At 39.4% G+C, this 72089-nt stretch overlaps 7 protein-coding genes across 8 annotated transcripts; all 7 read left to right on the forward strand.

Moving 5' to 3' along the window:
- Window positions 1–6391: 6391 nt before the first annotated feature.
- hsf4 (heat shock transcription factor 4) lies at window positions 6392–12312 on the forward strand (the record flags this gene model as incomplete). The annotated part of the gene is made up of 13 exons (XM_079874674.1): window positions 6392–6517; window positions 7844–7952; window positions 8048–8175; window positions 8328–8452; window positions 9056–9131; window positions 9240–9307; window positions 9883–9982; window positions 10122–10246; window positions 10943–11137; window positions 11258–11366; window positions 11474–11539; window positions 11648–11793; window positions 11920–12312. The coding sequence occupies 12 exons, from the start codon at window positions 6392–6394 to the stop codon at window positions 11744–11746; spliced, it is 1326 nt and encodes a 441-aa protein (XP_079730800.1). The 3' UTR covers window positions 11747–11793; window positions 11920–12312.
- Window positions 12313–14042: 1730 nt separating this feature from the next.
- Window positions 14043–23391, forward strand: nudt21 (nudix hydrolase 21). Of its 2 annotated transcripts, none has more exons than XM_079874003.1 (7): window positions 14043–14309; window positions 15146–15346; window positions 15600–15663; window positions 17501–17590; window positions 17719–17794; window positions 17871–17985; window positions 20622–23200. In XM_079874003.1, the coding sequence occupies exons 1-7, from the start codon at window positions 14191–14193 to the stop codon at window positions 20641–20643; spliced, it is 687 nt and encodes a 228-aa protein (XP_079730129.1). In that variant the 5' UTR covers window positions 14043–14190; the 3' UTR covers window positions 20644–23200. The 2 variants fall into 2 exon arrangements, with proteins under 2 accessions (XP_079730129.1, XP_079730128.1); XM_079874002.1 differs by having other exon boundaries at window positions 14053–14309; window positions 17501–17593; window positions 20622–23391.
- Window positions 21877–22854, forward strand: LOC307160131 (leukotriene B4 receptor 1-like; the record flags this gene model as incomplete). The annotated part of the gene is made up of 1 exon (XM_079874000.1): window positions 21877–22854. The coding sequence occupies one exon, from the start codon at window positions 21877–21879 to the stop codon at window positions 22852–22854; it is 978 nt and encodes a 325-aa protein (XP_079730126.1).
- Window positions 23392–23613: 222 nt separating the features above from the next.
- Window positions 23614–25603, forward strand: LOC307160132 (leukotriene B4 receptor 1-like). The gene has a single exon (XM_079874001.1). The coding sequence runs from the start codon at window positions 23909–23911 to the stop codon at window positions 24884–24886; it is 978 nt and encodes a 325-aa protein (XP_079730127.1). The 5' UTR covers window positions 23614–23908; the 3' UTR covers window positions 24887–25603.
- A 339-nt stretch (window positions 25604–25942) lies between these two features.
- On the forward strand, window positions 25943–26644 carry LOC307160554 (leukotriene B4 receptor 1-like; the record flags this gene model as incomplete). Its single annotated transcript, XM_079874712.1, has 1 exon — window positions 25943–26644. The coding sequence occupies one exon, from the start codon at window positions 25943–25945 to the stop codon at window positions 26642–26644; it is 702 nt and encodes a 233-aa protein (XP_079730838.1).
- Window positions 26645–30967: 4323 nt separating this feature from the next.
- On the forward strand, window positions 30968–31945 carry LOC307160555 (leukotriene B4 receptor 1-like; the record flags this gene model as incomplete). The annotated part of the gene is made up of 1 exon (XM_079874713.1): window positions 30968–31945. The coding sequence occupies one exon, from the start codon at window positions 30968–30970 to the stop codon at window positions 31943–31945; it is 978 nt and encodes a 325-aa protein (XP_079730839.1).
- An 18439-nt stretch (window positions 31946–50384) lies between these two features.
- LOC307160556 (breast cancer anti-estrogen resistance protein 1-like) lies at window positions 50385–51912 on the forward strand (the record flags this gene model as incomplete). Its single annotated transcript, XM_079874714.1, has 2 exons — window positions 50385–50842; window positions 51820–51912. Exons 1-2 carry the CDS (start codon window positions 50399–50401, stop codon window positions 51910–51912), a joined length of 537 nt encoding a protein of 178 aa, XP_079730840.1. The 5' UTR covers window positions 50385–50398.
- Window positions 51913–72089: the final 20177 nt, after the last annotated feature.

The raw sequence follows: 72089 nt of genomic DNA on the forward strand, positions 1-72089 counted from the left end.
AACACCTTAGCAACCCACTAGAAAGACCCTAGCAACCGAGTGCTGAGTTTTGCCACTGCAAGCACCACTCACATTTTCTTCAGTTTTTGTCACAGGCCCATGAATGAGGTGTCAAAACGTGCGGCCTATTTAGGAATGGTGTGCTATGACTTTTATAAGTGATCGGGTGTACGATGTTTGCCCCATGGGGGAAAAAGCGGCAAAAAAGCTGCATAGACTTAACATTGCGAAAAACTTTGATGACTCATAGCTCTGAGCGAGAATTTCGCAGAAAGGTGTAATTTACCACATTTGAAGAGGCTCTGTGAAAATATACCTCAAAATGGGGCAAAAGTTGTACCCCTGGGGGGCAAGACCTGCCCAACGTTGCCCCATTGACTTACTATGGTGAATGTCGGCCTAACTAATCTTTCTTTCTTTCTTTTTTCTTTCTTTCTAACTAATCTTTCTTTCTTTCTTTTTTTTCTTTCTTTCTAACTAATCTTTCTTTCTTATTAATATTTCTTTCTTTCTAACTAATCTTTTTTCTTTCTTTCTTTCTTTCTTTCTAACTAATCTTTCTTTCTTTCTAACTAATCATTCTTTCTTTCTAACTAATCATTCTTTATTTCTTAACTAATCTTGATGATCTATCTATCCATCCATGGTCATGCTAAATCATGCAAAATCATGTGGTAAACCATGGTAAATCATGCTAGCAATGTGGTAAACCATGACATTTTGTGATTCTAGGGAGCACACTTGAAATTACACACTTCAGCTTTATCATCAGCCAGATTAATCAATAATCACAGCACACAGTAACCTACATTACGCTGGTTAATCAAACAGAGCAGACTTGTCTATTACAGTAAATAGATCTAATTTTATGCATTGACTTTTTCAGACAGAATCATATTGAGATTGTGCATGCCACTTCATGAGGTAATTCAAATTCAAATTATTATACTGTTGTGTATATGTATATGTACTAAGTAAAATCAAGGATCAGCTTTAGCCATGTTTTTTTATATCCTTTGATGGTTCCACCTAATGTGGTCATCCATTTGAATTTCATTTGTTATCGAGAAATCATATGAATCCTATATCATAGGAATCAATTGGTTTGTTTAAAACACAGAAGAACTGTAAACCTTACAAACATGCTAGTGTCCTTTTGACCTAAAGTGGCTGCATGCCTTTTCTCAAATCACTGAAGTGACCTCGACATCCGGGTTAGCGGTAGCATGAGCCATCAGGCAAGTGTTATTTAAATAAACTCCAGATGTACTTACAAACTTCCCAATGTCTTGTTTTATGAGTACAGAACCTATTTGTACTACTGTAGAAGTTTGGTACCATTCTGGGCATTATTAGTGGGGTCATTTACGAGATACATCCTAGGATCCATTAGGGCCTGCACTAAGCCATTCGGCTGATATCTCTAAATAAGCTCTAACTTTAATAATGTTCGACCAAGGGAAAAAAAGCTTCTGGGAGGGTGTTTGGTTCGAGATCATGGTGCAAAGGACCCTAGGTTGATTTTACTCCGAACCATCCCTTTAAATGCTCTGGAGAGGAGATAAACATGGCGAACTGTTTACAGCTCTCTCAGGGCAGGGTCTATGCTAATAGGGCAGAGTCCATCAGCACTCATGGGCGGGGCCTGTGCAATGTGACGTCTCAAAATCTACAACCTGCAAACGCTTGTTCAGAGACACTGCTTATGATTTATGGGGATTGGGTGGATTTTTACCATTATAAAGTGGTTGTGTACACACACTGCCAACACACATTTATGTTCAAACACCATGTAAAAGAGAATTTTGCATAATAGGTCCCCTTTAAAGCAAACTGGTTGTTATATTAGTGTTATGTAACAAGGCCTCTGCAAATGTGTCTATTTACAACGTGATTTTTGCAGCTTTGAGTATTATAGCCAATCACAGGCATTTCTGTTGAAAATAGTGACCAATCAGAAGTGTTTAAGTTGAAGTTTTTAGTGAATTGACACCACAGGAAGTGAAACTGAAATTGCTGATGACTCGTTTCAGTAGTTCAGAATCGGTTCTTTCTTTTAGAACACAATAATAACTTTATTTGTTTTGCTCTGTGATATTGAAAACTTTGCAGACATTTTACATTTACAAACAGCTATATTACACACTGCATAAAAGGGAAAAAAAAGCATGATGGGGCAGTTGAATGCACTGCTATGCTATTTTGCATAATTTCAAGTCAAAAGGAGTAAGTCGGACAAGGGATGTCCATCTGTCTTTTCAACAATCTGTGTGAAATGAGGTACCTTTCAAATCTGTGAATCTGTTTATATTCACCACCATTCAAAAAAATGTAGAAATTCGTAAGATTTTTAGAAATTGACACTGCTAATTTGCAAGGACATATAGAAATAATCAAACGTGTCAGTAAAGTAAAAACATTTATTATGGTACAAAAATTTCAAATAAATGCTGTTCTTTTGAACAATAATCCTATCTTGGTTTTCACACAAACATTAAACAGCACAACTGTTTTCAACATTGATAATAATAAGAAATGTTTCTTGAGCAGCAAAGCAGCAAATTAGAATGATTAGGATCATGTGACACTGAAGACTGGAGTAATGATGCTGAAAATTCAGCTCTGCCATCTCAGGAATAAATTACATTTGAAATATTTCACAACTTTCCTGTATTATTTATACAATTAATGCAGCCTTGTTAAGCAAAAGAGACTTCTTTCAAAAAATATAAAAATCTTACAGACCCCCAAATTTTGAAAGGTATTAGGCTATATATACAGTATGAGGAATGGTCAAGATGAGGCTAAAATAATCAATATCATTCTGTATTTCATCCCTCACACACTGAAATGCAGACTAGTTTTAGATATGAATAATTTGATTTTCTTTTTCAGAGCGTGTGGCTTTGATCTCACTTATGACCTTATTCCACCTGAAGTTAAACGTCAAAAAAGTGATTGGACACACTTCCTCTCTCTCTCTCTCTCTCTCTCTCTCTCACACACACACCACCCTCATATTTCTCATCTCTGTCTTCTGTAATCTGTTTTGACAAACCCTCAGGGTCACCACTGCATCTTACAAGTATTTAATGAATTAAGTTATTTCTGTTTGATTATTAACTATTCATTTTATCTCTGATTTCTGTGTCCAAGTAGATTCTAAAAGGATGTGGACCGACATGTGTCCATGGTACAAATTCCTTGTTGTGTTTAATCACTAATGGATTATATGTTTGGTCAGATTAGCATTAGCATAAAGCTGCATAAACGCAGCTGCGTTGCAACCTTGGCTGTTCAAACCGAGGCCACCAGTTCATTCGTTTAATCCCGGCTCTCAACTTTATTAATAACAAGATCATGATTGACCTCGCAGCTGCAGTCACTTATGGCTGTTTCAAATCCTACATCATGTGCTCTTTGACCCTCAGGCCAGTGATTTGTGGCCCTGCGATGCTTACATGACGCACTGTGGCAGATTAGGGATTTGAGTCCAAACTGAAAATATTTATCAACATTTCATAATGTGATTTGTAAATTATGACTGGATTCTGACATTTCAGAGTTACAAAATGTTGGCGTTTTGAAAGCTGATTGCATTTATTTATTAATATATTGATATTATAGCTAATTATAAAGGACAACTTGACTTTTGTTCTTTATTATTTTATTTTATTGCACAAATTAGGCTTGTGAAACCAGTGGCGTTTAAATGAACCACTTAGGGAAAAAAATACATTTAACATGATGGGAAAATCACCATAAGATTTGAACAAGCTTCTTCCTACTCTGAACTCTGACTTTGAAAGTACTTTTCCACAAATGTTGGTATTTTTAAAAGAGATTTTCAACATTGATTACACCAATGACACAAAACAAACAAGGGAAATCATGTATTGTTCTTAAATTATTTATATTATCCATTACATTTTTTTTTTTTTTTTTACGTATTACTTATTTTAATGAGCTTTTTGTACAATTGTTGGACATTGCACTAATGCTTAAAACCTAAAAAACAAAACAAATAAATAATTGTAAAATTCAAAATTGAAATTTTTAAACATGCAAAAGAATATAGTCAAATTATTTCATATATATATTTTTTATAGGATGCTAAAATTATGCCTTTTGCGTTTTCATGACTAATACATTTTGATAATGACCTAACAAATGTAATTTCGTAAATTCAAACTTGGCCACATGACATTAAGGACAGTATAGATGTAATTACAGATATGTAGATGCAGTTTGCCATGCAGGTCGGCTAGCGCTAACATTAGTACTGCCAATATTGGTTTTTACAGTGAGGAGTCAATATCTTGACTGTGATTTATCTCAGAAACAGAAGAAGAGAGTACAATAAATGCTCTTGTAAAGATGCAGGATTACTTCAGGAGATGGAGAAAATTGATACTAAGATGGAAATTGCTGAAGATTTATCCATAATTGAGTCTAATTAATCTACTTAAAAAATATTATTTTGTAAATGCCTAGCAACTAAAAAGCCTTGCCTATTGTTAATGGCTAACAACAACCTAGTGGGTATACACACAAAAACACAGACAAACCTCCCACATGACAACAAACCTGACAGATGTACGCATCCTCATGCAAATCAAACACTTCCTTCTTCCTGTAGCACTAATTAAAATGTACCTAGTGGAATGTGATACATGGGAACAATTACTTATTGCTGCTGATGTTGACTTCTGAAATTAATGCTGAATCTTCACTCATTAACTACAGGATGTGCATGGGATTTCTCTAAACGAACCCCTTTAAATAACTTGAGGTGACAATGCTACAGCTTGAAAATGAAGTAAGTCGTCATGAAGGCCTATGACCTGTTTAGCATGTACAGATGCTGACCAGTGGTTTTAATTTTGCATGCGTCAGCCACTAATCATGTTTAACTGAATCGGGCTTTGACCTGAATGACTACGGAAGCATTTATAATGTCTTTGTCACCATGGATTCAATGCCTATGAACCATGTTTTTTCTCAAGAATAGGTTAATTGAAAATTACAGTAATGCAGCCATCTGTTTTCCTTTTGAAATTGCCGTGATAAGTTTTGCGTCACCCCAAGTCTTTAGTAACCAAGTTAGCTTTTTGGATTTCATACCTATGCATGTATACAGGTGCTGTTTTGTGACGACAACAACAACAACAACAACAAAAAGCTATCTGTTAAAATTATGACAGAGTTGCATGGTAATGAGAGGTACTGTAAAAATACTGAAGATCTGGATTATGGGTCCCCCTGCTGGTTAGATAAAGGTAGAGCAATTTTGTTTATTTTATTTTATTTTATTTTATTTTATTTTATTTTTAAAATAAAATAAAATAAAATAAAACCCTGCTGGTTAGATAAAGGTAGAGCAATTTTGTTTATTTTATTTATTTAATTTAATTTAATTTAATTTAATTTAATTTAATTTAATTTTTAAAATAAAATACAATAAAATAAAATTAAATGAAACCCTGCTGGTTAGATAAAGGTAGAGCATTTTTGTATATTTTTATTGTATTATTTGTATATGTATTATACAGGACTAAATATAGGACTAAATTTGACAAAGTAAAGCTTCTTTTTTTTACCATGTCAATACAGCTACGGATGGATGGATGGATGGATGGATGGATGGATGGATGGATGGATGGATGGATGGATGATGGAACATACATAGATATAGATACATACACACATATAGATAGATAGATAGATAGATAGATAGATAGATAGATAGATAGATAGATAGATAGATAGATAGATAGATAGATAGATAGATAGATAGATAGATAGATAGATAGATAGATAGATAGATAGATTCATACATACATGAATATATAGATACATAGATACTTACATACATACATAAATACATAGACAAACAGACCACCCGTTCAGGTGGATAATGTATTTGTAAATATTCCACTTCTTGAAGACAATCAGGTTTTTTTTTCGTTTTTTTCTAAACAACAACCTTAACATCATGAATGACAATTAAATAAACAAAAAAAAAAATCCACACAAAACCCCACACATCTGCCCAGCACACTCTCCTGTGCAGGTTGTGTTTGGTCATTGTGCTGTTTGGCGTGACAGTGTGGCATTATTCTAGGCTTTGTGTGAGTCTGTATTGTTCTCCTGTGGGATCCTTTGTTGAGTGAGGGGGTATAGTGGTGATGCTGCAGGGCATTGCTTTATGCTGACTCTGACCTGTGGGAATGGCAGGGACCAATATGGCCCTATGACTAGGCCACAGAGAGAGGAGGAGAAGGAGAGAGGAACAGCATCAGCAACGCACATCCCAAGAGAGCATCGATTTGGAAATGGACTAAAATACTTCTGGATTTTTAGACTCATCTGTTCAAGTCCAAGTGTAGTCATGCAGGAGAACCCAGGCTCTATAGGTGTGGATGGAGCATACGCTAGCAATGTACCTGCGTTCCTCACTAAACTCTGGACTCTTGTGGAGGACCCAGAGACCAATCATCTGATTTGCTGGAGTACTGTGAGTTCATCCTGATGGCATCCTATTTGATTGATATATTTGATGATAAACTGTGTAGATCTAAAATAGAAAGAAAATCAGGAAGAAAACCAACGTTACCATTTAATTATGGAATTTTTGTCGGACTGTTGTGAGCCCTTGAGTAGATATAGCCAGAGAAACACATTTGAAGGTTGAAATGTAAGTCAGTGATTTTTTAAATATTTGAATGCCAAGAACCTCCAAATATGATGATCCCTGGCAATGAAATGGCAGCTGTATTTATGTATTCAAAGCTATGCTTTATTGGCACGTATACAGACCCTTTTATAATGTTTGTGAAAAATAGTAAGCTTACTAAATTGAATAATCTGACTTTGTCATTTTCTACAGCTATAAAAAATTACTAAAATATTGGAATATATTTACTTGGTTAACAGTGGTATCTGTTTTCAAATAAAACCCAAATTGGGTTTTATTTTCCTGCCCCAAATTGAAATATCAGATAAATATTTAGTAGAAAAACAATATATGAAATATTTTTAATGTTTAAAAATATTTGTCTGGTATTGAAATTTAGTGTAGAAAAAAAAATTATACTGTTACCTAAGCAAATACTTTGATAATTAGTTTTAGCTGAAGTAAATTTTCATATAAAAAGTATATTTACAACATGCATTTAACAGTTTATATTAATGCCTTGTGTAAGCATATTATTCTTCATAATGGAAATATGTTGATCAGTGTTGAACTTGTGTTGATGAAGTTTTAAAATAAGACTGAAGGTGGATTTATTACTATTATTAGTGTTGATCTAGCAGAATGATTAATAAGAAACACATCAATTTATATTCATTCTGCTATTCATTCTGCATCCAGATGAAAATGTTTAAAATTCATTTTAAATAAACATCAAAGGCATCAAAGGTTCAATCAAAGGCCAGTCAAAGTAATTACTGACTGAACTCGGAACCACAAAAATCATTGGCAAACTCTTTAAGATAATTAATTTTTATCAATACTTTGAGACTGCATAATGTTTATATTCATAATCTTCTGGTGAAAATGCCATCTATTTTTATTTGGCAATGAATCATCAGTACTGCACACATTAATTAATTTGCTAAAAATCCTGTGAAGCAAAAATCATTTACGTTCTGCTTGTGTGTGCAAAAAAGAAGCAACATGCTTCTCTCTGATTTAACACAATCCTGTCTTAGTTTTGCATTTAAACTATGCCTTTCAGGAAAGAACATTAAAAGACTCCTCTCTCATAAACAACCTATTTTGTGCTATAATAAAAGCAGAGTTGTATTTTCCCTTTTGCCTTGTTTTCTCTCATTCTAGACGGGCACCAGCTTCCATGTTTTTGACCAGGGCAGATTTGCTAAGGAGGTTCTGCCCAAATACTTCAAACACAATAACATGGCAAGCTTTGTACGCCAGCTCAACATGTGTAAGTATCAGCCTGCGCTGACAAACATCACCAAAACTCTCACAGACACTCCAGATTGAAGGAGTGTTTGTGCTGACCTCTCACTTCTCTCTCAGACGGCTTCAGGAAGGTGGTGAATATTGAGCAGAGCGGGCTAGTAAAGCCGGAGCGAGATGACACCGAGTTCCAGCACCTCTATTTCCTCCAGGGCCATGAGCATTTGCTTGAGCACATTAAGCGCAAGGTGAGACGTCTCATTTTTAAGTGATTCTCACTGTTGTTTTATTCGCTCTCATCCTCGGAGTCAGAGGCTCTTAAACACACACACACAGAGGAGAGGATGGAGGTTCGTTTACCCATTACTGCACGATAGTTTATATGTTTGTGTATTCACAGGTGTCAATAGTGAAAAGCGAGGAGACCAAAGTGCGGCAAGAGGACTTGAGTAAGCTGTTGTACGAGGTGCAGGTGTTACGCGGTCAACAAGAGAACATGGAGATGCAGATGCAGGATATGAAACAGTAAGATGTTTAACACACATCTTGCACACAAACCCAATTAATCCCATGGCATCATTTACTGCCTTATCCTCACCCTTAGTAACAAAGCAATTGAACCTCAAACAACAACTTGACTTTTCACCTCTATTATCCCTCTAACTTTTCACCTACTTCTGTAGTTGGCTCATTCATCGGCTTCTCTGCATTGTGAATCTCAGTGGTTTGGGGTTTTGTTTAAGCTGCCTCAATAGAACATTCAGTAGCTCACCTGACAGGTGGAGTCCAGTGGTCTGATCATATACCCATGTGTATATATATTCATCTGAATAATCATCTATTTCAGTAGTTCTCAAATGTTTTCAGATGGTGGACCACATCAACAGGAAAACATAAATTGCAGACCACCTTGCACTCGAATCAGAGTCAAATCAACAAATACTTTCTCAAAACAATTACCTACCATTTCAGTAGTTCAAATTATTGATCTATCTATCTATCTATCTATCTATCTATCTATCTATCTATCCATCCATCCATCCATCCATCCATCCATCCATCCATCCATCCATCCATCCATCCATCCATCCATCCATCCATCCATCCATCCATCCATCTATCTTGAAGGCAGAATGATGTTCTGTGGAGGGAGGTGGTGTCACTGAGGCAGAATCACACACAGCAGCAGAAAGTCATGAACAAGGTAAGAAATACAGCTCATGCCCACACTGTTATTGGAATAGATGCTGTTGTGCTGATTTAGTGACTGAGTAATGCTTAATCACTCTCTGATTCTCTGTTCTATCCATAGCTGATTCAGTTTCTGTTTAGCCAGATGCAGTCCAACACTCCCAGCACTGTGGGAATGAAGAGAAAGCTGTGAGTGCACCCATTCATCTGTAACACACACTTCGACACAAACACTAATCTGAAGCACTCGATTTTGTATTGACACATATTCACAAACAAAAAAAAAGAGCAAACAGAAAATAGCAATCAACAGCCTGATGCTCCAACACAAACACAGTAGATGGAACGGCCAACTCAGCTGGAAACAGTCAGCTGATACAATTCACTGCCCTCGCTGCGATGAATGGAGCTGAATGCTGAGTCAGACCTCCTGAGCTCTTGCCCTCACACACGCACCCACAAACACGCACACACCTGAATTGTAGCGCATGACCCTCTACCTTCTATTAAAAGGTGCACCGTCAGCTAGTGTGACGCATGAGAACAAACTGGGTAAGAGGGACCGCAAGAGCCAGAGCTCTTTACCTCGCTGAAACTTTTAAGTGGTTAACTAATAACAACATTGTTCCAACGTTTCTTTCGCTGTCTTACCACTAGGGCGCAATCGGATTTTAGTTCTCAGTCATAAGATCTTTGTATTTGAACCCTTATTGATAATAATGTGGTTTCTTTCAATGATATGCTGCATTTTTCCTTCTCTTCAGTCCTCTCATGCTGGATGATGGCTGCTCCACCCCTCCTGCCTCCAAATTCAGCCATAGCCACTCCATGGAGTCCTTGCAAGAATCTTTCTACATCCAGTCGGTGAGAAAGCTTTCATATTAAAGATTGAGGATCTGACAGAGAAGATTTTTCTCACTATCATGCCTCGTAACTGGTGTTTTGACGGCTTTCTCGATCAATAAAATATGTCAAACACAGAATCTCTCTCATGTTCTACCAGCCATCCACAGAAAGTGCATCCTGCTCCACTAGCGGTGTGATGACAGGAGGGCCAATCATTTCTGATGTCACTGAAATTTCACAGTCCACCACCATGGCTTTACAAATGCAGGCAGAGGAATCAAGGTGAGTGGGCCGACCTTCAGGGTTAAAGGATAGGTCACCCAAAAATTAAAACTGTTTTTGTCCATACATTAAAATTGTACTTTGTTGTTTTGGACCCCACTGACTTGGACTATGGACACAGTCACACAAACATTCTTCAAAATATCTTCTTTTGTGTTCCACACAAGTAGCCTATGTAAGTCATACAGGTTTGGAACAATATAGGGTGAGAACAATGCAAACTATCCCTTTAGCCAATTTGTTTAGTAGGGCCTTGATTTCCACAATGCGAAAAACGCATATGGATTCACGGAATGAATTCAGTCAAATGCAATTTACTGTATAAAAGTTCAGTTCAACTTGAAGAAATAATAACATAAATATATTAGAGGATATTATTGTACAGTAGAATGTACTTCTCACAGTAATAATTAATTAATTAATTAATTAATTAATTAATAATCCCCCCCCCCCCCCCCCCCCGTAATGTAAAGGAATACATTTCATTTGATTACATTTTAAAAGATTAATTAAATTGTTAATGTTTTATGCAATCGTTTGATTACCAACGGTTTTGATAATACATTTTGTATTCAATTATAAAACACAGAACCCAGAAAAATTAAAGCAGACAACAGAATTTCTGGGGGGAAAAGATCAAATGGATTTCAGTGGACCCTAGTTTTCCTTGGATTAATATGTGATCTGTTTGTTTAGGGAAAAGTGTCTGATGCTGATTAAGGAAGAGCCGGCGAGTCCTGGGGTGCAGGGACGAGGAGATGGTGTACCACTCGGCTCCTGTGAGGTGTGCCCTGAACCCCCCGTCCTCCCTGTTGCCATGGTACAGTCCGTCCTAGAGGGCCGAGGATCTAATTTGGGAGAGAGAAGGGCCAAAAGACCCATGCTGGAGAGGTATAATATATCATCCATGTCAAAGTAACAAATATCTACAACTTGGCACAGTTAAGACTTTTGTTTTAGACAGACAAGCACCACTCACATTTCAGTTTAACTTGTGTGTACATGTTAAAGACCAGAGATTCCTGATGGCGTGGAGAACGTTGACATGAGCCTGGAGGATTTACAGCTGCTTCTGAGAAGTCACCAGCAGAGCATGGAAAGCAGTGCTGCAGCAATGGATGTAAGTATGAATCTTTACAGGGCGAGAGCACTGTTTACACACATACAAGTGAATGAGAGGATCATAGTAACATACACACACCGATTAACCTCTACTCTTTCTCACAGCCTTTCACATTTAGTCTGCCTTTGAATGAGTGGAACTTCACAGAAATGGACCCAAACCTGAAATCAGTGAGTTTACTGTCACAATCAGCCGCATAATGGATCAAAGTGACATTTGATAATTGCATGATCAAGTACCCGTTATATTTTCTAAACTATTTATTTGTGCATTTGCAGGAGCTGGCTAATGCCCTCATCCCTGCTGCTGTGTCCCAGTACATGTTTCAGGGTCAGGAGGGAGAGACGTACCCGACCGCTGGCTATGAGGAGCAGTGAAGACCTGATATGACAGCCAGCACAGATCCCTCCTGAGAGATGAACAGGTAATGATCAACAGTTACTAACAGCCTGAAGATCTCTGTGATGTTAAAATCTACTGTCTAAGAATAGTTTTATGCTATTAAAATCTACCTCACACTTACGGTTGTCTTGTTTATTGTTTCTCTAAGAGGGATCCATTTGACACTTGGATTGCATATTATTCCAACATCAGAAGAGAAGGCTCAGATTTATCTGACTAGTAGATGTGGCGGTGATATATCAAGTAAACTTGTGCCGACCAGCCCTTCATGAAGATTCACTTAGTAGGCCATTGGTGGAAGATGGATTTTTACGAATCTTTTGGAGCAACTCTTTGATGGAGATGGAATATTTACAATAAACCTTTCTCAAAGCCAATAAGGAGTTCAGGCTACATCAAGATCATTTTGAAGATGCCAAAGAAAGGCAATATTAGGCATTTCCTTCCCCAACGACTACAACACATGTGAACTGTATGCAATACATCATAAATTATTGTGGCCCGAGTTTGAATGCACTTTACTCTGTGTGTTGGAGTTTCTGCTTTGTGGAGCTGTGATTTTAATTTTCCCTAAAACTTAACCGTAAAAGACAACATATTTTGTTAAAATATACCTTATAATGAAGCACATACTTGTATTTCAATATATTTAAAGGCATATAAAAGTACTGGTTTAATCATATTATGTATGTATTAATGTGAGAGGTCTAGGGGTTAAAAATCAGACCTCACAGAAAGAAAACTGAAATAATGCACTGCTTTTTGCACAATTTAGTGTATTTTTCTCAGTCATATTCTGGAACATATTCTTAAGACATCAAGTATTTTTGTTTCAATTTATCTTTAAGTTGATCGACTAGCCTTGCAGGATTTATAGTTGTCTTTGATACACTTATGATATATTGTGTGATATTTGCCCTCATTTGATACAAATGTATTGACCACATTGGTTGAATTATTAATTAAGTAGCTAAAGATGACTAAAACAGCAATTGTTAATGCCTTTGAGATGAGCACTATACTTATGTATTATAAATATATATTTTTTAATTATTATTATACAATGTATTCTAATTTGATGTTTTCAGTTGACTGTTTTTTAAACCCAACAACACAATTAGAGACTATCTAACAATGACAGTGCCTTAGGCTTTAGGAAAGAATGTGTTTATTGTTCCTGCCAAACCTCATGTAATGAGGGCAAATGAACACATGACATATGATAACATTTCAGAGACCATAATGCACTTTGTACAGGGCAGCCATATAGCAATGCAAAATACCCTAGATCTCTTGCAAATGTGTTGAATTTTAAAATTGCAATACAGTTGCATTGATTTATATGATTTCCCTAAAAAGCAATCTTGCTGCATTAATTTGTATGATTTCTCAAGGATGCAACATCTAATGATGACTTAGATGGGAACGATGATGGAATAAAAGAAATTGCACTAAGAGTGATAACTGTATTAGAAATAGCTTTTATTCAGTGTTAGTTTATAGGCCTACTCTTATTTTTGACTACTCCCTAAAGCGCAATAATAAAATGGTTTATTTTGAGAAGGGTGCTTTTTCACATAGGTTGCAAGTCTTTCATTGTATACTTTGTTTTCATAATGTGGTTAATTGCACTAGTTAAAAAATGAATGTAGAGTAACACAGTGAGACACAAAAGCACGAAAGCAAGAAAGGAAACCAATGTTGCATATTAATTCTGGATGTAGTCTGTTCCTGACTCCCACCACCATAATGTTAAAAAATATGTACACACAAAAAGTGTAAAACAATAAACGTATTTTAAAAGCATGCAGGATCTCTCATTTTACTTCTTAAAATAAACGAATGAAGAGATCACATCAAAGTTAAATAGGCCTATGTAAACTGAAATATCTATGTTTCTGTTGTACTGTTTTATAACAAGGTGATAACGGTATTAGAAGTAGATTTTATTCTATGTTAGTTTCGCTATTCTTTACCACAAATCAATGGTTTAACTAAAAGGTTTATTTTGAGAAGGTTTTTTTTTTTCATCATGTGATTACTTGCAATGGTAAATTAATAAATACATGTAATCAATCAAGTCACATTCATTTATATATTTTAACACTATATATTGATTAAACGAGCAAGAAAGAAAGTTTAGTAAGTTAATAAAACCATGAAAATATACAAAATTAACTTATCTATCAATATAATATTTATTAGCCTCGCGGACATACCGTAAAGCAAAATGCACGGTCGTAACACAGGAAGTAGCCCGATGTCCCGGATGTGCTTTCACAACAGAGACAGAGTGCCGTATTACGGTTTTCATCGAGCGCCAAGGCTGTGCAATTCAATCTCACTAATATCGCAATCAACAGTAAAAAAAAAGTGATTAGTGCAAAGATTAAGAAGCGACTATATTATTCGTCGTACGATGTCAGTTGTACCTCCTAATCGATCATCTACCGGTTGGCCTCGTGGAGTAAATCAGTTCGGCAATAAATACATTAGCCAGCCGGCTAAACCGCTCACCCTGGAGAGAACAATCAACCTGTGAGTAGAATTCACCACTGCAAACGACGTGCAGTTTTTTTTATTTCATAACTAATGCTCAGCGATCCCTTATAGCTTCTTTTTGAAAGAGCATTGACATTTTGAAAGTGCTCCGTCCTGCCTACTGCTGTTTGGATGCGTAACAATACACTGGGTGCGTCTCAATCAGCTCCCTAGTTCAGTAGTCAGGGCACTGATAAGGGAGTCGGACATTTTAAGTGCTGTCTCAATCGCAGAATCCTTCCAGTTCCCTACAAATTCCCGCAATGCACCTTGAAAACCAGGGAGCATCGATTCTCACTATTATGTTCCCTTAACGGAAGTTGCGAAACGTAAAATACATGAGCCAAATCACTACGCATAATGACACGTGATAGATGTTTATTTTTAATACCCAGCATAAACATACATCATTAGACAGGTAGTTAACCAAATCTAGCTAAAATGTATTAATGGCTGAAATGTTGCACGTATTAAAACAAGCAAAGTATGTCTATGTATCATAATTTACTATAAATAACATTAAAACATAATGTCAGAAAGATGTAATTTCTGCTGTTGTTCATAAATACCAGTAGTTTGCACATTTATATTGACATGCACATGTATCGATAGTACAAATAACCAGCATTCAAGGATCTGTTTTTGTTGTATCCCATTCCATGTGCAGTAGTTACTGTTTTCTATCTGTTTTATTTGTGGGGTTGAACAATTAATCAGGGGTTGAAGTGCTCCTTAACAAGAGCGCATATTGTTGATAGTGGATCAATAACGTTCTATCACATCCTCATTTAAATGATGGAACTCCTGAACATTATGATGTTTGTTTTTCGCAGATACCCTCTAACAAATTACACATTCGGCACCAAGGAGCCGCTCTATGAGAAGGACAGCTCGGTAGCCGCACGCTTTCAGCGGATGCGGGAGGAGTTTGAGAAAATCGGGATGCGGCGGACAGTGGAGGGAGTTCTGATCGTGCACGAGCACCGACTCCCTCACGTGCTGCTCCTACAGCTGGGAACCACCTTCTTTAAACTGTAAGTGCTCACTGCTTCACTGGAGTTTGTGTGGATGTAGTCGATTCAAATAGGTGCCGTTTTAGTGGTTAACCCTTTCAAAAGGACCGTATCTATCCTTATGTATGATTCATTATTCATTTTTGTTCATTATTTTGCTATGATGTGTTGCTTTACTTTGCATTGATTTGTTCATCCATTTTGCATCTGTTGAAAATGTGTCCTGTAACATTTATTGTCAGTGCCTGACAGTTTACATATTGTGTTTTTGCAGTCCTGGTGGCGAGTTGAACCCTGGAGAAGATGAGGTGGAGGGGTTAAAACGATTGATGACAGAGGTATCATTGGTTTTCTGAGTGTATTTAATATGGTAATAATTAATGGCATTTACAGGATTTTTTAACTACAATCTGTTTACTTTAGAGATAAAAAAATCAACCAAGTCAAGACAAAAACACTTCCTATCAGAGGCCTTATTTACACCTGGTATTAAGATTTGGTCTGGTATTACGCTATGGTCGATCGGATCACAGGTGGACGAGGGAGACACATTCCCTTTTACACCTGGTGTTTTAATCTGTCTCTTTTGTCCATTTTCAACCACTTCTGTCCTGATTTCTTCGAGGGGAGGGTCTTTAGGCAGGTAAATGTATGGGCTTTTTCAGATCTGATGGATGAAATAAGCATGCGCAATTTACAAATGAATGCAACCGGAGACGACGGAAAAACATGGAGACCAGCAGCTTTCGTTTCTGATCTGATAACAACTGTGAGTGTGTGTTAGAAATCAGGAATGATGAGAGAACATTGTGCTTGGTATGTTTTTCATCTTCAAACCAAACTTGGGTCTAGGGGTGTAACGGTTCACAAAATTCACGGTTCGGTTCGATACGATACACATGTGTCACGGTTCGGTTCGTCTCGGTACGTTTTCGATGCAGCAAAAAGAAAGAAATGCCAGAGAAATTTCCTTGATTTAATTTTTTTTATTCTTTTTTCATCATAAAGCATACAATCTAACATCATAAAGTGTGATATTTTTTTACTTTGAGCAATTCTGGAGCTATAATTGAATTGACTCTTCTTAGGAGCATATAAAACAAAACAGCTCCTTGGAAAAAATGAAATGTAATATTGTAGTAGTTATAAACAAAGGTTTATTTTAGTTCAGATTAACATTTGAGGGCAGCAATTGTGTTCATAATGTCAAAATAAAACCTACGTAATGTTACTTGAAGGCATTATAGCCTACTATTCCTGCCAAACTTCCATGGTTGCAGTTAGTGTTACTACAGTAAATCCATGGTGAATGTTGCAGATCTGTGGACACCGGATAGTTCATTCATGGCACAGTGTTTCTTCCTGGTTTCCACGCACTGTTTGATCCGTTAATAACGGAGAAATGTGAATGTTCCTCACTAGATCTCGCAGCAATGTTATTACTTAAGTGGTGAATTCAAATGATTTCTTTACTGGATCTCTTAGCGCTGTGTAGTAACAGTGTCGCTTGATCAAGATCGGCTCGCGCTGCTTTGGTCCAAACTGATAAACGGTCCGTCAACCACACAATAACGAGCAGTTTCGTTCCGCTTGCATTACGTTTGCCATTTGATGTTTGGCAATGACCCGCCTACATTTGAAATAATGAAATTTTGGTCGGCAGGAAAAATGGTCCAACGAACCGTTCGGTTTGAAAATGCGTACCGAGAACCGAACCGAAAGCCTCGTACCGAATGGTTCAATACGAATATGTGTATCTTTACACCCCTACTTGGGTCTATAGCCGACAAAGTTTAAATCCCGTATGGCTAGTGCGCTTCCCAAAATGTTTACTCATTAGATCAGGTCAGTAGGCGGAGAGTGTGCTGTCTTCTGTGGCTGTTCAAACGCATTCGACTACATCACACTACGAAAGCGCTCGGTTCGAATGCGTTTTCAACTACCTCTGGAAGTGGTCAAAAGTGGACAAGCTCAAAATGTTTTAGACCCCGTTTACACCTGCATTTAGCGTCGCCCACTTGTGATCCAATCGACAAACGCATCTTAATACCAGGTGTATACAGGGCCAGAGTATCTTACCATCCTCTATGACTTTAAAATGCCATATTATGTAATAAAACTAGCAGAAATGGATTTCAAATACATTGGAGAATAATTCCTAATTTTCTTGTCAAGATTTTGGGGCGTCAGGATGGAGTGAAACAGGACTGGGTCATTGATGACTGTATTGGGAACTGGTGGAGACCAAACTTTGAACCACCTCAGGTGGTAACTACTCCGTTCCTTTTTCCTCAGACAAACACCACGCACAGGATCACCAACAGTATAAAACAATTATTTTTTCACTTTCAAGCACACTAAGATTTTGCTTCATATCTCGTTTCTTTCCACAGTACCCGTATATCCCAGCACACATCACTAAACCTAAAGAACATAAGAAGCTTTTTCTAGTACAGCTGCAAGAGAAAGGTAGGGCAAAATGTTTTGTTTATTCAATGCACCTTGTGTAAAATGTGATTATACAGCTTAACTTGTGTGTCTTTAGCATTGTTTGCTGTGCCAAAGAACTACAAGCTGGTGGCCGCCCCCTTGTTTGAGCTTTATGATAATGCTCCTGGCTACGGCCCGATTATATCCAGTCTTCCTCAGCTACTGAGCAGGTGAGGTGTTACTTTTAATATGAGACTGATCGGATGGGTTATGAAAGCATCTAGTGAACAGGCTTCACATCATTTAAACAATATTGATAAATGTTGTGTAATTAAATTAACTCTTTCCCCCGCCATTGACAGGTAATGCATCTTATGAAATAGTACAAAATCTCAGGATCAAAACACAGGCGAAGAAGCAGCAGAAAAAAAGTGATAGCAAATGTAAGCAGATGCATATGTAAAATAGCGCAATCATCAAACATTAAACAGCATATAAATCAAAACTTCCTAAGGTTACTGAATAAAATGTCAACCAAGGATGAGGTATAGGACTGTGAAGCGTTGGCGATGTTGACAGAAGTGATCTACTCCATCTGTTTTGATCATTGTTCTGAATCCAATCCAGACGTAGTATTTATCCCTGTTCGGACGATAATTGTTTCTCATGTGGATGTCCATAAAAATAAATCTCAGCAATAAAACTCATGCATTCAGACGGCGATTTATTCATGGTGGCGGAGCGAGTTTTGTGATTCTACGAACCCGGGAACGCTCTGCCCACGTGGTCCCGTCGCATGGTTGTCTGCTGTAAATAATTACAGCAAATATCCTATTTATTATTTGATTATTTAAATCTCCTGTTTAAAAATAGGAAGACATATGCGCTATAGTTAAAATGGTTTTCTGTCTTGTATTTCATCTCAAAATGGTGGATGTCATTTTAAAAATGAGCAAAAATAATTTAATACAGCCTCTTATTTACATGAGGTAAACAAAGCTGCTTGGTTAATATTTTTAATGTATATAATTGCTGCCATGCCAGCCCATTTCAAATGTTTACATGCTTTTCTTCTCTTTCTCCTTTGAGCAGTGGTGAAATATCATTCTTGTAAATACTTTACAGCATTTAAAAAAAAAAACATTTGTTGGCTACACTAAACTTAAAATTAAAACACATCACTAAATTTAGTGATGTGGATTCGGATGGCAAGTAAATTACCACACGACCCTGATGTTTGTCAAAAAACAGTAGGTAATTCGGTCAGGGATTTTTACGGGGAAAAACACTGACATTCTGGATTTCGGCCGGCAGTAAAATCACTGACTAGCCCCTGTAAATGTTTGACAAAAACACAATTTTCTCAGCTTTTTGTTCAAAATGGTGCTTATTTTATGAAACTTACTTTCAAGCTAGAATTAAAGCTAAGAGTTTTTGTTTAAAAGCTGAGGCTCTGTTCTTTCTTTTGCATACTGAACAGCGCATGTTCAGATATTCTTGCAACAAAATATTCTGTGATAGGTTTTGTGAAAATGGCCTGGCAGTGGCTGGTAACTTAGGGCCCTATAAAATCCGTTTTATTTTTTCCCAAATTCCGTTTTTTCCGTTTTAATTTTTGCAAATTCCGTTTTTTCCGTTTTAATTTTTGGGAATTCAGTTTTTTTTTTACCCTTTACTGTTATTTTAGTCGTAAAAAGAGTGTTTTTAATGTTAATGATTAAAATGTACACAAATAAAATAGGAATGACCCTAAATTTATCGAGGTAACAAACAAAATTCTCATTTTAAGAGGTGTTAAATGTGGTTTGGTTTGTTTACATTAGTGAATGTATTAGGCTAACTAACATGAACCAAGAGCAATACATTTGTTACTGTATTTATTAATCTTTGTTAATCTTAGTTAACCCTAACCCTGTATTTGTATTATGTTACTTCACACAGTGCATTAAGCTAACTAATGTTAACAAATACAACTTTTCATTTAAATAATGTAGACTACTAAATGGTGAAATTAACATTAATAAAGATTAATAAATGCTGTAGAAGTGAATTTTATTAATAGTTAATGTTAACTGATCTAGTTAACTAGAGTTTAATAAATGGAACCTTATTGTAAAGTGTTACCGATTTTGTTATACACCGAACCGATTCAGTGTTGGACAGATCAGTTGTTTTAACCATTCATTAAAGTGAATCGGTTCAAATGAGTCATTAGTTCGCGAATCGGACGTACCATTAGCAGACTTGTACGCGTTGTGTGATTATCCCGGCAGTTAGGACATCGCACAAGATTTGTCAACACAGAAAACATTTCATCATTGGATAGGTTTTGTTTAGTTTATTGAAAGTGTTTTTTATGTCAGCTGAATGGGCGGAACGCTTTTCAGAGAAGAAGGCAAGGTAAAGTTTTTTTTTGCACAATTCACACACAGCAGTAGCCTAATTCAGGAAAAAAATATCCGAATGCTCCACGTGAAACTTCGTTCTTCCGATCTTTTACCATTGTGTCAATTCTCAATTGATTTAGATTAATAAGCGCGAGGGAGTGAGAGAGAGCAAGACAGTTTGAAGACGCGCGCGCGACCGGGCCTCTCTCTCTGCTCATTCTTTCAGTAATATGCGATTTTCCTCAGACATACGTTTTTCTCCCACACAAAAACAGAATTTTATTCCAAATATGTAAAATTCCGCGAAATTCCGCGTTGACACTAGATTCCGCGTTAATTTGCCAATTCCGCGATTCCGTGATCGCGGAAATTATAGGGCCCTAGTAACTTTTTTTTTAACACTGGCGGGGAAAGAGTTAATGTTGTAAATCCTTTTTTTTTTTTATTAACTTGCTCAACCTATTCATTCCCCTGCACAGGTTTAACTTCATCTACAACTGAGAAGAAAATAGTTTTGTCTTGACTGTGGGCTGTCTCTGTGAGCACAGTCTGATGGGAAGGCATGGGTGACAGATAAAGTGCTGGTGTTTTCAATGATGTCGAGGTTTTACATTGTGAGGCATTACATTGCGTAGAAATGTGTGCATTTTTTTTTTCTCCTTTATAGATGCATTGTAAGTCTTTGTTATTGAACTTTGTCATCAAGTAACTACATTTTTATGTTCAACTAAGTGATGAATACAATGTCTTTAGAAAAAACTTTTTTTTTTTAACCTTGTATATTTGTCAGTGCTTTTTATAATAAATTGTTCTCTTTGAGATTATGCAGATTTCATTTGTTTTATATATTTTGTTGTTGTTGTTCATGTGTATGAAGGAAAATTTGAATTTTTTGGCATTAAACTGATATATGCTGTATGGCAAATGATGGCACAGAATATGGTATTATCAATAAAATAACTGACCAAAATAAAATATTAAAATGATATATTTGATGTTAAATAATATCTAAAAATACATTAAGCTCCTTTATTGGTGGTGTTTTTTTTTTTCTTCATGTCTAACTGAGGTTTATTTTATCCAAAACAATTAAAATGTCAAAACAGTCATACAATCAGTAGTTTTAGCCAATGTATACACTCTTTCTGACCCTAGGAAGGAACTAAACAGGCTGTTAAATAACTGACATGAATCAGAACTTATATCAGAAAAATAAACGTAAGCCTAAAAGTTATGCAGAGACACATTTGCTGCCCCAAAGCCAGGAACAGCACAATGTTTTGACTTTTCCCCTTAAATGTCATCATTTATTTGTGAGTTTTCTACAGCCTTTGCTTTTTACTATATTGTAAATTACTATTTATATTTTTCTTAAGTGTTTTTAATTTTGTGAATTTGCAGGTATTTTAGTCAAAATATTGGTTAGATTATTATAACTTTACATTATAATCATAAACAGATCATTAATGAATGTAGATATAAATTGAGAATTTCATATTTGTTTGTACAGTAACTACTGATCTACTGACCATACAATGATATACTGTCATATTGCTTATAACTTATTAATGAAAGTGCTACTAAAACCTTTGCTTGTGGCTATGATATATGATCTTTGTTTATTTTTCTGGCTATAGGTGAGCATGCCATTTGGCATATGTTGTTTCGTGGGAGGGGTTCTCTCAGTAACTTGTATATTTTGTTTCTAACATTAGAGGTTCAAAATATTTGATCATGATGGAGCTCAACGTGAGCTTGAATTCCACCTCTAACAACACTGCTGTGGGTTCAGAACAGATTGCTCCTGCTGTAGTTCTGGGTTTATGCTGTTTGGTGGGTTTGCCAAGCAATATCGCTGTAATCATCAGCATTGCTCGTGACTGGAACACAAATTTTAGCTTTACCTTAAGCCTAATGCTAAACCTTGCTGTCTCTGATACTTTGACCCTTTGCTTGGCTCCTGTCGTGCTGTGGGGAATACTGTTTGGATGGAAACTTGGCCTTTGGTCTTGTAGGATCCTGTTCTTCTTGGGTCACTGGAGTCTGTATGTTGGTGTCCTGACGGTCACCTCCATGAGTGTGCACCGCTATCACAATGTCATCAAGTCAAGGGTCACTAACAGGAAGCTACTGCACAGACTGGAAAGACGACACAGACGCCTTCATCTGACTGGCATCTGGATTCTAGCCTTTGTTTTTGCCCTACCAATATTTTTCACTCAAGGACTCAAAGACAAGGATGGATTGCAAAGATGTCAGAGGACAATGGAGTCACGGTCTGTAGTATTGGCTGTTTTGCTTCTTGAGATCTTGTTTGGGTTCGTTATTCCATTTTTGATCATGTTAACATGTTATCTCTGGTTGCACAAAGGCTTGAGCCAAAAATCCAAGAGCTCCAGTCTAACTAAAGCTCCACAGGACAAGAAACCCAGAAATCAGGGGGCAAACGTGAAGACTTACAAGAAGAGACTTGTGGTCAGCATCGTTGTGGCTTTCTTTCTGTTTTGGACTCCTGTTCACATCATCAATGTGATTGATATAGTTACTACTCTGACTAAAACATCTCATCCAGATGTTTATGCCCGACTGAAGTCCTTCCGTAGAGTTTATGGTGATACAAGCAAGACTCTGGCTTTGCTAAACTGCTGTCTGGATCCTTTTCTCTATGCCGTCTGTTCAGGACATATTCTAAAATGTATCAGAAAGAAATAATTCTCACTGCTGTTCTTGTGTGTTTTACAGTAGATGAACACATGCTGTTGAAGGAGAAACAATATTCGACATTTATCTGACTGCATTTCATACATGCATGCATTCATATATGATCCAATATTATTGATTTGGTCTCATGAGAGACCAAAGTATCCCAGAGTATGGATTACCAGAATTCTATATTTTGTTAATATGGGCCTTGGAAAAAACTAAATAGGTTTCTTGTGGTTTAGCTGCATTTAGTTATTGTTCAAATTGAAGACAATGTACTTACTTTTTTGCATATATGTACCAAAACGCATGCAATTTGTTTGTCAATAAGAAATTCAAATATGTTGTGAACCAGAAACTAATTGTTCAGAAATCTGAACTTATTGTTTTGCGAGACTAACTCATTCGAGAATTGAGCCAAAGTGATTGAGAAAAACTGCAAAACTTAGAATTAAGAACATCCTATAAGTAGTGATATATTACCATGGTGTTATATATTATTATGGGCTTAATAAGACGATTTTTTATATTTTTTATTTAAAAAATAAGGATATGAGGTAAATGTTTGCAGCTTGCAAAAGGGGCTTCATTAAGAGTAAAAGGAAGAACAGAAGAGGAAGAAACGTCTGAAAACCACAAACCACAAGAATACAGCTATTTCACAAATAAGCTAAAAATAATGCAAACAGAAGGCTTCAACAAAATCATATACCATCGATTAACAACCAACAATAATGTACAGTATGTGAAAATGTTAACCTATTCTATTACACCCAATAAACAAAATAATGAACGTTTAAAATAGCATCATATGACCCCTTTAAGGGTGAAGTGTGAGTTCATAATGTTGTCTCTGTATCTTTTATTTTAATTGCATTGTTTGGTTTAGAAGAAAAAATATAGCGAGTCAAAGGGGAGCTTTAATTAATAAATTTTTTCCTTTGAGATAAGAGCAAAGCTGTGGTTTTAGTTTACAGAAGTGGGAGGAGTCGACATAGCCCCTGTTCTTCAAGCAGTCATAACTTACATTCAGCATTTTTCCAGACCAAAAAAAAATTTGATCATGATGGAGGTCAACGTAAGCTTGAATTCCACCTCTAACAACACTGCTGTGGGTTCAGAACAGATTGCTCCTGCTGTAGTTCTGGGTTTGTGCTGTTTGGTGGGTTTGCCAAGCAATATCGCAGTAATCGTCAGCATTGCTCGTGAGTGGAACAAACATTTGAGCTTTACCTTAAGCCTAATGCTAAACCTTGCTGTCTCTGATGCTTTGACCCTTTGCTTGGCTCCTGTCGTGCTGTGTGGAATACTGTTTGGATGGAAACTTGGCCTTTGGTCTTGTAGGATCCTGTTCTTCTTGGGTCACTGGAGTCTGTATGTTGGTGTCCTGACGGTCACCTCCATGAGTGTGCACCGCTATCACAATGTCATCAAGTCAAGGGTCACTAACAGGAAGCTACTGCACAGACTGGAAAGACGACACAGACGCCTTCATCTGACTGGCATCTGGATTCTAGCCTTTATTTTTGCCCTACCAATATTGTTCACTAAAGGGCTCAAAGACAAGGATGGATTGCAAAGATGTCAGAGGACAATGGAGTTGCAGTCTATAGTAGTGGCTGTTTTGCTTCTTGAGATCCTGTTGGGGTTCGTCATTCCATTTTTGATCATGTTAACATGTTATCTCTGGTTGCACAAAGGCTTGAGCCAAAAAGCCAAGAGCTCCAGTCAAACTAAAGCTCCACAGGACAAGAAACCCAGAAATCAGGGGGCAAACGTGAAGACTTACAAGAAGAGACTTGTGGTCAGCATCGTTGTGGCTTTCTTTCTGTTTTGGACTCCTGTTCACATCATCAATGTGATTGATATAGTTACTACTCTGACTAAAACATCTCATCAAGACGTTTCTGACCGACTGATGTCCTTCCGTAGAGTTTATGGTGATACAAGCAAGACTCTGGCTTTGCTAAACTGCTGTCTGGATCCTTTTCTCTATGCCGTCTGTTCAGGAAATATTCTAAAATGTATCAGAAAGAAATAATTCTCACTGCTGTTCTTGTGTGTTTTGCAGTAGATGAACACATGCTGTTGAAGGAGAAACAATATTCAACATTTATCTGACTGCATTTCATACATGCATGCATTCATATATGATCCAATATTATTGATTTGGTCTCATGAGAGACCAAAGTATCCCAGAGTATGGATTACCAGAATTCTATATTTTGTTAATATGGGCCTTGGAAAAAAACTAAATAGGTTTCTTGTGGTTTAGCTGCATTTAGTTATTGTTCAAATTGAAGACAATGTACTTACTTTTTTGCATATATGTACCAAAACGCATGCAATTTGTTTGTCAATAAGAAATTCAAACATGTTGTGAACCAGAAACTAATTGTTCAGAAATCTGAACTTATTGTTTTGAGAGACTAACTCATTCGAGAATTGAGCCAAAGTGATTGAGAAAAACTGCAAAACTTAGAATTAAGAACATCCTATAAGTAGTGATATATTACCATGGTGTTATATATTATTATGGGCTTAATAAGACGATTTTTAATATTTTTTATTTAAAAAATAAGGATATGAGGTAAATGTTTGCAGCTTGCAAAAGGGGCTTCATTAAGAGTAAAAGGAAGAACAGAAGAGGAAGAAACGTCTGAAAACCACAAACCACAAGAATACAGCTATTTCACAAATAAGCTAAAAATAATGCAAACAGAAGGCTTCAACAAAATCATATACCATCGATTAACAACCAACAATAATGTACAGTATGTGAAAAATGTTAACCTATTCTATTACACCCAATAAACAAAATAATGAACATTTAGCATCATATGACCCCTTTAAGGGTGAAGTGTGAGTTCATAATGTTGTCTCTGTATCTTTTATTTTAATTGCATTGTTTGGTTTAGATGAAAATATATATAGCGAGTCAAAGGGGAGCTTTAATTAATAATTTTTTTCCCTTGATTGAGATAAGAGCAAAGCTGTAGTTTTAGTTTACAGAAGTGGGAGGAGTCGACATAGCCCCTGCTCTTTAAGCAGTCATAACTTACATTCAGCATTTTCCAGACCAAAAATATTTTTGATCATGATGGAGCTCAACGTAAGCTTCAATTCCACATCTAACAACACTGCTGTGGGTTCAGAACAGATGGCTCCTGCTGTAGTTCTGGGTTTGTGCTGTTTGGTGGGTTTGCCAAGCAACATCGCTGTAATCATCAGCATTGCTCGTGACTGGAACACAAATTTTAGCTTTACCTTAAGCCTAATGCTAAACCTTGCTGTCTCTGATGCTTTGACCCTTTGCTTGGCTCCTGTCGTGCTGTGTGGAATACTGTTTGGATGGAAACTTGGCCTTTGGTCTTGTAGGATCCTGTTCTTCTTGGGTCACTGGAGTCTGTATGTTGGTGTCCTGACGGTCACCTCCATGAGTGTGCAACACTATCACAATGTCATCAAGTCAAGGGTCACTAACAGGAAGCTACTGCACAGACTGGAAAGACGACACAGACGCCTTCATCTGACTGGCATCTGGATTCTAGCCTTTGTTTTTGCCCTACCAATATTTTTCACTCAAGGACTCAAAGACAAGGATGGATTGCAAAGATGTCAGAGGACAATGTTGTCGCAGTCTATAGTAGTGGCTGTTTTGCTTCTTGAGATCCTGTTTGGGTTCGTCATTCCATTTTTGATCATGTTAACATGTTATCTCTGGTTGCACAAAGGCTTGAGCCTCTCTCTATGGCTCTGGATAGACCTAAAACCAATCAGAGCGATCGTCATTGTGTAAAGCCGTATGCTGCGTCCCAATTCGCCTAAGTTACACTACGCCATAAAAGTATGTACTCTTTTTGTGAAGAAAAGGTATTTACTTTTGAATGTGTAGCAAAAAAGTAGGCAAGCTTTGGGACATACTACTTCGTCATCTTTATCGGACGGATCTGTCGCGTGCATCCTGTCACATAAACTGCCCTGTCAATCATCTTGTCACAGTTAAAATCCTCTATTTAATCTAATTTAATTTCCTACCGTTTCAGAGAGAAATGTAGTAGCACGTTCATCTGCCAGTGGGTCTTTCATGGAGACTGTCCTCATGTGTTTGCAATTTGAATATAATAATGCATTTAAAAGTTGGTGCGCTTCACCAACGGACGTCGCTCAAATGCATCTGGGCGCAATTGGATAGACCTAAAACCAATCAGAGTGATCGTCATCGTGTAAAGCCCGCCTCAACGTTTCTGATTGGTGCCTCGATTTGGACGGATTAGAAATCGGCTTGAATGGGCTCTTTGCCAGACTACTTGCAGAGCAGATCTAAATTTGCCGGAAGTTTGTCTGGGTTTTCCCAGGCTAGGTATAAGTAATGACATCTGTATACTTGTATAATTACATGAGGATAATTTACCCAAAAATCATTTACTGACCCTCAAGTTGTTTCAAAACTGTATGAATTTATTTCTTCTGCTGAACACAAAAGAAGATATTTTTAAGAATGTCGGTAACCAAACAGTTGATGGACCCCATTGACTTTCATTATATATATATTTTTCATACTATGGATGTCAGTGGGGCCCATTAACTGTTTGGTTACTCATATTCTTCAATATATCTTCTTTTGTGTTCAGCAGAAGATGAAATTTATCCAGGTGTGGAACAACTTGAGGGTGAGTAAATGATGACAGAATTTTCATTTTTGGGTGAACTATCACTTTAAATTATATATATGTTATAGAATAAATAAATAAAAAGTGTATAATGTGGTTGGTATGTGATATAACAGGGCTCTTTCAACTCTTTCAATTATTGTTTGATCATTTATTTTTGTAAAATATACAGTATACGTATGTATGGATATAAATGTATATAAAAAAATACAGTTTCTAAAATTCAAACAATGCTAATGTTAAAAAGCTGAAGCTCAGCTAAATGTTTCCAAGGCCCAACAAGTGGCTTTGTAAGCAAGTATGTAAATAAATGTGGTAACACTTTACAATAAGGTTCATTAGTTAACATTTGTTACTGTATTTGTTAATCTTTGTTAATGTTAGTTAATAAAAATACAGCTGTTCGTTATTTGTTCGTGTTAGTTCACAGTGCATTAACTAATGTTAACTTAATGTTAAGTTTTTAATAAAGAATTAGTAAATGCTGAACAAAGATTAATAAATGCTGTATAAGTCCAGTTAATTATTAGTTCATGCTAACTAATGCTGTTAACTAATGTTAACTAATGAACCTTATTGTAAAGTGTTACCATAAATGTATTCAATACTATAGCAACTATACCTGTTGTTGTTCCAGCACAGTCTTATTGTGTTTGATGCTCCCTTTTTCCATCAGCTGTCTTTGGTTCTTTTCAAACTCTTCTTTACCCTGTAATAGAAAGTTAAAATACATTTTTTTTATGAATAAATAATTTACTGTCTATGAATAGATGGGTGAAATACAGTTTGTAATGCATGTTCAAAAATGTGTCAACTTGATTAGATTAAAAAAGAACAAGATCATGTTAAATTATTTGTGCATAACCAAATTCATATTCATAAGATAAGCCTTTGCTATTACATGAAGTCACAACCGGCATGCAAATGTTCCCACCATTCTCTAAAAAACAACAAAAGTGCATGTGCATCCCATCCATCCATTCTTTGACTTCAAACAATGTGCACTGACAAGTTTCCATTCAATCCATTGGGTGGCAGTAAAATATCACAGTGAAACTCAGCCATTTTCAGTTGTGGAAATTACAGAAGTCATATGTGCCCCCTCTGATTTTTCAGCCAACTGCATTTTCAAAGGCGACTTGCAAACAAAAAGATATATACTGTATTTATATCTTTGATAGTTAAATTATACAATTATTGTAGGTAAAAAAAATGTAGCAGAAATGAGCCAATATGGTCTGTCCAGTTAAGTTACAGTGTTCACATACTATTTTTGCAATATATAAAAAAAATAAAATAAAAAAAAATAGCAGTTGTACATTTTTTTTTAAAATACTAAATTATCATACAGTTTATAATAACAAATATCATTTGCATGACATCTGAAAGATGAAGAGATATCTGTGTGACTGAACAGAATTAATCTTATCTGCACAGTTTCAGCAAAACTTTTGACAGAACACACAGCAGACGCATAACAGCTGGTGCTAAAGAAAGATGTATGTGGGCTTTGAGGAAAAGCAGCTCTGCACATGCAATCACAGTGATTGATGAGAAGGTCTGAGGCTCGACACAGTGGGGATTACAGGTAGAGCCCACATAGGGTCGACACGCAGATCAATGATCATATTGCTGGCTGAGAACATACACCTGGATCTTGTTCTCAAAGGGAAACAAATTAACATTTTGGGATGATTTAATTTTTAGCGTACCTGTAAATGGACATAATCGTAGTCCTCCATCCAACCTTCCTCTGTCGTCTCGTGCGGCTTGTCTGGAGTCTCTTCCTCAGCTGAGAATTTGGGAGGGGAGGGTAACGGGCGGGACTGGATGTTGCCCCGTTCAGGTGTGCCTGACTGATAGGCTGAGATGTTGTTGTTGTTGTTGGTCAGCTGACCCAGCATGTCTGGAGTATGGGGAACGGGTGGTAATGGTAGCTGCTGCTGTTTGTTTGTCCGTTTGAAGAGCAAAGAGGCATTACCATGGAGAAACGATGCTAACTGCTTAGTGTCATCGGGCACGCCGCGGGCACACATGACCAGCCGGTCTAGGTCGTCCCCACCGGTGCCTGTAGATGGTGCCATCAAGGCTGCGGGGGACCAGCCCAGAGAGTCCAGTGCCTGACTGTACCTCACCAGACCTTGGAAGGCCTCTTCCATCTTCTGCACCTGCTTGCCAAGCTTGGTCTGCAGCGTGCGGTCAGTGGCCTGGGTGGCGTTGGCCACGGCACCTCTAGCGAACTCCAGCAGGTCCCGGACCGCCACGCGAATGCGGTCCACGGCCTGTCGGATGGCAGGGAGGTTGGACTCCATCGGAGTGGGGCTGCGCCAGTTCCCACTGATGAATGACATTAGGAGGGACACGGAGCTCTCTACGGCCTGTTGATGACGGGTCAGCCGCTCCATGGCCTGGTCCAGATCCAAGACCAGCAGGCGACCCGGCCCAGAAGATTCACGCACCGGCACCATGTCCAGAGAGGACGTGGAGTGGTTACTTCGAGTGCTTCCTGTGCTGGACGCCGACAGGCGTTTGAAGCTGACCGTTAGCTCCTCTGTGGCCGCTGCGTCATTCTCTAGGCTCTTCATCTTGGCAAAGTGAGGAGGAACGTCGTACGTCTCCTCCCTGATTGGACCATCTGGAACATCTTTGCTGACAGATGGAGGAATGTCATATACCTGTAAATAGGAACAATGTGTTTACCAAAACTAGCCTGGTATAATCAAAACCAAACTCATTAGGGATGTCCTGATATTAACATTCCGATGCTGTTGATAATTAGTCAATCATTTTAAATGTTACAAGTGAATTCAGGCACCACAAACAGTACAGAATGAAAATTAATGTGTTTCTTTTATTATTTTTTTAGATTTGCTAAAGATTACATTTAACCTGTTTTTAAAGATCAAGTGCAAGTATAAGATGATAGAAAAGGTTATCTAAATATAAAAATAGCAGAAAGGAGCATAAACAATTAAGAGTCCAATATATGTCCAAAATCTACCTTTAATATTTCTAAAATTGGTCAATAACCCAAATGCTAACGAGATGGCTAGAACTAGTTTAAGGTATACACACAGCATTTGCTAAATAAATACTTGTTTGAAGAGGCTCCAAGTGCTTTTTTTTTTTTTTTTTTGGAACGGTTTGCATTAAATATTCCTCTTTCCTGACAGATATCACTGAAAATGTGACTGACTAGCCGATCAGAAATTCTTTCTGCTTGTGAATTAATTTACACTCTAGTTTTTACTTTCATTGGGTTAGCCGAGATGTCAGAATATATATAGTGAGTCAAAGGAGAGCTTTAATGAATAATTTTTTCCCTTGATTGAGATAAGAGCAAAGCTGTAGTTTTAGTTTACAGAAGTGGGAGGAGTCGACATAGCCCCTGTTCTTCAAGCAGTCATAACTTACATTCAGCATTTTCTAGACCAAAAAAAAAATTGATCATGATGGAGGTCAACATAAGCTTCAATTCCACATCTAACAACACTGCTGTGGGTTCAGAACAGATTGCTCCTGCTGTAGTTCTGGGTTTGTGCTGTTTGGTGGGTTTGCCAAGCAATATCGCTGTAATCGTCAGCATCGCTCGTGACTGGAACACAAATTTTAGCTTTACCTTAAGCCTAATGCTAAACCTTGCTGTCTCTGATGCTTTGACCCTTTGCTTGGCTCCTGTCGTGCTGTGGGGAATACTGTTTGGATGGAAACTTGGCCTTTGGTCTTGTAGGATCCTGTTCTTCTTGGGTCACTGGAGTCTGTATGTTGGTGTCCTGACGGTCACCTCCATGAGTGTGCACCGCTATCACAATGTCATCAAGTCAAGGGTCACTAACAGGAAGCTACTGCACAGACTGGAAAGACGACACAGACGCCTTCATCTGACTGGCATCTGGATTCTAGCCTTTATTTTTGCCCTACCAATATTTTTCACTCAAGGACTCAAAGACCAGGATGGATTGCAAAGATGTCAGAGGACAATGGAGTCACGGTCTGTAGAAGTGTCTGTTTTGCTTCTTGAGATCCTGTTTGGGTTCGTCATTCCATTTTTGATCATGTTAACATGTTATCTCTGGTTGCACAAAGGCTTGAGCCAAAAATCCAAGAGCTCCAGTCTAACTAAAGCTCCACAGGACAAGAAACCCAGAAATCAGGGGGCAAACGTGAAGACTTACAAGAAGAGACTTGTGGTCAGCATCGTTGTGGCTTTCTTTCTGTTTTGGACTCCTGTTCACATCATCAATGTGATTGATATAGTTACTAATCTCACTAAATCATCTCATCAAGATGTTTCTGACCGACTGAAGTCCTTCCGTAGAGTTTATGGTGATACAAGCAAGACTCTGGCTTTGCTAAACTGCTGTCTGGATCCTTTTCTCTATGCCGTCTGTTCAGGAAATATTCTAAAATGTATCAGAAAGAAATAATTCAAAATTTCTGATTGGATTATTTACTTCCATGTTTTAAAGACTCCCTGTTTCCTCATTGCTGTTCTTGTGTGGTTTGCTGTAGATGAACACATGCTGTTGATGGAGAAACAAAATTCAACATTCTTCTGACTGCATTTCATTTACATGCATCCATTTATACATACTGTCATATTTATCAACATGAATAGAGTAAGTATAACATTGTAAATAATCACATCGAGAAAGAGATTTTTTTATTATTTCTTAATGATCACTGTCACAATTTGTGAAAAGATGACAAAATTGAAACCTATTAAGCACATAATTAATAAAAATGCAATGTGATAAATATGCAATCAATATCTGTAAAATAAGTAATTAGCCAAATTTGATTAAATGTAGGGTTGCAAAATCCAGCAAATGTGTGATATTCTAGTACATGTCCTATATAACTTTATACTGCTCTGATATAATATACTGAATATTTTACTGCTCTGACCATTATTGGCATTGTTGTAAAGCTTTCACATCTGTTCTGTTGAGCGTCCTGATGTTTGATGAGGCGTGTGTTGCTCAACTTGTCTGCAAAATCCCCCACAGGTGCCCATAGTGTTCGGTCAGGTGAAATACATGTCCATTGAAGGATTGTCACTAGGGAATGAATAGAGTCATTGTCATGCTTAAAAAGTGCTGAACAACACTGGGAATAAGGAGAATGAGAATTGTGAATTCATGTATTAAATTAATTAAATTTAATTAATGAATTAATTTAGCACAACTCCTCACTCCTTCAGCACTCATTCTTCCCTATATAAGAACTTAACTACCACTGAACGTCACTGTGGGGACTAGAAACTTCTCACTGCACTGCTCCCCCTTGCAATGTAATACGTCTTGGATGCTGTTAGATCCAAAATTATCGATTTGGTCTCATGAGACCAGAGTATGGATTACCAGAAGTATATTTTTGGTAATATGGGCCTGGGAAAATTAGTTTCAATGACTAAATGTAAAATGTTTTAAGGAGTTTATTTTGCTTTGTTTGGCTAGGTGTTAGTTCCTGTGCGGACATCAACAATGCATTTCACTTCTGCGACTTGCAGTGTGATGTGTGTGATATGAAACAGTCACTCTTCTCACAGCTTTTACCAGCTCTGAAACATTTATCCTGCTCTTTTCTTAGCAAACAAAAATCTCTCATGAAATGAAAGCTTAAATTGAAGGCCTGATTGTTTCAGGGATTTGTCACAAGACCATTCTTTTTTAGTTTCTCTGTTACTTTTGCTTTGGTAATCCTCTTATACCAGTATCCTCTTTTGTGCAAAAAAAAAGTCTTCTGACAGTTCTCTCTCAAGTGGTTTCATTGTTGTCAGTATTAAGTATGAGAATGAATCAATGAGCTATATAACACTTTTAAGTGTCAAGAAATTACTTGTTTAAATGTGTTGGTTCCACATACTCACCTGTTGATTAAAAACTGCCTTCATCTTACTCTAGACATTTTGAGTAAAAATGTGTTCTCATTTTTGTAACACAACACAACAATTAAAAGATTCTTATAACACTTTGATAAGAATCTTATTTTCCTGATTAATATTAATGTGCTAGCCTAGAAATAGAGACCCACCCTAGCGGCAGCAAATTTTATTTTGCAGCCAGTGTTGTCTAGCAACTCTCTGTTGGCTTGCGAGCTGGAAAAACCCTGAGCCTGGAAAAAACAAACTCTAGCCACTGTTAGGCCAATCACATCGTGTAAAGAGTCGGTGGGTGGGCTTAACATAATGACGGCAGAGTTGTGACGATTCCACGTGAATTCCCTGCTACTTGAAAACAAAGAAGAGCTGCTGCTGCTGGCGAACAGCAGTCTTTCGAATCGTCTTTGGCTGCGACTCTGGAAGACTTGGAGTTAAGCTTTTCTTTGAGAAAAGAACAAAGAACTGCACTTAAGTCATTCTTAAAAAAGGAAGATGTGTTTGGAGTTTTGCCGACCGGATACGGCGAAAGTTTAATCAATCAACTAGCTCCGCTGGTGGGAAAACGCTCCGGTTGGTTGTAGCGCTGTCCTATTGCGTGCAGAGGGAATTTGAAAGACAACCGTTTATTCCGCCCCTCGGATTGAACCCTGCCAATGGTGTGTTCCCAGACACAACATCTTGATGTGGGTCTGGCTTGTCAGGCTGGTTAGATGTTAGAGTTATGATTAGTTTGATTTACAGCTTTATTGAACCAATCAGATAAGAGTAAATCGAGAGCCAGCGAGAAGCTCATTTGATTGGCTACATGAAGAAGGTAGACACGCCCTCCTCTTCACGCTTGCAAAACTCAATGAGTGAGAGAATCGTGCCAAAACTGGAAGCGCAGGTAAAAGAAAGGCGCACCTGTACAAATCGGGTTATTTCGGGAACCTTTTTGCCCCATGCACACAAGTAATTTAGACATTTGAAACAGCTTATTTTTTACACAAAGTTTGATTTTACGCAATTAATCTGTTTTGCAGTTCCTGACTCTGTTGTTTTCGGCTGCAAATTGCTGTTCACAGGCTTGCAGTGCTCTTGGCCATATTTGTGCGAAAAAAAACGTGCCAAAAGTGTAAGCGCGGAAAAATGGAAGTCAGAAGAATACAGATCCTATTTATTTTGCGTTAGCACGAAGCTGCAGTTTCACAATACATGCATTACACTTACGAATAACAGTAAAATGCTGCAAATATTTTTTTCTTACACTTGAAAGACGATTTACACCTTTACAAATCTTCTCTTGTGCATGCAAATTTAATTTACGCTTGCAATCTTATGTACACTTTCACAAATCTTACCCTGTGCATACGATTCTTTATGACATCATATTACCTTCATGCGGGACTCTTTGTGTTTGACTAACTCACATAATCTGTGATTGTGTTGTACGTGTCCAAGTGCGTTGTATTCAAGGGCGTAGATTTGGTTTGAACATTGGGGGGGTTGAAAAATTATTCTGCATATTTTTCATGTGATCATGGTATAAATATTGGGGGGGTTGTAATGCAAAGATTTAAATATTGGGGGGGTTATCTCCCCCCTAACCCCCCCCCCCCACACAAACTACGCCCCTGGTTGTATTTGTATCAGACAAATGTGGCTACTATGTATCAAATTTTGAGAAATCTAGCACAAACAACCACTGAGTTACCGATGCTCAAACAAAAGGTGTTACTTTCATCCCCGGTCTCCCCTAAATGTTTAGTACAAGGGCTACATTAAGAGTAAACGGAAGAACAGAAGAGAAAGAAATGTGTGAAAACCACAAACCGGAAAGAACATCAAGAGGAAGATGAATGAAAGGGTGCATCAACACCTTTGATGCCATAGGACCGAGTTCAAGAGACTTCCTTCAAAGTGAGGTTTGGACAGTGCGAATGACAATGGAACTAACCCTGCAAAAGTTGGTTTGAGTTGTTTTATTTAGCTTGTTGCTTAACTGTGTTGCTACTCTATTATTTTACTTTATCCACAATAAATTATTTACTGCGAATGTGCAAGACTTCAAATGCATTAGCTGCAATGGGTAAACAAATAGAAGATGAAAAAAGTGCAGTAAACCCTAAAACTATTTGTGCGACAATTCTATGATTGGTCGAATTTTCTGTACAGCATCATGGGTAATGTAGTTTTCCAACACAAATTCCACTTTTAAATAAAGTTATTTAAAAAAAAAAAAAAAAGCTGAAATAATTTGAACAGATGACTTCATAATCATATACCAATCATATACCATCCATTAACAACTTCGGAGCTCACCAGAGGTCTGTAAAGGTTTATTTGTTATTGTTAAAAAATCTATTTTCCTATGAAGAAAATGATTGTTGGTTTTACTTCAGGAACCCAAATGTCTATTGCAAGGGTGTCTAAACCTTCTCCTGGAGGGTCACTATCCTGCACAGTTTAGCTGCAACCCTAATTAAACGCATCTGAACCAGCTAATAAGGTCTTCAGACCGAACTCTACATTAATCCGGATACATTTGAAAATGGCGTTTTCGTTTCAAAAAGCTCTCCGTCCACATTAGCGTTTTTAAGTGTTTTCCAAAAGTTTCTCATCCACACTGAAATGTCATAAAACGCTAAATTCACCTTAATGCGCATGCGTACACCCTCATAAAAGCTCAGTGATATGTGTGATGGATTTTTTTAATGAATAAAATAGTAAACTGTATATCAAACTAATTCTGACTTCTAACCTTACTTCTCCTTTAGGCCTAACATTCTAACACTTGAACAAAAAAGGCGTCCTCTAAAGATTGTGTCGAAACCAGTGGAAAATTCTGAGATGCTGACTAGACAATATCAAAAAGATAATAAACAAGATCATTTTAGCTGTCAGATTCCGTTCCCCCACCCCCATGACTTGATGTAACTTAAATGATGCTGATTCGATTCTGTGGGGGTAGAGCTTTACCAGCATTAGTTTGATAAATATTAGAACATAATTGTGTAAGAAACCTACCCTTACAAAAAAGAAGTATACTTAAAGTTCATTTTATGAAGTATACTTAAGTAATGTTCATGTATATTTTTAAGTATACATATGTAGTAAGTATACTAATGTCAATATGTACTAGTAGTAAACTTGTAAGTGTACTATTTTAATATAAAAGTATGTTTAAGTGTACTATAAGTGTAACAGTAGTAAACTTTAAGTGCACATCTAGTTCATAATTACGTTTCTCATTTGTACTGCAAGTGAACTTATGGGTATACTAGTAGTTTACTATTTTAATACTTGTAGCAACTTTGAAGTATACTCTCAGTAAACTACTAGTTTAGTAGTTTTATACTACAAGTTTTCTTTAAGTGAACTCAACAATATACTTATAGTTTACCATTTATATATTATCTTTGCTCTTTTAGTACACTCTCAGTAAACTACTAGTAGGTCTCTTACGAGAGGTTCTCTCGTATTGAGTAAGTTAGCTTACGCTACGGGAAAGTTATCTTTTCTCGAGATCTGAAGCCAAAAATTATCCTTAATTTTGTATTTATTGTCAACGCAGTGCGACAGCCGGCAGACCATGGCAGGCTACATAAGCGTGCTCATTGGCTGTCCAGCGGCAACTGCTGCAGCCTACCAGTGAGCCCTGAGTGACGTCGCGCCCTCCACACCCCTCTAACCGTCAGGATGGGTGTGGCTAGCGTGTATATAAGGAAGGGCTCACAGGCTGAAAATCTGATTTTCTTGTCTTCAGCGAAGCTCTTCGCATCGCTGGATCTTGAGAGCCGCCGTCGTTGAAACCAGCGACCAGCAAGCTTAGGAAAGTGCCTGAGGAAGCCGGCCGCCTTCGCCGCCTTCAGCTATCCGTGCCTGCTACGCCATCCGGCGACATATCCTTTCATTGCTGTGTGTGCTCGCCCTGCGACACACTTTCTCTCATTTCTCTCCTAAAAGAGCACGAGGCGTTTTTCCTGCGGCTCGTGCCGCTCCCCGCTCAGCAACGGAGACCGCCACCTCATCTGCGCTCTCTGCCTGGGCCGCGAGCACGCCGCCACCGCACTCTCTACAGGCGGCTGCCCCGAGTGCGAAGAACTCTCAATGTCAACCCTGCGGGCTCGACTTGAAGTTTTCGACCAAGCTGTCGCTCCGCCTGTCTCTGCCTGGCCGCGCAGGAAGAAGCGCCGCTCGCAGAGACCACCGGTGACCGATGCGCTTTTCCAGGCGCGTCAGAATGGGTGCTGAGCACAGTAAAAAAAGGGCTATACTCTGCAGTTCGCTCGCCGCCCCCCGCGCTTTCAAGCGCGAACCGAGACGAGAGTGAATGGGAAAGTAGCACATCTACTTCGGGCAGAAATAGCGACACTTCTGTGCAAAGGGGCTATAGAACCGGTACCCCCTTCTCTGAGCGAGTCAGGCTTTTACAGCCGTTATTTCCTCGTTCCCAAGAAGGACGGAGCTCTCAGACCGATTTTGGATCTGAGATATTTGAACAAAGCTCTTATGAGAAGACCGTTCAAAATGCTCACAACCAGGCAGATCCTCGCGCAGATTCGAATCAGAGTGACTCAGAGCTGCATTTCAGCACTGAAGCCCTGGTTAGCAGCCGACTGGTACCAGCGGGGAGTGACAATGGGAGCCGTCTCGCACCGCAAAGTTATCTCGACGGACGCATCCAACTTAGGTTGGGGTGCTCTTTTTGAGGGCAAACCGGTCTTTGGCCTGTGGTCAGACCAGGAGAAATGCCTCCACATAAACTGTTTGGAGATGATAGCGGTCGAGAACGCGCTCAAGCGCTTCCTCCCACTCATACGGGATCACCATGTGCTAGTCCGCTCAGACAACATGTCCGTGGTGTCCTATGTGAACCGACAGGGCGGTGTCAGATCCAGGAACCTCTGCAAACTGACAGAACGCCTTCTCGTGTGGGCTCATCACTCGTTGCGCTCGCTGAGAGCTGCGCACGTGCCGGGCCACCTGAACGTCGGCCAAGACAGACTGTCCAGAGACATCATTCCCCCGGGAGAATGGTCTCTGCACCCCCAGACAGTCCAGTCACTCTGGCGCCTATTCGGCAGGGCGAAAGTCGACCTCTTTGCGTCAAAAGACAACGCTCACTGCCCAATGTTCTTCTCAAAGAGCGAGGATGCGCTGGCCCAAACCTGGCCCAGCCTCCCGCTGTACGCTTTCCCTCCGATCTCCCTGTTACCACAAGTCATCAAGAGGATCAGGGAAACGCACTACCCAGTGCTCCTCATAGCCCCGCGATGGGAGAACCAAATCTGGTACCCAGAGCTAGTGAGGCTGTCGCACTTAGCCCCATGGCCGATCCCCGTGAGAAAGGATCTCCTCTCTCAAGCCGGTGGATCAATCTGGCATCCCCATCCAGAGCGCTGGTCTCTGCATGCGTGGATAATCAACGGATACCCGTTGACCTGCCAGAAGGGGTCGTAAACACGATCACGCAGTCTAGAGCTCCTTCCACGAGAAGGCTCTACGCGTCTAAATGGTCTGTGTTCTCTAAATGGTGCGCTACTAAGAGCCTGGATCCACGTACATGCGGGGTTTCACGGGTGCTCTCCTTCCTACAAGAGCTGTTGGACAGGGGCAGGTCCCCCTCCACGCTCAAAGTGTATGTTGCGGCTATTGCAGCGTTCGCGCAATAGGAAGGAACGAGCTCATCATCCGTTTCCTCAGAGGAGCCAGACGGATGAATCCTCCGCGGCCCCACTCGGTTCCTATCTGGGATCTGTCCTTGGTCCTGGAGGCCCTGAAAGCTTTTCCCTTTGAACCGCTTGAATCCGTGGACCTGAAATACCTTTCGTTCAAAACCGTTTTTCTGATAGCTCTGTCTTCAGTAAAACGCGTGGGGGATCTGTTAGCCCCGCATGTCTCGAGTTCGGACCAAATGACTCCAAAGTCATCCTCAAACCGAGACACGGTTACATCCCCAAAGCGATTGGTACCCCCTTTAGGGCGCAAATCATCTCCCTGTCGGCTCTGCCAGCATCCGATAGCGAGGACAGTGATAACCTCTTATGCCCCGTCAGGGCGCTGAGAGTTTACATCACGCGCTCCGCCGCCTTTAGGCGTTCCGAGCAGCTCTTTGTTTCGTTTGGTGGGCGCACCAAGGGTCTCGCCGCCTCGAAACAGAGCCTGTCCAGGTGGATAGTGGACGCGATCGCAGCAGCCTACGCCTCCAAACACCTGCAGTGCCCTATGGGTATCAGAGCCCACTCCACTAGAGGCATGGCCTCGTCGTGGGCTTGGTCCAGCGGGATTTCTATTCACGATATTTGCATGGCGGCGGGCTGGGCCTCCCCATCTACATTCGTGAGGTTTTATAACCTGGAAGTTCCCGCCTTGCAGGCTAAACTGTTATCAGTATAAGTGATATGTATGTTCTGCCCAGTCGCTCATGTGCGGACTACGTTCATGTACTGTTAATATTTCTGGCACCAAGGGATGAGTTTTTCTGTACACAGACCGGCTGAGCCGCTCTGTCTTTTTGTCCCCATTACGCGCCTGTGTACCGGTGCTGGCCCGCGCCGCTGGCCGCCTATCCTCCACTCAGTTGCGCTGGGGATTATTCTCTCTACACATAGACCTGCGAGACCGTTCTATTTTCCCCTATGATGTGCTTATGTACTGTGCTGGCCCGCGCTGCTGGCCGCATTGCCTACATTGTTACATAGACCGGCAGTGCCGCTCTATTTTATATGAAGTGCTTATTACATGTGCTGGCCCGTCTTTCCGACTGGCCACCTGTTCCAGCATGTGTTTTTTTCCCCGGTTTCCCTGGGACTCATGCACTGGATGTTCGGCGCGCACGGCGTTGACAAAGGGTTCCCGTAGCGTAAGCTAACTTACCCAATATGAGAGAACCTCTCGTAAGAGAACGTACTCGGTTACCTAATGTAACCTCGGTTCTCTCTAGAAGAGGGAACGAGTATTGCGTAACCTGCCGTGTCGCGCCACGAGCTTTTGCGCTTCAGACTATGAAAACCAGATTTTCAGCCTGTGAGCCCTTCCTTATATACACGCTAGCCACACCCATCCTGATGGTTAGAGGGGTGTGGAGGGCACGAAGCGAAAAAATAGTTTGCCGTTGTAATCTTTAATCAAAGTCTGAAAAGTTACTTCCGGTCTGGAATGGCGTTCCTTCTCTGATAATGTAGGTTTGACGGCTTGGGTTGGGAAACGCTTAACCACCCCCCTCAAACCGTTAGTCTGTTATGAGCGAGAGATGGAGAGGGGGAGCGCTAGAGTAAAACCCTGCCCTCTGTTCAATATTCCTTTTCACTGGGAAATACGTCACAACACTGGAGAAAAGTCGTTTGCAACTTCCGGTTTACGCAGACTTTAAGTATATCTCGATCAAAAGATTGAGTACAAGTATAGGCCAAATATACTTGGACTTTTCTCTCAGTATCTGATCAAGTACACTTAAGTGTAATAGGCTAGTTGCACGTGGACGCCATTTTGGATTTCGGATCAGCGATTGTGCAGTTAGACATTTCCGGTTTCGCATTACGCCCGGTGCAGGGAGCCGGAGATAACCGAAATTTATCTTTTATAACTGTTTATTATAGAATCAATTATCACTTAAAATATTACTAATATCCATATTACTATCACACGAGCCAATAGCAATTAAATGCACGGATGCATTGTCAGATTAATTAATGAAATACAACTATTCACGAACAGAAGATTGTATTTGACTCATGCTGCATACAGATATGCAATGACAATTATGCCTACTGTAAATATAGAGTTACAACTACGATTAGAGTTGTTTGCATAAAATGCACCATGAACATTCACATGTTTGCCCTGTGATAGGCTACAATTCACTCCGTGCGTGTGTGGGCCAGTCATGTATCAATTACAGACAGTGAATCTGTGACTTTTATTTGTTCTGTTTGTGTGTCTTATATTTGAGAGGGTTGTCACTCAATGCAGAGAAATAAGTAATAAAAAAGAGACCAACGCACTAAAGGCTAGTGAAGGACTGGCTTTGCTTTGCTAGCATCGTTGTTGCTAGGGTTGGGTAGCTACAGACAGACCCGGTGCTAATACGGCACTGGTGCCTTAACGACCGTTATCTACCGGACCGAATATCAACGCGGATTTCTGTGCTACTGTTATGCCTGTGCTTCTCTTGGATGCTCTGAAAACAGACGTTAGAATAACAGAAACATTGCTTCACCGCACGTGACGCTAGTCAGCAGCTAACTTTAGCATACCGTTAGCTAGTAGCTGGATTAAACACGGTTAAAATGCTGGCCAAACAGTGTAAAGTGTGACTGTATTGTAGACTTTTAATTTAAGTGTACAAGTGCAGATTGGTCAAGTGTTCAATAAATGTTTTTGTTGAGAAATTTTGTCTATCTTAAGTAATTATTTGTGTTACATTTTATCTTTCAAATAGAGGTTAAAAACAAGCACATATCGGCCAAAATAAATCGGCAGCATTTATCGGCCATCGGCCAACCCGGATTTCAAAAGATCGGCATAGGCATCGGCCTGAAAAAACCCATTGTGGTCGACCTCTAGTTTAAAGGTACATTTTTGGCGTTTTTGCCTTATATTATGATAGGACAAGTATGTAGACAGGAAGCAAAGTGGGAGAGAGAAAGAGAAAAAGAGGGAGACCAGGAAAAGTCCACAAGCAGAGACTCAAACTCAGGTCGGCCGAAGCACAACATTGTTGTACATCAGCAAGCTGACCACTAGGCTATTGGCACCATGAAGCTGGTGTCAGTTTTGTAAATGTTATATCCTAATTTTTTTAAGAAAAATGGGGGGAACAGAATCCAACGGCAAACCATCCAACTGTCGGAATCAGTTCCCCCACCCACATGATGAGAGATTTTGATGTAGTGACTTAAAAGATGCTGATTCTATTCTGTGTGGGTATGGAGCTGAACCAGCATCAGTTTGAAAAATATTAGAACATAATTGTGTAAGAAATATGGGGGAAACAGCATCCAACAGCAATAATTTCAGCTGTCAGATTCCGTTCCCCCACCCCCATGACTGTCTTGATGTAGTGGCTTAAACTATGCTGATTCTATTCTGTGTGGGGATGGAGCTTAACCAGGGTCAGTTTAAAGGTACATTTTTGGCGTTTTTACCTTATATTATGATAGGACAAGTACGTAGACAAGAAGCAAAGTGGGAGAGAGAAAGAGAAAGAGAGGGGATCAGGAAAAGTCCACAAGCCTGGACTTGATCTCGGATTGACCAAATCACAACGGTGTTATACGTCAGCAAGCTGACCACTAGGCAATTGGCAGTACTAGATTTACAATACTAGATATTGGACATTGGACATTATGGAAATGATCTGACTGCGTCTGTGTTCTTTAATTTGTGCGTCGTCAGTAGATCACACGCAGAACATTCCAATCCCAAACAGTGCTGTTTTGGAATTGCGCTCTCACGTTAATTTGCCGTTTAGTAAATCTGCCCCTTACTGTATAAGTAGAGTTCACATTGCACTGCCATGCTGTAAATCAGCTGACCTCAGATCAGATGAGCAGAACCACCCTGACTGCCTCCCCAATAAAGCTCTTTTGTGTTGGTGTTGAAGGGGCTGGCCTAGGACCTGCATTATGGCCAACACAAACACCTCACTAAGACAAAGGCCCTTTGTTTGATCAGCAGTACATGGGTCAGCCAGAACTCCCTACACGGCAAGTACATATGGACCCACCACAGAGAGACCAAAAGAGATGGAGAGGGTGGAAAAAAAGAACCGGTGGGAGAACAAGGGGTCACTGAGGGGTTCAGGGAAGCACTTGACATTCCAGCCCCACTGTTTCCCACTCTCCGGCCCAACTCAGGCATCGACTTTCACTGCCGTAAAGAGAAATCTGCTTGAGTGTGTGACTGAGTAAGAAAAATAGACACTTTTTTTTTGCCTGAGCTGAACACTTCCTCTCTACCTGTGAAAAGACGAGAAAAATGGACGGGGAAACTCTCATTTGTACTGTTCATTTCACCAGCCTGTGTGTTTCATCAGAGCTCCTTCCCTTTTTATAGTGACTCAGAGTGACTTTTTTTTATAGTGACTTCCCCAAACACACACACACACACACACACACACACACACACACACACACACACACACACACACACACACACACTATGGTTCCACTCACAGCCCCACCCAAACCCACTGCACTTAATACATTAGGCAAGGCAAGGTAAGGCAAGGCAAGGCAAGTTAATTTTATTTATATAGAACATTTCATACACAATGGCAATTTATAGTGCTTTACATAGAAGAAATTAAAATAATAAAAAGAAATAAGAATAATTAAAACAGTTTAGAAAAATAAAATAAAATACAGTACAGTACAAACAGTCGGACGAACATCGGCACAGTGCTCATTCAGTAAATGCATAGCTAAACAGATGTGTTTTGAGTCTGGATTTGAATGTGACTACTGTAGGAGCACATCTGATCTCTTCTGGAAGCTGGTTCCAGCTGCGGCTGGCATAATAGCTAAAAGCAGATTCACCATGCTTAGAGTGAACCCTTGGTATTTCTAGCTGATATGATCCTAATGATCTGAGTGATCTGTTGGGTTTATATTCAGTGAGCATATCTGCAATGTATTGAGGTCCTAGGCCATTGAATGATTTATATACCAGTAATAATACTTTAAAATCAATCCTAAATCTAACTGGGAGCCACTGTAAAGACCTGAGGACTGGTGTGATATGTTCATATTTTCTGGTTCTGCTCAGAATCCTGGCGGCAGCGTTCTGTATGAGCTGCAACTGTCTTATGGTCTTTTTGGGAAGGCCGGTGAGGAGTCCATTACAATAATCCACCCTGCTGGTGATGAAAGCATGCACAAGTTTCTCTAAGTCTTGTCTGGAAACAAAGCATCTAATTCTTGCAATATTTTTCAGACGATAGTATGCTGATTTAGTTATTGCTTTGACATGACTACTGAAACTAATGTCTGACTCTAGTGTCACACCAAGATTCCTGACTTGATTTTTAGTTGTTTGACCCCTAGAGTGAAGGTATGCGTTCACCTTGAGAACTTCATCTTTGTTTCCAAACGCAATGACTTCAGTTTTGTCTTTGTTTAACTGAAGAAAGTTTTGGCACATTCAACTGTTGACTTCATCGATGCATTGGCACAGGGAGTCAATGGGGCTGTAATCGTTAGGCGATAGGGCTAAGTAGATCTGTGTGGCATCTGCATAGCTGTGGTCAGCAATTTGGTTCTTTCTCATTATTTGGCTCATTGGGAGCATATACAGGTTGAACAGGAGTGGCGCAAGAATTGAGCCTTGAGGGACTCCGCATGTCATGGATGTCCACTCAGACTTATGGCCTCCTATACTCACATAATAACCTCTCCCATCTAAGTATGACCTGAACCATTTTAGGACTATCCCAGAAAGCCCCACCCAGTTTTCCAGCCTGTCAAGAACTATGTTATGATCGACAGTGTCAGATGCAGCACTGAGGTCGAGTAGTACCAGCACTGATAATTTGCCTGAATCAGTATTTAAGCGAATATCGTTTATTATCTTTATGAGCGCTGTCTCTGTGCTGTGGTGCGGTCGGAACCCAGATTGAAAACTGTCAAAGTATCCATTCGCATAAGAATTTGTTCAGCTGATTGAAGACAACTTTTTCAATGATCTTGCCTATGAAAGGAAGATTTGAGATCGGTCTATAGTTGCTTAATAGGGTCTTATCCAGATTGCTCTTTTTCAGGAGGGGCTTGACAACTGCAGTTTTCAGGGAGTTTGGAAAACTCCCAGAGAGAAGTGAGGCATTTACCACTTCTAGAAGATCTGCTTCTAAACTGTTTAACACACTTTTGAAAAAAGATGTGAGAAGTGTGTCAAGAGCACAGGTTGATGTTTTAAGGTGCTGTACGGTTTCTTCCAAAATTTTGCCATCAATTTCTTTGAAATCAGACATAGTAACTACTTTCTCAGGTGGTCTGATCTGTCTGACCCCAGCGCAACTCAAGGATGTGCTGATCACCTTTCTGATATTATTGATTTTCTCAGAGAAGAAAGAAGCAAACTCGCTGCACTTGCTGTCTGAGAGCATTTCACTGGGAATCTGGCTTGAGGGGTTTGTCAGTCACTCTACAGTAGCAAAAAGAGTGCATGTGTTGATTAAATTGCTGTTTATAATATTTGAGAAGAAAGTCTGTCTAGCTTTGCCTAGTTCCATATTGTAAGCATGAAGGCTGTCTTTGTAGATGTTTAATGGACTACAAGGACTATAATGGACATTATAATGGACTATAATGGTGTATTTTACTACATTAAAATATATAATCTTCCTATAGGAAGACTTCCCAATGGACAATCAGACATAAATCTGTAGTTTAAATGGCCCTGCAATCTGCATACTGCACACTATTGCAGTTGCTAATAACAGGGCCAGCAGTGCTGCAGTCACAAGCAAGGGTACTTTGTGTCAATGCTAATTTTCTTTCTTTGCATTTAAAATGGGTTTTACCCACCCAAACAGCCCTCTTCAACTTACATCTGCTATGAAGCTTTGAATAATACAAAATGTGCAGGGAGTTCAGTAAAGGTACCGGTTAAACACATTGAGGTCAGAGCATACACATACTACATTTAAAAGGCTAAAAAAGGAAGCAAAATGCAGAATTTGTATGATTTTGTATATTTTCATTTTTTAAATAAAATGAGTACAATTTTAATTTAAATAAATAAAAAGAAAAAACTACATTCAGTTCTTTTAAATGCTACAGGCAAATTTAGGCATCACAATATTATATAAAGTTCACTATGAAAACCATAAATTTTGAGATCTGCTAAGATTAAAGGTGCTCTAAGCGATGTCACATTTTTTAGGCCAAAACATTTTTTGTCACATACAGAAATTGCGTGATATCTCTGCGCCCAAGTAGCAGTGCTTCGCCTGTGCTTCCCCCTAATATAGTCCCAAGTCAATATCTGCCTAGGAAATCGCCTAATGTTAATCTGCATCGCTATTTGTACTCGTTGTGAATACGCAGGCCACAAGAAGACAAGGCGAGGGAGGTTGAGGTAGGTGGTTCAGGTCTCCATTCAGAAACAGATGCATTGGAGGAAGCTGGTTTTGGATATGGTACACTTGTGCACTGCACGCCTCAGTCTATGTTGGATGTGATGCGATATCTGAGATCTCTGAGACAGAAATAAAATCAGCAACTCTCGGGACGTTGTTGCCACGATGCACCTGTCCAGCAGGAAGTGGCACTACAGTCGAGGTCAAAAGAGGCTGAAGGACTGAATATTGACTCTTCTCTTGAACATAATCAGATCTCAAACAATATCATGATAAGGTTTCAAACTTCCCTAAAACATGCCAGAGAGGGACAGCCATGAGCAGGCATTCGTGGAGCTTACAGGCATGAAATTGTCAGAAAATGTTTCTGATTTTTCACTACGCTTGTTTTCTAAAGTGGTCCAAATTGGATGATGTGTCATCCACTGCTTTTGTCGCGTTGCATTGGTACATCTGGGTCATCTGAACTCTCACAGTAAATAAGAAGAATGGCTGCGTTTAACTTTAGATATACACTTGCAAACTTCCCTATAAGCACTTCCCCTCTGAGGAATCCCCGCCGCCATTTTGAAGTGCGTTCAACTTCGTCAAGTGGACGAGGGAAGATTATTTGGACAGACCCTCGCCTCCTCGATTTTGACTGAGGGAGCGAGTCTACTCAATATGTTCTCTTCAGGCAGATCCATAGACCATAATGCAACATGATTGTGATGTCACAGCACATCACGCTTAATTTACCCCCATCCCACACATTGGATTTATTTTGACATTTAACCGCATAATACTTGTAGCTAACTTAAGCTGACTGTTTGTTACACAGTTTATTGTATTATCATTTTTGTTTGTGTAACTCTTTAATATTTTCTCCAACAACCCAAGCATACATACAGGCCTATAGAATGGTCTGAAAAACAAACTGATAAGGAAAAAACTGTAATTAATAAATCAGCTCCATAGCGGATTCCAGTGATCAAGGGCTTATGGCGTTTCATTTAAACACATTGCAAGGGTTCCGCCAGTAGTGGGCACTCGTGCAACGCAAGCAATGACGTGCATCCGAGTGAGCAAGATGGAGGGAAGATAGCGAGGGAAGGGCCTAAAAAAATGGACTTAAATGCAGCCCGTCTGTCAATCGGCTCACTCCCAGCATGCTTTGCGTTCACACTGTCCCAGCCTCTTTGAACAACAGCAAGAGGATAAACATTAAACACCATTTTTGCTTCCAACAGGCACAATGATGGAAATGGTTGTACTTCTACATACAGGTTTAAAATTTTAAACACCTTTAGTCAGCATCTCATAATAATAATAATGATGACAATTATAATAATCAGAGCAATAATTACAGTTTAGCTATAATATTGCATAATGTCTTAAATCTACTCTTTAGATATGTTCCATCTCTTTCTCCTCCATTGTTCAAAAAGTTTCTCAAATGTTTGTGTTCGTCCCATTACATTGTCCCCGACATACAGCAACTTAAATATTTACAATGATTCATTTACAACCAATGGCTCTGCCCATTAAACATTTTGTCCTTTTTGGAGATAAAAAGCTCATGGCACAGGGTACGTTTGTCCAGTGAGTTTAAAAGAGGCTCTGTGGCCCGTTCACCCCTTGACTCACATGGCCAGTAGCTGATTGAGTGCCATGCGGAACTGCTGTGTGCAGCCCACGAGCTCCCGCACCCTCTCGGTCATGTCTCTGGCGGACCCTGGCGAGGGGTACTGCAGGGCTGCGGTCTTGGTGCTCACCACAATGTCTTTGAGCTTGTCGCAGAGCGTGTTGCTGTGCTGGGCCACCCTGTTGCGCACCTCGGGAGACTTGGCTTGCCTGGAGAGCGTGTCTCCGATAAAGACGAGCTTGTGAGCGCTGAGGATGACGAATTTGCTGTGGGCAAATGCGTCGATGGCGTTGGTGAGCGTGGTGATGTTGGCCTCGCACTGCTCCATGTAAAAGATGCTCCATGCACAGCTTACTGCGCGGCGTCTGAGGGTACTGAGAGGGCGGAGTCCAGCCCGAAATGTCATTGTTGATTGGTCGAGAGACTTCCTGCTCCAGCCGCTCAAACTGCTTCAGCTGTTGTAGGGTTAGGGACACGAGTGAATAATATTGCATTTAACAGATGAACAATAAAGAACATTGTACATATATAAATAAATAGATGAATAATAAAATGTTTATTACTTGTATATTGGGATAATTTACCCAAAAATCATTTTGAAACCGATCTGGAAATATCTGAATGCATGTGTTTTTTCCTGTTTACACTGTCATAGAACACATCCGATCTGTGTCACATATGAGCAAAAAATCGGAATTGGGTCACATTTCACTGACAGTGTAAACGAGGCCTTACTCATCCTCAAGTTGTTGCAAACCTTTATGAATTTATTTCTTCTGCTGAACACAAAAGAAGATATTTTTAAGAATGTCGGTAACCAAACAGTTGATGTACCCCATTGACTTTCATTATATATATTTTTTTCATACTATGGATGTCAATGGGGCCCATTGACTGTTTGGTTACTCATATTCTTCAATATATCTTCTTTTGTGTTCAGCAGAAGATGAAATTCATCCAGGTGTGGAACAACTTGAGGGTGAGTAAATGATGACAGAATTTTCATTTTTGGGTGAACTATCACTTTAATTTATGTATATGTCTATGTCATAGAATAAAAATTAAAAAAAAGTGTATAATGTGGTTGGTATGTGATATAACAGGGCTCTTTCAACTCTTTCAATTATTGTTTGATCATACATTAATTTTGTAAAATATACAGTATACGTATGTATGGAAATAAATGTATATAAAAAAATACAGATTCTAAAATTCAAACAATGCTAATGTTAAAAATCTGAAGCTCAGCTAAATGTTTCAAAGGCCCAACAAGTGGCTTTGTAAGCAAGTAAGCATTAAGTATGTAAATAAATGTGGTAACACTTTACAATAAGGTTCATTAGTTAACATTAGTTAATGTATTAACTAACATGAACTAACCATGAGCAATACATTTGTTACTGTATTTGTTAATCTTTGTTAACATTAGTAAACATTAGTTTACATTAGTAAAAATACAGCTGTTCATTATTTGTTTGTGTTAGTTCACAATGCATTAACTAATGTTAACAAGATTTTAATAAAGTATTTTTAAAGGCTGAAATGAACATGAACAAATATTAATAAATGCTGTAAAAGTCCAGTTCATTATTAGTTCATGCTAACTAATGTAGTTAACATCAAATAACCACTTTTGGACAGTGATGAGATAAGTGCATTATTCTACTTTTTGTTGTTGAAAACTATATCACATGATCACTTTTGCTTCTGTCTTTCTTTGCAACAAATTACGTGCTATGGTAAAAACTGTCACACAAACCACAAACTCAAAAAAAAAAAAAAAAAAAAACTACGTGTCAAACTGCCTAACTAAAGGAAACACTGTTCACCACAATGGTGACCAAACATTTTCAATAAATCGTCAAGATCTAAACCTCTGTTAATTCTCAGTAACTTCTGTAGACGTCTGACAGAAATAAAGTCAGTCTGGTTAGTAATAAGTGAAGCTGGTAATGCTGTTTGTGGAGTTGTTTAATCCTCCTCTTCTGAGATCTTCAGAGATTGAATGTTTTCTTTTATCTTCAGTTGATTTCATCTAAGGCTGTGGCTGGAAGTCAGTTTTAGTTCTCTTGTTTCTCTTTTTTCTGTTCTTGTTGTTTCTCTTTCCTTCAGTGATTCTGCTTGTTGACAGCAGGTGTTCATCATTAATGCCCAATCATCACTTAATTAATCACTTAAGTATCTCATTAACTTTAATTCTGATTCAGAGTTATTTAACTCTCTGTAGAGAGGGACCAAATGTTCTCTGAGCAGAGTTAATTTAATTTTGGGATTTAATTTTGGGATTTTGCTATGGCAAGCAGGTGCAGAAGATGGAAGAGGCCTTCCAAGGTCTGGTGAGGTACAGTCAGGCACTGGACTCTCTGGGCTGGTCCCCCGCAGCCTTGATGGCACCATCTACAGGCACCGGTGGGGACGACCTAGACCGGCTGGTCATGTGTGCCCGCGGTGTGCCCGATGACACTAAGCAGTTAGCATCGTTTCTCCATGGTAATGCCTCTTTGCTCTTCAAACGGACAAACAAACAGCAGCAGCTACCATTGCCACCCGTTCCCCATACTCCAGACATGCTGGGTCAGCTGACCAACAACAACAACATCTCAGCCTATCAGTCAGGCACACCTGAACGGGGCAACATCCAGTCCCGCCCGTTACCCTCCCCTCCCAAATTCTCAGCTGAGGAAGAGACTCCAGACAGGCCGCACGAGACGACAGAGGAAGGTTGGATGGAGGACTACGATTATGTCCATTTACAGGTACGCTAAAAATTAAATCATCCCAAAATGTTAATTTGTTTCCCTTTGAGAACAAGATCCAGGTGTATGTTCTCAGCCAGCAATATGATCATTGATCTGCGTGTCGACCCTATGTGGGCTCTACCTGTAATCCCCACTGTGTCGAGCCTCAGACCTTCTCATCAATCACTGTGATTGCATGTGCAGAGCTGCTTTTCCTCAAAGCCCACATACATCTTTCTTTAGCACCAGCTGTTATGCGTCTGCTGTGTGTTCTGTCAAAAGTTTTGCTGAAACTGTGCAGATAAGATTAATTCTGTTCAGTCACACAGATATCTCTTCATCTTTCAGATGTCATGCAAATTATATTTGTTATTATAAACTGTATGATAATTTAGTATTTAAAAAAAAAAATGTACAACTGCTATTTTTTTTATTTTTTATTTATTTAATATATTGCAAAAATAGTATGTGAAAGCTGTGACTTAACTGGACAGACCATATTGGCTCATTTCTGCTACATTTTTTTTTACCTACAATAATTGTGCAATTTAACTGTCAAAGATATAAATACAGTATATATCTTTTTGTTTGCAAGTCGCCTTTGAAAATGCAGTTGGCTGAAAAAATCAGAGGGGGCACATATGACTTCTGTAATTTCCACAACTGAAAATGGCTGAGTTTCACTGTGATATTTTACTGCCACCCAATGGATTGAATGGAAACTTGTCAATGCACATTGTTTGAAGTCAAAGAATGGATGGATGGGATGCACATGCACTTTTGTTGTTTTTTAAAGAATGGTGGGAACATTTGCATGCCGGTTCTGACTTCATGTAGCAAAGGCTTATCTTAAGAATATGAATTAAGCATGATCTTGTTCTTTTTTAATCAAATCAAGTTGACACATTTTTGAACATCCATTACAAACTGTATTTCACCCATCTATTCATAGACTAAATTATTCATAAAAAATGTATTTCAACTTTCTATTACAGGGTAAAGAAGAGTTTGAAAAGAACCAAAGACAGCTGATGGAAAAAGGGAGCATCAAACACAATAAGACTGTGCTGGAACAACAACAGGTATGAGACTATAGTTGCTATAGTATTGAAGACATTTATGGTAACACTTTACAATAAGGTTTATTAGTTAACATTAGTTAAGATATTGTTATTCACACTGTTTTTTGCATTTAATGTTTGTCCATCTGGAACTTTTATTTGTCATGAGCTCTATATTTTAAGATGTAGAAAAAGTATGATTCAACAACACAAACTCTGTTTTTACTCGGCAAATTTGTATTCCTCTGAAGTAGGCTATAGCATACAAGTTATCCTGCTTTTTGCCATGGCTTGCTATTCTGCCCAGAATAAACAATATTTTCTCCTCACGAGATGTTTAAAAACTCTGCATGTAGTTTTTGTTGAGACGAGCGCATATCTTACAAAGGTTCTGTCTTTCTGTCTGACTGACTGAGCTTTGTGAAATATAGCACTAGCAGACAGTGGCGGCGTTTCACAAAAACCTAGAGTATGGCATTCCCTCTGAGCATAGGCCTACATAGAACAACGCCATTACCGAACGATATAACTCACATTATATAGCCTACCAAACAAAATGCACGATGCAATATTAACTCAATTACACTGATCAATTAAAACTCACAGTGAACATCATTAAATATAAAACACATGTCTTACCTTTTTGTTGCAGTGCAATTTTTATTGCATGAGTGTATCAGTTTGCTGACAACACAACAGTTCTTGTTTTTTTTTTGTTTTTTTTTTTGTTTGTTTTTTTGCAGCTTCCATTCTCCTGATTGCTATTATTTAATTTCTTCGTTAAAAATACATCCAGGGAAGATTGAATAGACCTGTTTCTTTTCATTTTTACTCAGTAGCCTATCTGACAGCTAATCAAAAAGACACGCAATTAAGTGATGCAATAAACTGCGGCTGCGCACACTCAATCCACACAATTATTTTTATAATACTACTTTTGTAATAATGTATACATGTATGTGTTCATTTAAAATCTGCCATTGTGTTTTCGAAGTTGTTAAAATAATAATAAAAACACGTTGTTTTTTTCTGAAGTGGGATCCAATCAGAGAAGTCGCCGTTAAGATCATAAGAGCAGCGTTCATCGTGCATGGTCACTTATTGCGTGTTTTGCCTTTGGATTTATTATCAAATTAATATTATAATAATAATATTTTTTTAAATCAATTTTATTGCACTGAAGTATGAAGTATAGCAAGAGTAGGAAAAGTCACAAAGTCTCATGCCGTTTGGATGAAAGGAATTTCATATATAAATAAATATGCCCAAATTTTACAGTGGGAAACCGTCATATCATCATATCATGTAAACTGCATTTATGACAAACAAAGAACTACACAGATGCATATATATCATAACGATCTACCAATAAATGCACACACGTTGTCCTCTGCTTTTGTTCTGATGCTGCAGAGATAGGGGGAGACAGGGGATGGTTGTAACATGGGTCAGTTGTAACAATTCCAATCTGTCCAATCAGGAACTAGTTACAAATCACCTGATTCACTTCGCACATGCTCAGTTTAGTTCTTATTCCACATGTGATAAAGTAGAGCCCTGTGGCAGACACAGCACATGTTAGAGTGGAAAAAACCATTTTGAGATGGAAAGAAAGTTACTTTTTTTTACTTTTTTTGTTTTTGTTATGGGAATTTCATGGCTACATGACTCTGGGTTAGTTGTAACAACAATGAAACATTAAATTTTATTATGGCCAATACTATAGACTGACAGTAACAACCATGCTTACACAAATAGAATGTTCAAGTCTTCAAGTTCAATTTATTATGGTCAATTACTATGACAGAGTAACAACAGAGTCACACACACACACACACACACACACACACACACACACATGCGCACACACACACACACACACACACACACACACAATGTTCAAGTGTTCAATTTTATTAATTATTATTATTTAAAATTTAAAATTTTATTATTTAATTTAATATTATTATTTTATTTATTATTTATTATAATTTTATCAATTTATAATGGTCAATTACTATGACTGAGAGTGACAAACACACTGAGACTAAGAGTGACACACACACATCAGTTATATTGAAAAGTCAGTGTTGAATAAAAACCTTTCAAAAAATTTTTTTTGTCAAAATCCTTAATTCATTATGTTACATATCACCCCGGTGGATATCATAATGTTACATCTCACCCCAGGGTATGTTACAACTAACCCAGACTATGGGGTGAATTGTAACATTTCACTCCTCGTGTTTGAAACTAAACCATTCATTTTCTGTTTGTGTTGCAAAGATAATAGCTATGTCATTTAATAGCAGACACTTGTAACTAGTTTGGATCACATTTTGAACACACTGACTTCAAAGTACTACAAGATATAGACAGAAAGGTCAAAACTGTTACAACCAACCCCGGTCTCCCTAATACTGGGAGGAGCCGGGTTCATATGACTTTTAACAACATGAGGCGATCACGAATTAGTGTACAGTTAATAGCAAATGTTTAGGGGGGCTGGGTGGAAATTTAGGGGGGTTAAAGCCCTCCTAAAATCTTTAACAAGCATCATCATTAGCTGATGTTTTATCTGAACTCTGACTGCTAGGGTATGGCAACTGTATTGTATTGATGTATTATATTGATGTATTAAAAGAAACTAGAGAGTGGTACAGTTTGACGTGTAAAGCTTTTTCTCATACACAGATATGGCCTATTTATGAATGAAATCATGCATTTATTTATCATTTAAACTGAAGCAAACAGGGAAAGAGAGTAGAAAAGACTTATTATCCTGTCGCCCCCTCTAGTGGACAGCATTAAGTATTACGGCCTTCTTTGCTCAGATAACACAAGTCAATGGATTTTTTGGGAAAGTAAGTATGTCCAGTTAGAAAAGATAGCCTATAGTCAGACCAGTCTGAAGGTCTGAGCTGAGTTTGGTGAAGAATTAAAGTTCTAGGTGGAGACAATTTCTCACAATAATAATAAATAATAATAATGTTTAAATATATGCTGGCTTTCTCAAGCCAACATAATAAAGAAAACTCAGAGAAACATTGACCAATTCAGTATGTAATCAAATTGTATTAGTTTTATAATAAAACTAATAACATTTTAAAGGTATCCCGTGCTCTTCAACCGACATGATTTTAATTAATCCCAAACCTGCTAATTTTGATAGTATTAATGTACGTTCACTGATTCTAGCTTCTCTCTTTTCTGTCTCTTTCTTTTTATGTTAACTGAGTAGGCTACATGCTTACATTCATAAATATAAACTTTATTTATATTCAATTTTCTAAATTATTTATACATATGTCACACGCCTACCTGCCTTTTGATGTAAATAAAAGGCGAGAGTGGTAAATGTTATGGACATATTATAAGGTACAGTTCAGTCTATTATTGATTTTTATTTCCACTTCCCTTTTATTTAAAGAGACGGAACTATTTGTACTGTATTTATCAATGTAAAATAGCTATCATGCTAAAATATTCTGTCACATACTGTGACTCACATTAATGGGGTCGCTTGGAAGTCGCAGCAGCACGAATTAGGTGACCAGCAACATATTTTTGCTTCAAATATTGTGCGTAGTTAACAGTGTGTGTTGGTTTCAGACATTATTTTATTAAAGTACATTTGTCAGTGCCGCACTTACTGACTCTTATTCTGCCTGACAGAAAGAAAAGCTTGTAGCCTACTGAAGGCGGAGCGTTTTGACCAATCAGATGAAAGGGGCGTTTCAGCACCGCCCACGTGTGCAAATGAAATATCGAACCCATAAACCAATTTGTAAACCACAAACAAAAAATGAAAACTCGAGCCAAAATCTCATTTTTAATTTTTTTAACTAAACTAAAAAACGAATAAATGATCTGGTTTTCATTTCTCGTTATTCCATTCCAAACAGGAAATAAAATGATCAAAAAGTACAGGACCAACTCGATCTACTCCATCTATGTTTTGATCACCGTTCTGAATCCGATGAGGTCGTAGTCTTTGACAAAAATGCTATTTTCTCTGCTTTTTGTTTAAAATTTAGCACTGTTTTTTTTTTTTTATAAAACTTACCCACATTCAAGTGTTGATAAAAAAGGATGCATGAAGCTAGAATAAAATGTTTATAAAATGGAAAGAGTTACAGTACAATTAAAGGTAGGCTATATTTCAAATATAAATATTGTGATAGATGTGACCAAAGGAAAAAAGAACATGGAGGCAGCAGGCTACTGCAAACGTTTAGGGGGTTATTTCCACAGAATGGGGTTACAAAAGTAAAGCAAATGTTAACCCAACTGAGGTAAACCAAACTATTTGTAAAGAGGAAAAAATATATATATAAAAAATAAACATAGTCACTGCATTTGCCTCTTAAACAATTACAGATGTCTAGGGACTACAGTCAAGTCAAGTCAAGTCAAGTCAAGTCAAGTCTATTTGTATAGCGCTTTTCACAATACAAATTGTATCAAAGCAGCTTCACAGTATTAAATTGAAATAATACAACAAGGTTTGTTTCTAGTGGAATTGATTGATTGATAAAAATAAATTAATATTCCCAAAATATCCCCAACTGAGCAAGCCAAAGGCAACAGTGGCAAGGAACCGAAAAACTCCATCAAGTGACCTGACGGTGACCTAAAACTCCATCAGGTGACCCAATGGAGAAAAAAAAAACAGTCGGGGGCCAGTTCTCCTCTGGCGATTATGAACTAGAGACCGGATTTAACTGTAAGATTAAAAATATTATATGAATGCCTGACTGAAGAGATGCGTCTTTAATCTAGTTTTAAACTGGGAGAGCGAGTCTGAGCAACGAACAGTATCAGGAAGGCTATTCCAGAGTTTTGGAGCTAAATATGAAAACGCCCTCCCTCCTTTGGTGGATCTGGATATCCTAGGTATGACCAGAAGTCTCGAATTTAGTGATCTTAAAGAGCGCGATGGATTGTAGGGCGATAGAAGATCCGTTAAATAGACTGGAGCTAAGCCGTTTAGGGCTTTATAAGTCTGTAGCAATACCTTGTAATTAATACGGGACTTTATAGGTAACCAATGTAGTGATGTTAAAATCGGTGTTATATGATCATATTTTCTTGATCTAGTAAGAACTCTAGCGGCTGCATTTTGGACTAACTGTAGCTTGTTTATAGAGGATGCAGGACAACCAGCTAATAAAGCATTACAGTAATCTAGTCTCGAGGTCATGAACGCATGAACTAACTTTTCTGCATCAGAAACTGATAGCATATTACGTAGCTTAGCAATGTTTCTAAGGTGGAAAAAGGCTGTTCTTGTAACATGAAATATGATTTTCAAAAGACAGGTTGCAGTCTAGTATAACACCCAGGTCTTTTACTGTAGAGGATAAAGTAACAGGACATCCTACTATATTAAAGTTGTAGTGTGCGAGGTTTTGTAGGCGGTTTTTTGAACCGATAAGTATTACCTCTGTCTTGTCTGGATTTAATAAAAGAAAATTGCGCGTCATCCAATCTTTTATATCTTTAACGCACTCTGTCAATTTGGATAATTTAGCGTTTTCATCCGGCCGTGATGAAATATAGATTTGAGTGTCATCAGCATAACAATGGAAACTAATTCCATGTTTCCTTATAATATTTCCAAGTGGCAGCATATATATTGAGAATAACAGAGGGCCTAACACAGATCCCTGTGGCACTCCATAGTTTACTGGAGTTATGATCGATTTTTCTCCATTTAAATAGACAAAATGGTAGCGGTCAGATAAGTATGATCTGAACCAGCTTAATGCTTGTCCTTGAACACCAGTATAATTTTGTAGTCGACCTAAGAGTATTGTGTGATCTATAGTATCGAACGCAGCACTAAGATCAAGTAAAACTAGTATTGAGATACAGCCTTGGTCAGAGGCTAAGAGTAAATCATTTGTGATTTTAACAAGCGCAGTTTCAAACTTTTCATAGATGTCATTTTCTTGCAGGAAAGAGCCTAGTTGAGCGGACACAACTTTTTCTAGTATTTTAGACATAAAAGGAAGATTTGAAATGGGTCTATAATTTGCTAGATTATGTGGGTCTAATTGTGGTTTCTTAATGAGAGGTTTTATAACTGCCAGTTTAAATGTTCTTGGAACATGACCTAAAGATAAAGATGAGTTAATAATATTGAGAAGAGGCTCTTCCACTATCGGTAGCACTTCTTTCAGTAGTTTAGTGGGTATAGGATCTAATGAACATGTTGTTGTTTTAGATGAAGTGATAAGTTTATTTAACTCTATTTGTTCTATAGTTATAAAGCATTGTAATTGTTCTTGCGGGGTGATAATTGAGGCTGAATTCTAAGGCGCGATCGAAGATTGAACGTTTACAATTGTGGTTCTGATGTTTTCTATTTTCTCAGTGAAAAACTTAATGAAATCATTACTACTAAACTCTAACGGAATATTTTGTTCCGGTGACATCTGTTTATTTGTTAGTCTAGCCACGGTGTTAAATAAAAACCTAGGATTGTTTTGGTTGTTTTCTATTAGTTTGCGGAGGTGCTCAGCCCTGGACGCTTTTAGGGCCTTTTTATAACGTGACATACTGTCTTTCCACGCGATTCTAAAGACCTCTAAATTAGTTTGTTTCCATTTACGCTCTAAATTACGGGTTTCTCTCTTTAAAACACGCGTAGTATTGTTGTACCATGGTGCTTTACTTTTCTCTCTGACCTTTTTTAATCTAATGGGTGCAACAATATCCAATTTTCCAGAGAGAATGGTGCTCATAGTGCTAGTTAATTCCTCTAGTTCATCTGCTTGTTTGGGTTCACTGAGCAGCTGAGACAGATCAGATAAGCTATTTGAAAAATTATCTATGGTGGATGGAAGGATTGTTCTGCCTGGTCGATAACGCGGCGCAGCATGATATATTACAGGAGTACGTAATATGCAAGTTACCATGTAATGGTCAGTGACATCATCACTTTGTGGAATGATATCTATATCGGTTGGATCGGTTCCATGTGATATAATTAAATCGAGTGTATGATTAAAACGATGAGTTGGTCCGGTAACGTTTTGCTTGACCCCAAAGGAGTTTAAGAAATCTGTAAACGCAGCCCCTAACGCATCATTTTGATTATCTACGTGTATATTAAAATCTCCAACAATTAATGCTTTATCGACATTGACTAATAGGTCTGAGAGAAAATCTGCAAACTCTTTTAGGAAATCAGCGTAAGGCCCAGGCGGCCAAGGCTAGAGATAATAGGGATGTTTTTCTAACATCTAAGAGCGTAACATTTAGTACAAGTACTTCAAACGAAATAAACTTATAACCCGTTTTCTGAGTAACATTAAGAATATCTTTATAGATCATTGCAACACCGCCGCCACGACCAATCAGACGGGGCTCATGCTTATAGGAGTATCCTGATGGAGTAGACTCATTAAGACCGAAATAATCATTTGGTTTAAGCCAGGTTTCAGTAAGGCAAAGTACATCGAAGCTATTATCTGTGACTATTTCATTTACAATAACTGCCTTAGGTGTGAGTGATCTAATGTTTAGAAGACCTAGCTTTAGAAATTGTTTTTGTTTAATAATAGCAACATTTTCTGTTTTAATAACAATTAGATTTTTCCTAGATCCTGCAGTAGATTTATTATTTGATCTCACTAAACGAGGAATAGACACAGTTTCTATGCAATGTTCTACACTAGTATTTATATCAGTTAAATTGGTGGAGCAGAGACTATGATTTGGACTTTTGGTTAATAGTCAAAAGGTATTTAACATTTTGGAGATGTTATCCGACAGAAGATCTGCTCCCATTCTACTTGGGTGTAAGCCATCAGCACGGAAAAGCCTAGGACGCTCCCAAAACAGATTCCAATTATTTACAAAGAGCAGTTTCTGCTCACTGCACCATGACATTTAACCATTCATTTAGCGCGAATAATCTACTAAACTTTTCATGTCCTAATCGGTACGTGGGAAGCGGTCCTGACACAATGATCGTTGTTTCAGGCGATGTGCTGCGTACCGTATCGATCAGATTCCTGAAGTCTTTTTTCAGAACCTCCGTCTGGCGCAGCCTGATGTCGTTCACTCCCACGTGCAGGACCACAGTTCCGACGCGCTAGTCACCGTTCAGAATCTTGGGAACGCGAGCAGCAATTTCAGAAACACGCGCACCAGGAAAGCAGTGACTGTGCACCTTACGTAGTGTGTACGTGCCGAACGATGGAATCGCCGATGATCACAGCATCGCGTTCTGTTTCGCGAAGAGGGGTGGATACTGCGGAACCATCCAGGCTTCGTGGTGGCGTGTTGGAGCCGGAGTGAACGAGACCATGGCTGATCGCGACCTCGGCGCTCTGGACCGATGCTGAGAAACGCACGGAGTAGACAAGGTCGGAGTCAATGGGTTAGTAACATTAATCACTGATTTGTGTGCATCGGCGCGTGATATTTCAAGAGCTAAACGCCGGTCTATCAGCTCGGCTTGTCTCACTAAAAGGTCGTGGATCTGTTTCTCAACAGCTTCCAGCTCAGACTGCACCGCGTGCAGCTCAAATGTGTCCTCACCTGCACCAAAAGGTAGACTACTTACATTGCTGCCACTTGGAAATATTATAAGGAAACATGGAATTAGTTTCCATTGTTATGCTGATGACACTCAAATCTATATTTCATCATGGCCGGATGAAAACGCTAAATTATCCAAATTGACAGAGTGCGTTAAAGATATAAAAGATTGGATGACGCGCAATTTTCTTTTATTAAATCCAGACAAGACAGGGGTAATACTTATCGGTTCAAAAAACCGCCTACAAAACCTCGCACACTACAACTTTAATATAGTAGGATGTCCTGTTACTTTATCCTCTACAGTAAAAGACCTGGGTGTTATACTAGACTGCAACCTGTCTTTTGAAAATCATATTTCATATGTTACAAGAACAGCCTTTTTCCACCTTAGAAATATTGCTAAGCTACGTAATATGCTATGAGTTTCTGATGCAGAAAAGTTAGTTCATGCGTTCATGACCTTGAGACTTGATTACTGTAATGCTTTATTAGCTGGTTGTCCTGCATCCTCTATAAACAAGCTACAGTTAGTCCAAAATGCAGCCGCTAGAGTTCTTACTAGATCAAGAAAATATGATCATATAACACCGATTTTAACATCACTACATTGGTTACCTATAAAGTCCCGTACAGGACCTGTTCTCTCACAGAACACCACTCCCATACAGAAACAATTAACAAATGTATACATTGGTGATCAGCACCAATTAACACAAAAAGGGGGATACGCAGACATAATGGCCATTACACACAATAAACAAATATGAAAAGATCAAATATACATAAACAAACACTTCAAATAATACTATCAAATGATAGTATGACACTTTATAAATGTACTTCTTATACATAAACAAAATAAAAGGAAGCGAAATAGTCCTTGGAGGTCCCCCGGAGCAGAAACCAGAATGGTTACGGCCCGATCATTGGCCGGAACCATACGTCCGATGTTTCCACCTGAACCCCTTTTGACAGTGCACCAGCTCACGGGAACGTTTAAAAAAAAAAGAACGGTAAGATTAAATTCAATAATAAAAACTAGTTGTGTACTCAAAGTTTACTATTGTTACACTTACAGTATGCTTAAAAGTATACTTTTATACACTAAAAGTAGGCTAATTTAGTTCTAAGTAGTTTTGAAACAGTACACTTACAAGTATACTTCTAGTACATTGATATTAGTATACTTACTACATAAAATATACTTAAAATATACTTGAACTTTACTTAATGAAATTAACTTGAAGTATACTTATTTTTTGTAAGTGTCTGCAACCTCCATTAATGTCCAAATCAAAGATGTACATAAAACTAGAGTGTTGTGGAGTGCAATAATTGAGGAGACAAGAGACAGAGATGCGTCGAGTCAGCTTTACTCTCCACTTCAATATAACTAATACACTGTACAGCGAGTGAGGTCAAAACAGCCACACAACATTAACCCGGAACTCGTATATCATAACATCTCTCCCTTAAAGGTACAGTCCCTTGGTGAATGTCTCCTTCAGTCTTATTTGTGGTTCACCACACAGGCCCCCCCAGAATTCACCCATTATAACAGGGCAAGACCGAACAGGTACCCCAAATAGAACATAGGACACTATTCACTAGTGCAAAACAGAACAGTCCAGATCATAACAGTCCCTAGAAAAGTCAACGTGTAGGGGGGCGGACCAGGTGGCCATACCGGCTGCGCTTAACAGGAGAGGGGCAAAGGGCAAGGGAGGGGCAGTGCCAGGGGCAGGGGCAGGGGTCGAGGCTGCCACGGGGGGGCGCCCTCGCCGTAGGTTCGCCAATATCCACATGAGCAGGCTTAAGACGGTCTATAGCCACCCGCTCAGGCCTGCATATCCACAACAAAGTTCTTAGACCCTCCCACCAGGACGCGGAAGGGCCCATCGTAGGGGGGCCGCAGTGGGGTACGATGGCCATCTTGGCGGATGAAGACATACTTGGCTGACGGTAAATCCTTGGGCACGTAGGACTGGGGGAGGCCATGGTGAGACGTTGGAATGGGAACGAAAGCGTTGCAATGTCCTGAGACACAGCACGATGGGAGGCAACCGACCACGGGGCTGTGGCATCTGGAAGAATCTCCCCCGGGACGCGCAGAGGCTGGTCGTACACCAGCTCAGCCGATGAGGCTTGAAAATCTTCCTTGGGGGCGGAGCGAAGCCCAAGCATAACCCATGGGAGGCGGTCAGGGGCGGATCTAGAAAAATATTTATGGGGTGGCGAGAGGGGGGCAGGAATTTTTGAGGGGTGGCAACATATGGCAGAAGTATATATACTGAATTTAAATCACAGTTAAATTGGCCATAACTTTTAATTCGTTGCTGCCAATAGGGATGGGTATTGTTAAGGTTTTAACGGTATTACTACTCTTACCAATACTCCTTATCGATCCGGTACTTTAACGGTATTCTTATCGGTTCTTTTTGTTATATATAAAAAAAGGGGGAAAAAACTATTATGAACACATTTAATATTGCTTTATATTTTGAAATGTAAAATAAATATCTATAGCAAAAGAAAAAGCAATGCTTTAACAAAACAAATAAAACATGCATGCAGGGGTTAAAGTGAAAAAAAATCCTGAGCCTGAAATTTTCTTGAGGGGGGGGGGGGCTTCATTGGCACCATTTATTTTCAAGCATGTTAATGGCATATTTTTATGAATGAAGACCAGTATCACTGATATAGCTACTTATGTCTCGATGAAAATGTATTTTTCCAAAATTTGAAACATTTATTAGGCTTAAAAAAATATAACAACTTTTAATTTAAGTGAACTTAAAACAATCCTCACTTAAACCCATAATAAATGTCATATTTACCTGTACCTTTCCTGTCTAACCGATGTGAATTATATAGAAATTGAATACGTTTATAAAACAGTTCGCACTGCATAAATTATAAATGAAAAATAGGTTAATCCTTAAGCGTTGAGCAGTTAGTAATTTTCTCTGTTCCCATTGTTCTTTGGTTAACTTTACTAACAGAGAGAATTGCTGTCACTTTAATACCCGCCGCTGCTGACAGGATCTCATTCTCTACTCTTTACTTCCATTTAAGATTGTATTTAACTCATTTGACTGTTCTTGTGAAGATACTCGACAAAACTGACATTTTGGCATAAATGTGTGTGTTATCGTTCAAGCGCGAAAGAGAACTCGATGGCGCGCTGTCGACTGCGATCCTGGCGCGCGTCTTTCTATGTGTGTGTGTGTGTGTGTGTGTGTCAGTGTGTTTCAGGAGGACATTCATTCACTGACAGCGCGTTGTCTTTTATCTTCTCGCGCATTGATAGTTTAAAACATTTGCGTGAAGGAGAGCATGATCATATAACCCAAAGGATGACAGAAAGAACGGACGCTTCAATAAATATTTAAACACGTTAAAGCTGGACAAAAATTAATCGCATGCGTTTACGTTGTCATGCATTGCTGACAGAAAATGCTGCGGTTTAAAGTGGACTCGTTTTCATGGTAGGCCTACACAGAATGTTTTTGTTTTTTTGTAAGCTACACAGAATATTTAATTAAATATTAAAATTAAATAAGTCTGAAGTTACCAAGCAGCAGTTAGCGTTAGCTAAGTTATCAACAGGTGTAGACAGAAAATATGATTATCCTGACCTGAGCTAATTTACTGAATCAACCAACTCACATCTCCTTTCTTTCTTTTCATCCATGATGACATTAAAGTCACTGTTGTTGTTTCTGGCGTTTCATCACTGTCTGTGCCGCAACCGCTGCTTGCTCATTAGAACATTCAGTGAGCTTTTACACAGGCTCGGTCCTGCTCCTCCGTGGCAATGACTGCGTGCGGTTAAACATAACAAACGAATTTGAGTGGGGGTGGGGGTGGGGGGGACAACGGGATTTTGGAAAGTGTCCCCATAGGAAATTACGCCCGTGGGTAGGGCATCATCCCCAAGTTTCATGAACTAGCGCTCCTTTCACCGACAACATATAAATCTCAATCACACTGGCCCTCATTTATCATTCTTGCGTAGAAACGGGCGTATATTGGCGTAAGATTATGCTTACACTCCTCTCATCGCCTGATTTATGAAGCTGTGCGTACCTTTGAAATCCAGGTGTACGCGGCTGAAAACGATCGTCATTAGAATAACACGCCCCTATATATTCAAGTCTTCGCCTCCCCCACGCCCTCATTTTACGCCATGGACACACGGAAGACGGCAAAGAAGATAAACATCTTTGAGAAAGAGAAAGCGAAACCAGGAAGTGGAAAGAAACCAAATTGATTTCTAGATTTTTATTATTAATGACGCTTATTGTTATTTAGAAGAAGAATGTCGTTATTATTATTATTTGTATTATTATTATTATTATTATTATTTAAAAGAAGAAGAATGTCATTTTTATTATTTTGTAAGTCTAAATTATTTTTTTGGTCATTGAAAGCCTTTCATTACTAAACCCAGTCCGTGCACATCTGCCGGGCCTAACCCTGGCCTAACCATCGTTTCAAAGAATAGTACAACGGCGAGCGCGTCGAGTATAAACGCCTCGTCCGTTTGGGGAGGTGCGCGCGCAGTCTGCGGAGACTCGCGCTGCGGAGCCAGGCGAAAGTATAAACAAGGCTTGAAACGTCAGGTAAAGCGCACAGGCTCGCAACTGAAGGAATACATATGCCTACAAATCAAATGCTTTGGTAAAATCACACAAATTAAACATTGAAGTCCATGTTGCACAAAAATAAACACTGAAGTTTATAATTACTATGTTGTTGTTTTTTTTACAGTGGGTCATAATATATCATATCTTTTAGTTTGTCAGTGCGTTTTGTGGTGTTAGGAATTGTTTTTCTGCGCATTCCCGCACTCAAAACGTGCGTACACCACCTCCTGAGCTGGCGTAGGATTTGAGCGTGCCGTACGCCAACGTCCATATTAATAAATCTCAAAGTCACCGTGGTTTTGGGTGTACGCCAGGTGTACGCTGGAAATTTGGTGTACGCACTTTTGATAAATGAGGGCCACTGTGTTGCCAGGCCCCGCCCTGCTCCGCTTCTGATAGGCTTGTAACGTTAGTAAGAGCTGCGTTCCTTTCATATGATTGGTAGGTGAAATCAATTGACTCGAAAATATTAAACCGCATGCAAGTTACAATTTTTTTTTTTTTTTTCTTCCTCACGGCCGCACGCCGGAGATCCGGCACGGTGCCGGAATACTTTAAGCCCTGTGCATGTTATGCAGAAGGGTGCAGGCTTTTGAGTTTTATATTCAGAAGACATAGGACACCAAAAACAAAGTACAAACACATGGTCAAACAAAAAAAAGTATACAATTAAACAAATATACAAATTATATACCCAGTGCTTTAATTTCAGTAATGTCGGCATTACTGTTCAGGAGTAATATGGGCTAAAAAGACATCTAATAAAGTCAGATTTAAAATAACACTGCATAGTTTATCATAGATAGATTAAAGCTTATAAAAGCCAAAATTATTAATTCAAGAGCTGCGACTGATTTTCTCTTTGCCTTTTGTTGTTTGATTCACATTAATGGAGCAATCGTCAGCAGGTTTATTAGACTGCTGCCCCTTTAAAGGTGCTCTAGGTAACTTTTTAACCTTAAAGCTACACTGTGTGATTTTTACCCCCATCTAGTGGTGAAATTGTATATGACTACCCAGTGAATATTAATTTCTGTTCCTCTCAATTCCGAGGGCGTTTTAACTCCTACGGTGGCCGTATTATTCCAAGATTAACATAGCTTCCAGTTCGACTTCGTCCATGACAATAATAAACAATACGTCTAAAATGAATAAAACTACAGGACAGATGTCAGGAGGTAAACGTCACCCTTGGAAGCGGCTATCCCAGCATAATCAGATTAGGCTAACGTTACAATGTGTACAAAGTAAAAGCAATTAAAAATAACAAAAATGTACATTGTCCTTTTTTTATATAGCTTAAAAAATTGCGTCTTTAAAACTATTCATCACCTGTGATCCGTCGCAGCACAGATTTATGTTACAAGGTAAACAATACTTTTTCACCATTGACGCAAGGATGAAGTTATACTAGAGGTCGATCTGGCGTTATGCACAACCATGCTATGGTTAGACAAGCTTCGAATAAATAAATAAATAATAATAATAATAATAAAACTTCGAATTTACACAAATGAATTACAACAGGCTGAATTACCTGTTGAGAAGAAAGCAGGCAACCTCGGCGTCCGTTTTAAAATCTTTTCTCCTCATGAGCTCTTTCCATCTGGGAAAAGTTACTCCAATATTGACTATGGTCTTGCTGATTTGTCTGTCGCGTTGACATTTTAATTCTCTCTTTCAAATGTGAGCACGCACGCACGCACACACACACACACACACACACACACCACACTATCTTTCAAATCTGCCGGCACTCGCGAGCTCACGAGTAATCTCCCCCTCGCATTCGTCACGGTGTCACTGAGTGAAAAACGCAAAAGGCGAAGCTTGAATTTACAGGCATGTCCCTCTTTGGCTAATGTAGTTTCAAGATGGAGGGGCAACATGGCGACCGGCATTCGAACCCCTCACCCGTATGTACTTTCAATGGCAGATTATAAACTTAAGAGAATACTTTATTACTTGAAAGAAGTAAATATATATTAATGAGCACATATATTTTTGAAAGAACGAAAGAAGTGTTTTTTGCTAAGAATCAACTAAAAAAGTTACACAGTGTAGCTTTAACTGAACAGCTTCGGAGTCAGTGGAATGGTTATATTACTTATTTCGGGTTGAATGGTGGTGGTTTCGCACCCCCCTGGTGCCCGAGAGCGGAAAAAACTCACTTGCAACTTTGGGACGCGGGTCGGTGTCAGGAAGTATCGCGTGATATCAGGTCTCGCGATGTAACGAATTGCTTGACGGCACTGCACACGTACACGCCCCTATTCAAGCACCGGCGGGCTAGCTATAAGCAAAGGGCATCGATAGATTGAGTTATGGCTGAGGCTGAGCCTGTAAAAAAGAAGCAGAAAGCTAGGAAATCTTTGTTGGAGGACCAACGAAAGAGGAAACGGGAGACTGACCGAGCAAGAAGTCAGACTCGAGTAAATATATCGGACCGGCTTTTTCAGAATGGTGAGAACTGAGAGAAACAGAAGCCTGCAAAACGGATGCTGATCCTGCTGTTGCACTTGTAAGTTAAGTATCTTTGGAATAAACTGTGTTTAATATTTAAATTTCAAGTAATTGTGACCTCAGGATGTTTGCTATTGTCTGTAAAGGTTTTTATTATGATCGCTGTCTGTTAGGGGCTTACTAGTACGCTAGATACTATAACTTTGATGTTAGCATTGTCATAGCAAACACGTTTGATTTCTGTAGTTGTTTGGCCGTTCCTCTGTCGGTTTTATTTGTGTAACTTACACTTTTATTTTATGTCACTAAGTCAACGCGTCTGATAGTAGGCAATATCAGACGCGCAAAATGTTGCACATATCATGATCGAGCTAGAAAAAACGTTCTGATGTTTTCTTAGACAAGCAAAGGTAAACCATCATTCTACAAGATGAACTTATAGACCTTGCTAATATAACTTTAGACAAATATTAGCCTCCGATATATATATATTTTTTATGCTCATGCCCATTCTCCCAAAAACAAACAAACAAACAAACACGAAAGCAGTAGTTCGCCTCGTTCATATCGTTCGTTCCCGGTAAAAAATACTAGTATGCATGACAACACAATAAATAAAAAAATCGCCATCAGTTGGAAAGAAAGTATTGCTTTACTTGCCTCGGTAGACATAACTGGTTTTGAAATAGCCGGTTCCTCTGCTCAGCTAGGTTGACAGCTGATCAGCTGGGTTGCTCGTAAGGGGGGAGGGACAACAGTTCGTTTTTACGACAGAGTGTTTGAAAGCATTATACTACCAGACACTAGGGGGAGCTCGTAGAGAAAAAACACTCAGACTTGCATAGTGTCCCTTTAAGACCAAATGCAGATCTAATCATTATTACGCATCATATTTTCTCCCAACTATTAACGCCCATTTAAGACATAAACTGTATTTAAGTGAATAAACTGTTAAAAGTGAATCTCCAAGACAGCCATTTTGACATATTTGATCGTTTAGATGTGCACACGAAGCCCAAAATATACGTTGCTTGACTCGGTAGTTGAACTTTTCTATTGTAAAACAGTCAAATATAAAAAAAAAAATTCTACTTACATTTTACCAGGCATTCGTTAACTTATTTAATCATTTTGACATTGCTAGACCGCTGAACTTTTAGTCTTCCTAACAACAAACAGAGCTTTGCGTAATGTAGTGCATCAGAGCAGCATCAATAATAATATCAAGTGAATCTCTTATTTGCATCTTAAGTTTATTGCCAATAATAATGACAGGTTTGCGAACGTGAACTCGGTGAGCTCGCGCAAAACACATCTTCAGCACAGCGACTCATTTAAACGCCTCTGATTGGCCGATGTGATCAACAGACATGTCTGTGATTGGCTACAATGCTCAACGCTGCAAAAGCACGCCAAAAGTACCTTCAATGCAAAGGGAAAAATATAAATAAAAATGTAGGCTAATATGCACTGTTCATGATTAGGTAATCGCGGCCGCTGTAATCTTATTCACATTTGTTTTTCTGATTAATTGCTTTGCTCAGTGAGAAAGACAATTGAACAAAATATTCGGGGCTTTACTAAAAACCAGCCCTAGCGCTGCCCCTCAATATATTTTTTATTAAGCTGTTCTTGTCTTTACTAAAATCAGAATTAGGCTAATCAAAGGGAAGAGTGCTCTTACAAATCACGAGGGAGCGATTTGACCGCTGATTTTGGCTAACGTAATAGACTCGCTGTTTTTGCTGATGCTGAATCGTCTTTAGCATACAATACATTCATTACAAAAGTAACTTTAAGTTAAACGTGTGTTTAAACTACACCTGGGGAAACTCACTTCACCTTCAGAGGCTCTGTCAGGGGCAGCTCAGTCTAGTCGGGTTGCAGGACCACCGCACCGAAGCAGACTTGCTGTGTGTGTGAGCCAGACTGAGCGAACGCGCTCTGCACGTATGAATCAGGGACGTAACTAAGTATTTGAGGGGCAGGGGGAGGGGCGAATAATACATTTAAAATTAAAAATTAAATTGTTCACTTTGGGTAAATGTATTGGACATAGTGGTGGGTTGTTTTTGTAAGTACAGTTTTTGGATCATCAAAGTTAGGGGGGCAGCTGGGGGGGCAAGGCTCTAGAGTGGGGGGGCACCTGCCCCCCCTTGCCCCCCTGTAGATCCGCCCATGGAGGTGGTCAGCCCAGTCGCTGCCCGTAAGGCTGGCCCTGAGCGCAGCCTTCATGTCCCGATGAAACCGCTCGCAAAGTCCATTGCTCTGTGGGTTATAGGGTGTGGTATGGTGGACCTTCACCCCCAGGACCTCGGCGACCGCAGTCCGAAACTCCGATGTGAACTGTGGACCTCGGTCCGAGGAGAGGTCGGACGGTATGCCGAAATGGGCCACCCAAACCATAATGAACGCCCGGGCCACTTCAGCTGATGTAGTGGAGGACAGGGGAACCACTTCTGGCCACCTGGTGGTCCTGTCCACCATGGTGAGGAGGTAGGTGTAACCACAGGAGGGGGGAAGTGGGCCCACCACATTCACATGATCAAAACGCCTCTCTGGCACTTTGAAGGGTGCCAAGGGGGCCTTGGTATGACGAGTCACCTTTGTGCGCTGGCACGCCACACAGGCAGCAGCCCAAGCCCTGACGTCCCTCCGCAGGCTCGGCCAGACAAACTTGGCCCCCACCAGCTTGGTAGAGGCCTTCACCCCCGGGTGGGAAAGGCCGTGGATGACGTCAAAAACCTTATGCCTCCAGCCAGCACGTACCATGGGGCGCGGTTGGCCAATGGAGACATCGCAGAGGAGTGTAGCGTTGGCCGTGTCAAACACTACATCTTCCATGAGCAGCGCCGTGGGGGCCGTCCTGTAGGCTTGCAGCTCAGAGTCCGCGGTCTGATCCTCAGCCATGGCCGCATAGTCGAGGCCCAAGTGGACAGAACCAGTGACCGCCCGGGAGAGGCAGTCAGCGACGAAATTGTCTTTGCCAGCCACGTGCTGAATGTCAGTGGTGTACTCGGAGATGGCAGCGAGCTGACGCTGCTGTTGACCAGACCATGGCTCCGAAGACTTGGCCATGGCAAACGTCAGCGGCTTGTGGTCAACAAAAGCTGTGAACCGCCGGCCCTCCAACAGGAAACGGAAATTGCGGGTGGCGAGGAAAAGACCCAGGAGCTCCCTGTCGAAGGCACTGTATTTCCTCTCGTTGTCACGGAGCTTCCTGCTGAAAAAGGCCAGCGGCTGCCAAGCTCCAAAACTGCAAGGCTGGCGACACTGCTTGGCCTTGGCCCCAAACCTGGAATGATAATAACACCACCCGTCCTCACGCTGTCGGCGGGCCATCACAGCAGCTGCGGTGTCCGGGTCGTCCTCTGTCGGTGGAAGTGGGGCAGACGTGCACTGAGGGGGCAGCAGCGCATGGACAAACTGCTGCCGGTTGGCGAGGAAAATCCTGTCTGCCTCCACAGCCAGCGCCCAGTAGTCTCTGGAGGAAGGGAGGGGGAGCTGGCCAGTGCGGTGCACATGGGTGCTGGAAGCTGCCACAGGAAAATGTGGGCGAAGAGGAACGAGGGATCAGCCGCGCCCAGCACAGCCAGCATCCTTTCCATTAACTCGGACGGCTTGCTATCGCCAAGGCCGTTCAGGGACAGCAGGCGGTCTGCCTTCTCCAGCTCCGACAGTTCAAAGAGGTTCAACAGGAATGTTTTGAGTGCGTCGTACTTGCCGTCAGACGGAGGAGTCTCTAACAGCGCCATAGCCCTGGCTGTTGTCGAGGCATCTGAGGCCGCTACCACGTGGAAATACTTTGTAACGTCCTGTGTTATTCCTCTCAGCTGGAACTGGGCCTCGATGTGTTGAAACCACGGCCGTGGATTGTGCTGCCAAAAGTCCGGTAACTTGATGGTGGCAGCGTAGATAGCGCCAACATTAGCCGCGCCGCTAGCACTTTCACCACCGTCGTTGTGTGACATAATTCGTTGTGTGACATAATTGTGCAATAATTGAGGAGACAAGAGACGGAGATGCGTCAAGTCAGCTTTACTCTCCACTTCAGTATAACTAATACACTGTACAGCGAGTGAGGTCAAAACAGCCATACAACGTTAACCCGGAACTCGTATATCATAACATCTCTCCCTTAAAGGTACAGTCCCTTGGTGAATGTCCCTCCTTCAGTCTTATTTGTGGGTCACCACAGTGTAATTGATTTGTATCAGTCATGCATGGAAACAAAGAATAATTGTTATCGTTTGTTGGTAGTGCAGCTGGCTCTTGTCCACACTAGGTGGAGTGTCATAGATCTCCTGACCATCTCTACTGGGTGGGCCTTTCATTGCCATTGGAGGAGTATCATAAACCTGTGGCCCAGAGAAAAAGGAACAGGGTCAGAAAGACATAAAACTAATTTACTAGTTAAATAAATGAATTAAATACACAATTAAGACAGAAGATCATGTCAGTATAATGACATAGTTAATAGAATAAATTTGACCCTTTGCTTGGCTCCTGTCGTGCTGTGTGGAATACTGTTTGGAT

The sequence above is a fragment of the Squalius cephalus genome, assembly GCF_949319135.1.
Source record: "Squalius cephalus genome assembly, chromosome: 6".
Classification (NCBI taxonomy): domain Eukaryota; kingdom Metazoa; phylum Chordata; class Actinopteri; order Cypriniformes; family Leuciscidae; genus Squalius; species Squalius cephalus.

Coding starts and splice junctions, on each gene's coding strand:
- nudt21 (XM_079874002.1), top strand. CDS start 14,191: ATGTCAGTTGTACCTCCTAATCGATCATCTACCGGTTGGCCTCGTGGA. Junction 17,795..17,870: donor AGTACAGCTGCAAGAGAAAG/GTAGGGCAAAAT, acceptor GTGTGTCTTTAG/CATTGTTTGCTGTGCCAAAG. Junction 17,986..20,621: donor CTTCCTCAGCTACTGAGCAG/GTGAGGTGTTAC, acceptor TCCCCTGCACAG/GTTTAACTTCATCTACAACT.
- LOC307160132 (XM_079874001.1), top strand. CDS start 23,909: ATGATGGAGGTCAACGTAAGCTTGAATTCCACCTCTAACAACACTGCT.